The sequence below is a fragment of the Papilio polytes genome, unplaced genomic scaffold, assembly GCF_000836215.1.
Source record: "Papilio polytes unplaced genomic scaffold, Ppol_1.0 DF823177.1, whole genome shotgun sequence".
Classification (NCBI taxonomy): domain Eukaryota; kingdom Metazoa; phylum Arthropoda; class Insecta; order Lepidoptera; family Papilionidae; genus Papilio; species Papilio polytes.
Genome location: NW_013526027.1, coordinates 1,415,045 through 1,487,133, shown reverse-complemented (window position 1 = coordinate 1,487,133; position 72,089 = coordinate 1,415,045). Strand labels below are relative to the sequence as shown.

The 72,089-nt window shown below is 31.9% G+C and overlaps 6 protein-coding genes across 8 annotated transcripts in view; 4 read left to right on the top strand and 2 right to left on the bottom strand.

The window, feature by feature from the left end:
• The first annotated feature begins 23,169 nt into the window (after nt 1-23,169).
• On the top strand, nt 23,170-25,108 carry LOC106105127. The gene is made up of 2 exons (XM_013285358.1): nt 23,170-23,338; nt 23,781-25,108. The coding sequence occupies exon 2, from the start codon at nt 23,867-23,869 to the stop codon at nt 24,983-24,985; it is 1,119 nt and encodes a 372-aa protein (XP_013140812.1). The 5' UTR covers nt 23,170-23,338; nt 23,781-23,866; the 3' UTR covers nt 24,986-25,108.
• Nucleotides 25,109-26,866: 1,758 nt separating this feature from the next.
• LOC106105124 (neuromedin-B receptor-like) lies at nt 26,867-31,807 on the top strand. Its single transcript, XM_013285356.1, has 8 exons — nt 26,867-27,165; nt 27,358-27,565; nt 27,808-28,027; nt 29,387-29,550; nt 29,865-30,058; nt 30,167-30,287; nt 30,960-31,142; nt 31,354-31,807. The coding sequence occupies exons 2-8, from the start codon at nt 27,366-27,368 to the stop codon at nt 31,517-31,519; spliced, it is 1,248 nt and encodes a 415-aa protein (XP_013140810.1). The 5' UTR covers nt 26,867-27,165; nt 27,358-27,365; the 3' UTR covers nt 31,520-31,807.
• An 8,495-nt stretch (nt 31,808-40,302) lies between these two features.
• Nucleotides 40,303-41,196, top strand: LOC106105123. The gene is made up of 2 exons (XM_013285355.1): nt 40,303-40,380; nt 40,681-41,196. The coding sequence occupies exon 2, from the start codon at nt 40,683-40,685 to the stop codon at nt 40,989-40,991; it is 309 nt and encodes a 102-aa protein (XP_013140809.1). The 5' UTR covers nt 40,303-40,380; nt 40,681-40,682; the 3' UTR covers nt 40,992-41,196.
• Nucleotides 41,197-55,498: 14,302 nt separating this feature from the next.
• On the top strand, nt 55,499-57,467 carry LOC106105130. Its single transcript, XM_013285360.1, has 4 exons — nt 55,499-55,719; nt 55,802-55,948; nt 56,275-56,493; nt 56,934-57,467. Exons 1-4 carry the CDS (start codon nt 55,683-55,685, stop codon nt 57,041-57,043), a joined length of 513 nt encoding a protein of 170 aa, XP_013140814.1. The 5' UTR covers nt 55,499-55,682; the 3' UTR covers nt 57,044-57,467.
• Nucleotides 57,468-61,740: 4,273 nt separating this feature from the next.
• On the bottom strand, nt 61,741-63,398 carry LOC106105108. 3 transcript variants are annotated; one of them, XM_013285339.1, is made up of 3 exons: nt 62,841-62,925; nt 62,488-62,635; nt 61,741-62,077 (listed from the first exon to the last, which is right to left on the bottom strand). In XM_013285339.1, exons 2-3 carry the CDS (start codon nt 62,622-62,624, stop codon nt 61,876-61,878), a joined length of 339 nt encoding a protein of 112 aa, XP_013140793.1. In that variant the 5' UTR covers nt 62,625-62,635; nt 62,841-62,925; the 3' UTR covers nt 61,741-61,875. The 3 variants fall into 3 exon arrangements, with proteins under 3 accessions (XP_013140793.1, XP_013140792.1, XP_013140791.1); XM_013285338.1 differs by having other exon boundaries at nt 62,798-62,892; XM_013285337.1 differs by lacking the exon at nt 62,841-62,925 and adding an exon at nt 63,234-63,398 and having other exon boundaries at nt 61,743-62,077.
• Nucleotides 63,399-69,604: 6,206 nt separating this feature from the next.
• Nucleotides 69,605-72,089, bottom strand: part of LOC106105107 (carboxylesterase 1C) — a 7,127-nt gene continuing 4,642 nt past the window's right edge. The window contains exons 2-3 of the mRNA XM_013285336.1: nt 71,129-71,235; nt 69,605-70,948 (exon numbers count right to left, since the gene is read on the bottom strand). Of these exons, the coding sequence (XP_013140790.1) occupies nt 69,617-70,948; nt 71,129-71,235 (1,439 nt within the window). The 3' untranslated portion in view covers nt 69,605-69,616. The remainder of the gene's footprint in view (nt 70,949-71,128; nt 71,236-72,089) is intronic.

Sequence of the window (72,089 nt, the reverse complement as noted above, 5' to 3'; positions counted from 1 at the left end):
AAATTGAGTAGTGTACGTACCTCCGTAAAAGCTCATAGAAATTTTGACCAAACGGTTGTGCGATAGTCTAGTCAAAGGTGTGCGCGCACTCTAAATATTTTAACTATGCTCTTTTCTTTCAGATTATTTGTATATTCTGCAAGGGATTAGATGTTTCTTGTTTCGAAACTACTACACCGGTTACCTCAACTACAACGACTGTCAAACCATTGCCGTCATCTTCCGTTAAATCTACATTACCGTTGTCATTACCTAGTGATGTAACTAAACCGACAACTACGACTGCCCCTACTGAAGAGGAAGGTGGGGATGCTTAAATTAATTATTAATACATCTGGCACGAGAGAGCGCTGTTATCGCGATAACTTTGAAATTATGGTAACTTGGAGCTCGCACACTTTTGACTAAAATATCGCACAACTAGTTAGTGGCTCTTTGATTTCTATGAGTTTATATGGAGGTGCACACTCTCTATTTATAGTTGAGCAACTAAATAGATGAATTGACTGCAAAACAATTGACAATCGATAATCACACAACAATTATGATAGTTTATTCAAATATATGCGCTCGTTCTTATTAAGCATTCTATACTGTTGCTATATTATTTGACTAGAAACACGGCATGTAAATTACAGAGGAGACAATCAAAGTCCAATAAATAGTGAGGATCTTGTGGCTGTTCTTTGACATAAAAGTGTAGGCGCTAATGAGGTATTTTGCTTTTGCTTAACGGGTCAAATAAGTTTGTGCTACTGTAATTACTTTCTGTTTGACTCTTATTATTGACTGAATATTTATTTTTATGTAATCTTATCAAATTAAAAAAGGCTGAGAAACAGAATTTTTGTTTATTTTACATTCAAACTAGATTAGGATTATTGAGGTTATGTTATAAACCTATTTAAGGGCAAAATAGTTAGAAAATAGTTTGTTGTAAGTTTGCGTGTATTGTTATATCACGGTATCATTGTTTTAATAGTACAGACAATTAACATGAAGAATAACAGCTTTATTTCATCCATTTCACCCTAATAACATGTGTGTCGGTTGGCAGTTCATCAAAACACACGCGGTCTACAATTTACCTGAGCGTGTACCAAAGAAATAAAGCCGAGTAATGTCTTCCACCAATCATTACAATATACGTAATAAATGGAACAATAGAAGAAAATATACTAGAAATATATTAATATAAGAACCCTGAACTCGTCCAATTAAGAAAAAAAAAAAGATTACGCAGTCATTAACTTTCTATACTATTTGAATATTAGAAACTAGAATAAAAAGAAATAGGCTTTAGTTGCAAAATAAAAGCAATTACTTAGTCTATGATAATTATAGGTATATTTTAAAACCGGTAATCTTAATAACAACTGAATCGGTATATGTTTTTTGCACCAGAAGAGAACAGTGTACAACAGCAAGTGAGTTGGCACGTCGGGTAAAAAAGAACTCTTGTTCTCGAAGTGCCAACTGAGTAGTCGAGTACTTCATCGACTAATTTCGTAGTTTGATTAATGACGTATCGTTTCAGTGGGTGTTACGTGTCGATATTAGTCAATCAATATTAATGATAGCAACCGAACCCTTCCGCGTACGAGTTTTGCGCATTATAATAAATCATTTCCCCTGTTAACTTCCGTCTGATTTATGCTGAGGTAAAAATATATTTAAGTTTCATATCATATTAGTAAACAAATGAAAGATAAATTGTTAGTTTTTTTTTTAATTATAAGATGTCAAACGAGCGTGGTGCCATCTGAATTGATTGAAATAGCGAAGTTACATATTTGCAGATGCGTCGCATATTTGTAATCGACGTGTAGGATTTAAAGTCAGAATACGTGTTTGTTTTGGAGAAATTAAAAAAGGACTGAATATGTCCTTTACATTGGAACTTAGATTATTAATTAGCGTAAATTGGTTTGATTTTATATAATAACTGAACTTAGGATAAATTGTAATCGCAAATCAAATACAATGTAAACTACAAGTTACATTAAATCTTTCTTAACCCTTGTTTGACTTACCAAAACTTCATGATATTGAGTCCAGTGACAACATTATTTATTTAGCTTTATGAACGAAGCCGGGATGAGTTCCTAGTTCGTGATAAAACACAATATCCTATTTTCAATTTAAGAACAAACTTTCAAATGAGAGTGTCGGGCCTTTTGATGTGGCGTAGCGTTGTTCTGATAACAGATATTAACTTAAAACTTTTCCAATTCTCCCTCACCGTGCACTACCTTCAAAGTACCGAAGAACTTCCGTAGCCAATTTAAATAAGATACCTCATATCACGTATATACAGCCTTTTTCTTACTTCGATAAAGCCTTACGATAAAGTTTACCTTATATTTTAACAGTTACTTTCCCCAAAGTATGTTTACAATAACTATATTCGTAATATTAAAATTAATCCACGCGCCTGCCGGAACTATCACAGCAGATAATTTCAAAGATAACAAATGCTATTAACGATATCTACTTTTATATTATCATTCACTTACAAACTACATCAAGATAATAATACATTAACGGCTTTTAGGATGTTTTTTTCACTAAGCTTCAATGATTTATATTGAGCTACTTTAAAAATATTCATAGCTGAAGGAGATACTTTTTTTTAATTAAATTTTTCAGTCAAAATAATTGCGATCAGTATTTTCAATGTAAAGTTTTGACAAATGTATATTTTGAAAATAATGAAATAGGCTGTGAAAATGAGCACATGATTTTCGTTGGTCGTATTAAAATATTTTAAAAATTACTTAGTTCCCATCTTGCGTTGAAACACATTTTCCATACAAAAGTCGTATTTAGCACAAAATTCTCTGACACGTAAAAAGGTTTTAAAGTAGGCAAGGCGATTACAAGGGTACACGTGTTTTATAACATACTAGCTGTTCCCATGCGACTTCATCCGCATGAAATTATAAAAAAATCATTTTATTGTTCGTATTTGTCAAGTTATCAATTGCAAATGTCAAAATGACATGACATGATGTCAAAGCATGGCAACCTTGCTTCCTTGATGTTGGCAACAACTTATGGTCTCTTTTCCACATTTGGGTATTTACCCCTTAGTTTTACGGCGTGAAAGTATATAGCCTAAAGCGTGACGTAAGTGTAGGACTTTTTATTAAAAAAAGAGTTATTCGAAAATATGCTGTGACTGCTGACATCTTAGGCAACAAGTGTGTGTTTACGCTTTATTATAGTAGTATAGATTTTTTTAAAAACTTCGCGTAGATTTTATATGAAAATAAATATAACAGATTTCATAATAACTATTGCTTGACAGAAATTAAGAAATCTTAATTACCAGATAAGGTAAAATTAAACCACTGGTCACTCTAATAATAAATTAAAAAGTCATCAAATATTATTGTTGATACTTGCATAAAACATCAACATAGTTCGAGAAAGTATTAAAATAAAACAAAGATCTTGCAAAGCCATAACAAAGTGAATGGTTTCGTAGTTTCGTTGAAGGTAAATCGAAAAGGGAACGAGAGGATTTACTACTCTCACAAAAGACGTCGTGTAAGGTCAGATATTGGCTAGCTGATATCGTGCGGACGCAATTTTATCATCTAAGGATGCTTTTTCATGAGCGACGTGTAAACACAATTACTAACTCAAATACTACGATGGCGCCAGTTTAGCGTAAGAAATTGTAATAAACGCACGATTTAAGACTTAAAAAAATAATTATTGGTATCTTTTTACAGTGAAGAAGAACATTTTTATGTAATCAGCACAAATTTGAGAACTAATTCAAACACGTTGAAGACAACCAATCTACAAAGCCACCTTGGTTAACTAAGACATCGTTGAAGTCCTCAGTGGAAACTATATGTGCTGGAAACTCTCTACTTTGATTATATAATGTAAGTAATAAATGAACGCCATTTTATAGTATTGTAGCCCTATCTCTCAACATTGCTTGTAGAACGAGTAACTTGCAATTTCTGTTGTCTATTTGCGTAGTTTTCTTGGTTGTTGTGATATTTGTAAATAGTTAAACTACTCTAAGAGCATGCACCACTGACAAAACTATCGCACAACTGTTTACTCTCACTTTGATTCCTATGAGTTTATATGTAGGTGCGCTGACTACTCGATTTTAGACCGACTTTCCAAAAGAATGACGTACTCAATTCGTCTGTGTTTTTTTTTGTTGTAAAACTAAACAGTTTAATTGGCTGCGAAACAATTGACAATCGTTGTGCGATTGCGAAGTGTGCGCCTGCTTTAAACGTATAGTGCAACTTAGCTTATAGGTTATCGAAAAACGTTAACAACGTTAGCCGTTACTGTGAGACCACGGTGATATACTAATACCAATTTAAAATTTGCTGCAGCACAGTCAAGAATAGAAAGTTCTATCATGCGTTAAATAGAGTTCTAAATTCTACAAATTTATATCTTCCGCAGTGTACAAGTTTAATACGATTATTTTCAATACAATTTATTTAGTTCATATACAACATTCCTTACTAAAAGCCGAAGATTTGATCTTGGTGTCAAACTCGTTTAAGCATAGGAATTCCTAAAAAATAATTTTAAGCTATGATCCGTACAATATAATCTGTACTAATATCATAAAGGGGATTTTTAAAAATTTTTAAACGTATTGGAGTAACTCAAACACTGCTGGACCGATTTCAAAAATTCTTTCACCATTAAAAATCTGCGTTATCAGTAAGTAACAAAGGCTATGTTTTTTTTTTTAATTCCAAGAGGACGAAGTCGCAAGCAACGGCTAGTCATTTATAAGAACACTTTGTGTGTACACAAGAAAATATATTTATGCTCGGATTATTAGTTCTGAATTTTAAACGTATGAATATTACATATAGAACCTTTCTCGGCATCTAAATTTACGCACCTAATGTACCTACATTTTCTACATAAGGTACGCTACGCGTTGATACTCAATCTTCATTTCATTTCAAAGACATAGTTGTACAGAATGTCTCGGAATTGCAAATTGAAAAGGTATGTTATACTCACGACCGAATACTGAAACGAAGTTTAAATATGTAAATAATGTAGTCGGTTTTCATTATTTTCATTTATGTAAAATTAAATCACGATGTAAATTTAATTGAGTACTTTTTAGTGTAGAATCGTGCATCAAACTGGCACAAAGAGAGCTTGTATATAGCTATGTATACGTGTTCCTATAATAATTGTATAGTATCAAGCGATAGGACTGGGTAGTAAATATATTTCCTCGACTACAAAAGTCACACATCATAAACAAGTTCTTAAAATGCACGTCATGAGAAAGATGAAAATCTATAAACTTCCAAAGCTTTTCGATTTCAAGCGTTAGTAATTTTTTTGCTATTATTTTTTTGTAGGTGTGTCCTTTCTATCGAGCGACCTTTTAATTTTCTCGCTATATTTTCGGTCTAAGCCGCACTCTATCACGTCGGATCTCTCGTCATAATCTTGATTAACCCTTTGTGCGACGTGAACCACAGCGTGATGACACAAATAACTATTTTAAGACACTTTAAGACCGTCTCTATATTTATCTCAGTTTTTATAGTGGTATTTTTTTGTGTTATAATTACACAGAAAAAAAACAATAGAGTATAATAAATTTTGCAAAAACCAAGTACAGGCATCGGTAATATTGGATTTGTGACGTTACTCGAATAAAAAAACAAAAGAGAGTGTAATATTGTCTATAGACCTAAATTTATGGGTAGAGTCTAAATGATGGAAAACAGGACAGATGACAATGGTTTAATGTAATATAACTTAACCTTATTTTATGATTGAATTTTAAATTTTATTGACAAAAGCAAAATAAGCCATGCAAATGATCCAAATCATATGAATTCCACAATCTCATTTTGTCGATAGGCATTTAATTTATCGTTTCATGCATCGTTGTGGTTTTAATTCCAAATGACATCACAACTACAATATTTGTCTAAATATTACGCGAATAATTTAAATTTTATTACATATTTTTATTAGGAATTTTCCAATATTATTATTGTATATTTAAAAGTAACTTTAATGTTTACGCGCGTGTTTTTTTGGAGATAATTTGTGCCGAACCATGCGCAGTCCACAGTTCTTCCCGTAACGTCCCGTTCAGGACTTGCGTTTGACTCCAGTCCATTCTGTGAGACAACGCCGTTAGGCCGCCTCTGAAGGAACGCTTGCTAAATCCAACTTTCAGCGTATACCAAAACTATTTTTAATATCTTAAAAATAAATCACCTATCATTCCACATTAATAGCATTTTAATAGTAAACTTCTTAAACTTTGTGTACTTTTTAAAGTGTTTTATGAACGTTTAAAAGTTCGTGCGTGTGTAACTGTTTCTATTTTTAATTTAAACGCTGTTAGTTAAAGTTTAATTTGGCTGAAGGGAGTGTGACGGATTGTTTGCGGTCATAAAATGGCCAATGATTGATGATCGACGCGGTGATATGGAAATTTTTAATATTTTCCTCAAATTGATGTGAATTTTGGTAAGTTGATAAATTATATTTATTACAAGGATTTAGAACATTTAAAATCCTTTGGAATGCATTGATTGGAAAAAAATGTACTTTAGAAATGAGTATTTTAAAAGTTGTTTTGGGAATGTATTTTGGATTTACGATGTTGGAAACAGTTTGGTGATATACCATATAAGTAATTTAATATTAATATGTTTGTGTTAATTCGTAAGCTAAGAGTAAGCGGAATTATTTATGATCTCTTGATTGTATGTTCGTATTCGGAACTTATGTCCCACGCAGAAAGATAATAACAGTGTCACATTCTCGACACGAATATAGAAACTGTTTAATAGCAATTATAATACCTATTATAATTAGAAGCTATTAGATTTATTTCGTCTAGACAATAAAATTAAACGCAAAAACTAAATTATGACTGAAAAAAGTATTTTTTTAACGCGTATTATTTTCTCTTATTTGCATGTTTTCTCATTGAAGTATCTAGAAGACTAGATTTTTTTAAGAAAATAGATATTTCGATAACTTTCAAATGTATGTAATAAATCAATTTAGCATTTACACAAATTAAAATAATTGAACTCTTGCAAACAGATCCTTCACATTTATTGATTTTATTTATTTTTAATTTGGACATAAGCGATCAATTTCGTCACATTCCTTTTAGCACAAGGAGTTTCCTTTCCTTGAACTTCCTTTTACCAATACAATTTTGATAGATGACAATAAAGTTTCGCTCTGCTCCCTATGTCAGGCTATTGTGTGTTAAGTGAGATTGTCAAAATATTGAGAAGTCAGATATATTATGTGAAAAAGGTTCCGTGATGATACAAACATTTTTACGAACGTCTTTGTATACTTTTACAGCCGATATTGATGTTCGATTTTTGTTTATTCCATTTGAATCCATTTGATAATAATATAAATGATCTATTCGTGGGTGATTGCAGTGATGCAACAATTTATTCATGTTTAATTAAAATATTTTTTGGATTGCACATCCCTAATATAAGCGACAATATTAAATACCAGCCTTAGTTGCTCTTATGACAATCATTATCAATGTTCCATGTTTAGTTTACAATTTAATAAGCTCGTTTGATGATATTGAAGGGAGCTAAACGTAATTCCCGAGGATAGGGTTGTCACACAAGCAGTGTTGGGAGACAAATTTTATATACTTCATTAATATTGTTTGTAAAATGTTCCTTGTATTAATCATACGTCATAGGACATATTTGTAAAATGTTTCTGTAGTTGTTCGCCTCGCAAGAGATAAAGTCAAATTTGGAGAACTAACCGCGAAACTTCGCTAGTCGGAGAGGCACCTTAAGAAGAAGATAGTTGTTTGGGCTGTAAAAATTTATACTAAATGTAAAACACAAACAACAATCCAATACAAAGAAAACATGTTCCTTATACAATTAATATAGCTCTACTGGAGATGGTTTCATATCTTTAAAATTCATTTTATGCATACCAACAATAACGTGATCGTTTTATTTTCATTTCAAAATTCTCTCAAAGAATAAAATTCAATAGATTTGATTCAGTTCGCGGGAAATTGATATCTTTTCTTCCCCATTGTCCTTGAGGAATATCTTTTCAGACAAATGTAAAGTAAATGCCTGATTAGATTTCACGGTGGAGTTACGAATATGCATATTTTATGATTTCGTATTTTAATATGGTACATATTTTGTGTAAAAAACTGTTTTTTTTTATGTTAATGTTAAATTAAGATTGTCTTACCCATCGGTGAAAAATTCATAATCGTACGCTGAGTCGTTTAATGATCTTTAAGGACGTTACTTAGTGTTCCCCCTGTTGTTTTAAGTGCAAACGTGTACTGGGACATCGGCAATACCAGAGTAACTACAGATGCGTTACCGGTCTTTAAGGGTTTCCTTAAACTGTTTAGTTACGCTAGTTTTTAAAGGACTAAGTAGCGGCTTCAAAGTAACCCCGAGGACAGACCATTCGACACTGCGGTTGTAATTATAAAACTAGAAGAGTTTTGTATTTACAACAATCTTTCGTCTGCACCATCACTTCCTTCAGGTGGGATCGTGGTCAAGCGCTAGCTTAACAAACATTAAAAAAAACTACACTAAAGGAGACTGAGGATCTCAGTATAGTTTGTGTGTAGGGAAGAGTATTAATCAAACTGTAAGTTAGCCTCACATTAAACGAGAGAGACGCCCACGCACTTGAGTTGACGTAAACATATTATTTGCGTTGGCTTTCATATTTTTATTACAGATCAATTGATCGACAGATCGATTACCCGAATATTAATCAAATCAAATAAACATTGTTCATTTGCAATATCTCGTATCAACGTCTTTGCAAATTTTATTACAAACTGAATAAAATGGAATCCGAGCTCAAAGTTTATCATAAAATAAATTGAAACAATATAAAATCTTTGAGGTTTATGTATATTGGTTAATATTGAGGATTGTCTAATATTATTTTGTTACTCTGTTTTATTTCAAAAATTATTTGATATACGCAATAAATGTTGTTATGTTCAAATTGGACAAATGACAGGATAGTAATACGTTTACTAAATTTCCGCTTTTATTCGCTTTTCCTCGTTTTGATATGATTATTCAGATAATCAAGAAGTAATGATTATGACCCAGTTTTTCGAATCAAAGTGAACACAGTTACGTGTTGGGAACGGCTTTCTTAAAACTTTATAAGGATATTTTTTCATAGCTTACGATCATAGTCATAGACTTTAAATGGTCACTAAGAGATACCATTTAATGTTAAACTGCGGAAATATTTGAGCAATGGTAAAGCATCTTTCAAAACGTAGCAGCGAGTTTCCGTTATTGTTTTTTTCTTTTTTTGCAAATATAATTTGTACTCTTGTTAAATTGCTACATTTAAAAAAGATATGTTTTATAGATTTAACGAAGTCATATTTTATATCAATAAAATTGCATCGGCTTGAAGCAATGCCGCTCACGTATCGCATTGGGATTCTCTTCGTATGATTGCGAACCATGCGATAAAAAACCGGAACGAGGGCATACATACAATTTACTCGTAAAATTAATTGCTAAATGTATTAATTATTTTTCAGTTACTCTTCATTAGGTTTTCTTGTCATAGATTCGGCTGAGTACCTTGCTTTGTAGATAACAAAGATATGTGTTCTAGAAATGTAAAATTCGTCCTTTATTTATGTATCTTTACTTTGTTAAACTTGTTTTCGGTTTGGACTGTTATGTTAATATTATATTGTACCGAAATTAGTGAGTTTTCTTAAGTTATTTGCAATAAACTTAACCGAAATCGAGTTCAAGTTGTTGATACGAAACATGTGATAAAATGTAGTCTGCTTTATGTTTTCTGACTCAACAACATCCAAGAGACGTGCGTAAAGTTTAGATGCGGTTGTTAATTTGATTGTGTTTTATATGTCGGTGGAAACATCTACGAAACAACTCGACCGATTTTTACGGGACTTCTACTATAAAGCCCGCTACATACGAGTAGTTCTAACTTACAGTTTCAACAGATGAATAGAACTGTTTATTTAAATTGGTGCGTGTGAAGAACAACCTAAATTGGACAGTTTAAATGACAGTTAATTTTGATTACACACGCACAGTTTTTACTAATAATTTTGAAGATTCGGTTAAAACTAGTCAGAACTAATCGTTTGTACTAAGCTAAGTAGATTAAGTATGCAGGAGTAATGAAGTTAAATTATTTTCAGTGCTGAAATTGTCGTGACAGCTGTTTGGAATGAGATTGTCTGTTGTACAAATGTTTATCATCTTACAGTAATTAGAGTTAACTTAACTAACCGCAAGTTAATGCTAACATAATTAACCACTGCTGAAACATATGCCAGTATGACTTTGTTATTTTTCTGAAGTAGAATACATTTTCAGTTTACATATTCGTTACGTCAGCTTGGATAAAAGATAATGGTGTTGTTTATGGTAATAATGAAGTAAACGGCTCAATAAATATTCTTAACATAAATTCCTAAGTATTGAAATAGGAGAGAATAGACAAAACAATACAGAGGAGTTGGAAATGTGTTTAAGCGGATTTTTTAAAGAATAATAAAAATATAGGGAAATTCCATTATAAAAATGCCGAGCACCACATTTTAGTTTTAAGAAATGAGACAATAAGGCTTTCTAAAGTAACATTCGAATAGCGATATATCGTTTCGAGTAACAAAATATATGGAACATCTTTCGCGTATTTGTTCCTGTACATTTTGACAATTTTTGCAACGATATCGATAATCGAGTCTTACATCGTGTACGTGATCAGGCCTGGTTTTATGCGAATACGAGTCTTTTAATTTTTTGCTTATCAGGAATATTGGTGAGAAGGTTTTCGTAACGTAATCGACAATTTTTTTATTAGCCTTGTGCAACACAGGACGTAAACTACACTGACAAATCTGATACAATTTGTCGATGAAGTTACGAATACGTTCTCGCGACAGTCTGAAAAATATTCATGATTGATCCACAGATGTTAACAAGTTGTAGACATGTTACATTTCGCAGACCTATTAATCACAATACACTATCCACATGTCTAGTAGCTTACATTTTCGTCATTCAAATAACTTTAAATTGTTCTAATTGGATAGATTAAATACCGCAATTTCGTATGATGCGGGTCAGTGACTGCGCTCCCTGGAGTTTTGCCTTCATTAAACTGACTCTGTCCTCCTCGACAGGGAATTTCCAACGGCGATTGAACGCAGCTTTCTATAGCTATTTTCTCTGGCGTGCTATAATCTGTGTGCTCATTAAAGTCTGTTGTATAGAGTACTAAATGCGCAGCAAAAAGGGCTACGGAATAACCGATTACATCGGGGTAATGAAAAGTATACTGCATAGATGTATTGCATGTTAAAATCTGTTATATTAGATCCTTGATTATATAATTCGTGTGGCATATTATTATGATGAGACATATGTAAACTAAAACTCAAGAAAATTGGCAGTTAACACTTTTTTATTTGTTACTTTTGTTAAGAGCCAGTTTAAATGTGAATTATAAAACTCTGATTGTATCAAATTACAACAGAATCACTAGTTGCTTAAATAAATCTAAGTTGATCGAAGTAAAATCTTAATTTGATTCTATATTAAATATTGAATATTAGTTTTTAATGTAGTCAGATAATAAAAGAGAATTATTTTCAACAGATTTCAGTAACAGTTCGCCATGTCTTGTAACGATGTTTCAGAACTTTGAGTGATTACATTTGAAATTTCTTGGCGACATAAAAATTACAATGTCTATGAGATTTATTGGTTTTAAATTACATTTTGCGATTGAATTTTTTTGTTATCACTTTTTGTATTTGTGCAAAATGAAGTAAAGAAAGTATTAATCTGTAGTTGTTAATCTTTTTATTTAGTTAGGAAATTATTAAAAATAAAATCTTTTATGCAATCCACTATAGCACTTTTTACCGAAATTCCATTGGACCCTTATATTTCCCACTAGCAATTTTACGCTAAAATTTTAGATAGTGAAAAATTCGTCGGTCTATCCTACGTGCTTCTGAAATTTCATTTAATAAACTCACTTTTATACTACGCTCTATATTCCAATATTTTACTTTTACACTAGTAACAACTGATAATTCTTAGAAAAATCAGCAAAAAAATTCTTAAAAACGTTAATCTAATAACTTAGAGAACTAGAACTTAACTTAGAGACTTAGAATTAAACCACGCAATTATTCGAATCCAATATTTACGTTACCCAGTTCTCTTACCAAAATAATCAGGCTTCTAAACTTATGGCGTTGACAGAAAGAAGAAACTTGGTCTAAGTTCATAGGATCGATAATACAAGGAAAGTTCCCGATTGCTGGCTACCGCAGCGTTATATGCAAATAATGAAGATAACGCCCTCTGACAGCCGATAAAACATTCAAACCTGTAATAAGGGTTACGTGCATGCGTATTTTACCTTGATTTCCACTATCAAATACTTCAAATGCACTATGTAGTTATTGTATGAAAGACTAGCTGTTCCCTTGCGACTTCATAACCATAAAATTATGAAAGTTTTATTTTATTACATATGTCAAACCGTGGCAACGTTGCTTCCTTGATGTTGGCAGCAACTTATGGTCCCTCTCCCACATTAGGGTTTTTATCCAAAATATTTACCCCTAAGTTTAATGGCGTGAAAATACATAGCCTAAAGCGTGACGTAAATGCAGAGCTTTTTATTAAAAAGGAATCATTCAAAAATATGCTGTAATGCTGACATCTTAGGCAACAAATAAGTGTGTGTTTACTCTTTATTATATTAGTATAGAAGTATAGATATGCGTAAGAAAGGAATTGAGATGTGGCTGATAGTTTTATGGAACAGTGGTATATACTGTTCCGATTCTCCGAAGGGACAAAAGCATTATGATAGTGAATTCCCTACCTGTTAAAAAGAAGTTTGAAAGACCATTCCTAGTGCATTCAAATCAAAATTTACTGAACTACAAAGAAAACAAACACCAATCAATAAAAGGGCAAACAGATTAAATTCATGAGTATAAAAGCTAATACAATTTAAGAAAAGAAAATCATTCCATTTCGTTGTCAACATTCTCTTGTATAAAATTGGACTATTATTGTCAGTGGGCCGGAACACAATCCCGGGGTCTTTTTAATAAAACTATGCAAATATCGTGGTTTGTGAACCAGTTGATATCACAACAGTCTACGGCTTATCTAATTCAGTTTCGTTTGTAAAAGTAATAAACGAAATTATTGTATTTTGATCGTCAGATTGTAATCTCGAGGTATATCATAAACTGTTGGTTAATTAAGAAGGAATCTGTTCTAATTTCCAAGTATGTAACATCAATATATCGTTAGATTGTTTAGTTAAACACGAGTTTTAACTCTTTGATCGCCGCTGATTGATATTATGAAGTTCAACGTGGTTAAATACCTCAAAATCTATGATTCACTATAAATATGTACATACTCGTATATCCACAAGGCTTACGGTAAAAGGACTTTTTGTTTACTAATTTGGGTGATACACTAGCAGCTAGTTAGCTGATTCGTGTGTGTTTAGCTCAGAGATATTAGTCAAGATTACATTTCGCCAGCTCATAATTAAACAAGCTTTCGTCCGTGACTCCGTCGGCGTGGAATTAAAAAAACAAAAGTGAGTAGCCTATATGTTATTCCAGCCTATCCTCCACATCTATAACAATTTCATTGAAATCCGTTCAGCCGTTTAGGCTAAAATCTCTAACAAACATCCAGCCATCAATCTAAGATTTCGCTTTTATAAAATTCGTAAGATTAGTATGATTTGAAGTAAAATGTGTTTGAAACACTATCTCAATCTTTATAATAAAACTGAAACAATTAAAACAAATCTTTTTATTGTTGTATTTTTTAAAATTGTGCTTGTTATGAAATTTTAAGAAGAAGAATTTTGTAACGTTTTTTTTTTCTATTAATCATCTGACAAAACATTTTCTTCTTCCGCTAAAACATAAATAAATAATACCAACATATGATTGCGGTCAATCGTTTACACTATGTTTCGTTTCCACAATGATTTATATTGCCAGAAAGTTTCAACACATGTCTGCTGCGTGTGAAGTGTCAAAAGTTACACGTAAACATGTAGCTGTTAAAGTGTTGTGGAATATTTTAAAATTTGTTGAAATTACTGTCAGTATTTGAACGTGAACGATTCAATATACATATATTGATAGGTTAAGGACTCGGAAACTATACATTTAGTAAAGTAGATTCAACTAACATAATAATTCAGTTAAAAATAACGTAATACAATATATTTGAGAGTTTTATTATAAACAGACCTTAAGAACTAAAATTAAATTATTGTTAATTTGTTTTAACCTGTGTTTAATTCTTTTTTTTTGACATAAATAAACCAGCGCTTGACCACGATTCCACCTAAGTTAATAACGGGACGGGAATACTGAAGATAATTCATAACCAATTAAGCAACAGTTGCTAAAAATCTAAAACTAAAGATTAATACAATTATACCTATTGCCCTTTTTTTTTTTTCTTTTATCCAAAGGTCTCCATTTTCTCTGCTAATATACGTATATAAAGACGTGATATTTTTATACAAGCCAACAATAACATTTCAACGTTTGTTATTGAAAAAGTAAAACATAATTTTCTTGTGAGCGCTACGTACTCCTGTCATCTGTGTATTCTTCTGTTTCTTTGTTTTCATTGTGTACAGTATATTAATTTGGTTGTGAACTCTGAACATGCAATTGGTGTACCTTTCCAATAAATAAATAAATAACGCAGATCCACAAATCCACGGCCTCATTATCGAGGAAGTTTTGCCAAACGACTTGATATTCAATGTTGTGCAAATTGACTAACGAGATACACGTCTTAAAAAACAAGTAGAAATAATGTTGACATACTATGAGAATAAGTATGTTAAAAATATCTTTTTATTATAACAGTTGGTTACAGTTTTTTTTTTAATTCATGGCTTGGCAAAGAGCATTCAGCCATCTGGATTCAACGAAAAATGACTGCATATAGACATCTGAAATTGGAATTGCGTTGCCTTACCTTTCATCGACCACAGAAAGATATTTCTCCTTCCTATAAAATTGCCGAAACGCTTATTTGTAAACATATTAAGATCTCTCTGTTTATCTTTGAGATAATAGGATGTTTTTAAACATGTCTTTCAGCAATGGAAACTCAAGTTTACTGTACATTTCTACAAACAGTAAACTATCTTCATAAATGCGACATAATGAATAGTGGCTGCGCTACAGTTTTGCTCAAGAGCGGAAAATAACAAATAACTTTTTTAAAATAGTCAAATCATCTCTTAGATTTCGTGTCCTCCGATTTGAAGAAATTTAAAATAAAAATCCTCAATTACATTTCGCCGCTGTATCAAAATCAGACCGTGAACAAATTATTCATTTAACTCAACATGATTTAATCGAGTGTAAAGTAATTTAGAATGCAAATAGTCAATGCAATAGTCCCTAAATGTCACATTCAATCTCAAATCTAGTCTCCACATTTACTCGAACATCTGTCTAGAATGTATTTGATAAAGATATTCTCACGTTCTAGTAATTAAGTAAAAATTAATGTATTAAAAATGCGACGAAAGCATCAACAGATGGAAATCTAGAGTGATTCAAAATTTAATAGCTATGATGGCCTTAGGTCCCGTCCTGTTCACACGGGCGTTTTTATAACGCTCGTTAAGAAACATTTAAATAAAATAAATATCGAAACATCTAAATATGTCTTATACCTAAATATGTAATGTACATTTTGAGTACTGGACGAAGGAAACATGAGGAATTTTAAACTGTTTCTATCAGCGAGAGTGTAAAAACGCGTCAATGCCGAGCTTTAAAAAAATTCCCGTGCGAATGATAGCCTAGCGGTTTTCTATATTAATCAAAAACTGTAGAACGCTTCAAGCTTATTAAATTTTGCATGTAATAAAGTTCACGTGTCCCTTCAACACATCTCCGCACGAACTAATTAAGCCGCTCAGAAACAAATTTTGTAATTACTCATTTCATTAAACCCCATTTTTATGAGGCACGTATTTTATTATAATTAATTTGTGTTGCCTTATGAATATAAATTTGATACATAATATTACGTTAGAATAAATATGCTATCGAGGTAATAAAGTTATAATGGTTTAAACATTTAATTAATTCCCCAAGTTTTAGAAATTAAACTGTTTGTCCTATATTGTACAGAAAGAGCAATCTCGTTCTAAACAAACATAAAGGAATTTTTGTTCCTCTTAAAATACGTTTTTGTCACGATAGACATTATGTTATGGAATTAAAGTAACCTGATTCTTAACCCACGTACATTTTTAACGGTACAGTCGAATCGTAAGTTAAAATTGACATGTACAGGTAAAATTATTGCTACAGTTTACCCGTATCAATTATATTATTTAAACGTCGTGTCAGTATTTTATTGTATTTTGAAAATACATTTAATTAAAATACCCTTCCATTGTTGATTTTTTAATATTCCTTAATAATAACTGTCTGGTTATTACTTAACTAGCTGTTCCCGTGCGTCATCCGCATGAAATTGTGAAAAATTATTTTATTGTTAACATTTGTAAAATTATTGATTACAAATGTCAAAATGACATGACATGATGACAACCTTGCTTCCTTGGTGTTGGCAGCAACTTATGGTTTCTTTCCCACATTAGGATTTTTATCTAAAATATTTACCCCTAAGTTTAATGGCGTTAAAATATATAGCCTAAAGCGTGACGCAAGTGTAGGGCTTTTTATTTAGAAAAGTGATATTCAAAAAAATGCTGTAATTGCTGACATCTTAGGCTACAAAGAAGTGTGTGTTTGCGCTTTATTATAAAAACTCCGATTCTGTCGTCTCTGTTAAAAAAGTGGTACGTTAAAAATCTTTGTGAATCGTGCTTTCATTAGCCGGATGTCGGATACGATATACGTCGTACATTGGCTACAGTGTCGATAGGGTCTGACATCCGAGTGAATACGGCCGGCTATATCCGATTTATTAAGAGATCCGACACCTGACGGTGTGAATGGGCTTTAACGTAACTTTAATCTGTAGGATGTGGATTATATCACCTTCGAAGCTGTAGCATTTTTATTTTAGATACTACATTAAGTACAGAAAATTTCCAAACTTTATTGAATCTGGATATAATGGTATTAATATTTTTTTCTATGTCGCTTTTATCTGCAAAAGCTCGTGACTTCATAGCATTTCTAACTTGAACCAATATTTGATTGGTATTTGTAGTAATTTCTTGTGATTTTATGCTTGATCGACTTTTAAATTGTATTTAAAACAAAGGTCTGCACACCTCTGTTTGCCTTATAGCCAGTTTCCAAATTTATAGTTACTTATCCATTCATTTGGTGATATTGATTTAATAACAATAAAAGAAACGGAAACTTCAGAAACCCAGCAATAAAGAGTTAGGTATAAAAGGTTTTTTTTAATAATATTAAAACTATGCTCTTGTTAAATATTCCACACACTGCGCGACCCAGTTGCCAACTAATCTGCTTCTTACTCGTTCGTACAAACATAGCGCGAGATTTTATGCCGCAATTATTCATAGTTTATGAATTTTCTAACAATTTCTTCGCAAACTAGGTAGAATAAGCTTATAAAATCTTGCTCATAATGTCAGTTGGATTTATCAATAATGAGTTCATCTATTTTTTTAATTACATTTTCAGCGTTTTAAAATTAAACTAAATAAATATGAAGTTTTTAGAACTAAATATTTTAAGTATCAATTCAATCAATATAAATGTATCATCATCACCAGCTCACTATACGTCCCCACCGAGGGGCTCGGAGCCTACCCTAATACGGGGTGACTAGGCCATAGTCAACCACGCTGGCCAAGTGCGGGTTGGTTGACTTCACACATATCTTTGAATTTCTTCGCCGATATGTGTAGGTTGCATCACGATATTTTCCCTTCACCGTAAGAACGTCGGGTAAATTATGTACATATGAAAATTCGAAAAATCGAAAATCACATTGGTACACGGCGGCGGGATTCGAACCCAAGACCTGTGGATTACAAGTCAAGTGTTCAAACCACTGAGCCACCGACGCTCTATAAATATATATATATATCTATAAATGTATACTAATTGTAAATATCATTAATATAACTCACCATTAAGTACCTTTAAGTAAACAAGACAAATCCTCTTTGTTAAAGTCAATGCGAAATCATAACAAAAGGATATTATACCTGATTTTACACCGCACTAAGCCTTACTTATCTTTGTAACGTCGAGATCCTTTTATAAAATACCTTTTAGTAAATCTCTACTATATTTAAACAAATTTTACCCTTACTGCGGTATCAATCTCGAGATAGAAATTTAGTACTGAGATAAACCGAGTGGTTCTAATAATGTAACCTTAAGAAGTGTAATGACAGACCAACACGTGTTGCGACTTTTTAATGTTACATAGATTTTATAGTCATTTCATACTCTACTGTATATTAACACTAGCTTTCGCCCGCGACTCCGTCTGCGTGAAATTAAAAAAAAAAACAAAAGTGAGCAGCCTATGTGTTCTTCCAGACTATTCTCTACATCTATACCAAATTTCATCGAGATCCGTTCAGCCGTTTAGCCTACAAACTCTTAACAAACATCCATCCATCCATGTAAACTTTCGCATTTATAATATTAGTAAGATAAACGCCAGTAACACACAACCGTTAAAGAGAACCTGAATAGAAACAAAATGTAGTTTGGTATCTAAATTGAATTTTGTTTTTCGACGGACTGCAAGACTGGGAACTCATAACTTTTCGCTTTCTCGATTGTGTGCTTCTAGTGTAATGTTACTGCAAGTCACGAAGATGTAGCCTTTTGAATGATTTATGTATCCTTGAAGTTTTCCTTTTAGGCATTGTGAAAATCATTTACCCTTTTAAAGAAAGTGGATGGTATTTACAAACCTTCTTCATCCTTTGTTAAATGTAAAAAAAGACACAATTTCCAATCTATACTAATATTATAAAGAGAAAAGATTTGTATTTTTGTATGTATTGAAATAACTCTAAAACTACTGGGTTGATTTAAAACTACGTTTTCGCTGAGTAACGTAGGCTGAACGGTTCTTCATGAAATTTCGCACAGGTTTAGAGGATAGTCTGGAAGAACACATAGGCTACTTTTTATCCCGGGAATAGTTACAGTTCCCGTGGAATTCATTAATTTAGTTTTATAATGGTTACTTAATCATTGTGCAACTGTTCAACATATCTTATTGAAATTTGGTACAGATATAAAACAAAGTCTGGAGTACACATGGGATAAGGTTCATCCCCGAGAAATGTTCGGTTCCCGAAGGATACGTAGATTTTTGTTATTTATATAGTTCGTATGTTTTCTAATACCACGCGGACGACGTCGCGGGCAACAGCTAGTTATCGATAAATAAAATATTATAGATTTAAAGAACAGAAAATGATAACATCGTTATATTTTATTGACTTAGAATCCACAAACTACATACTACTTTAAAGAGTTCATATAATCTTATCACGAAGTGTTCACTTTTATATTTGGCGGAATGCCCGAATCTTTTTACGAAGACCATTCGTCCTTATAGAAAATAAATGTACGTAAAAGCATTGTTGATCGTTACAACACTAAAGGGAGAAATAGCAATAGATTTTTATTATTACACGGGTATTTGCCAGACGTCACCAAACGCGTTAGTAAATTGCTTACAATGTTCAATAAATTTTCTAGAGGTTTCTCTTGAATCAATTGCAGCGATTGTAAATTGATTTGAAGTTGTAAAGATTCCTTCACTTCGGACTAGAGTTTATTTATAAGAAGTCATTCCTAATATCTTAAGTAAAGAGACGAAGACGAAATATCTTTAGTTAAGACTTAACCAAGAGGACATGTTAGTAGAGACGTAGGTTAATACTGATATCGTCTTTTCTTTTGTTGTGAATAAAAATGTACGACTATTCTTCATAAAATTATTTATGAATGAAAACGAAATATCCGTTAAACGTATGAAACTATTCAACGATTAAATGACGTAAACGAACAAGAAATAGATTGGTGTTTATGTGAGCAGTAAAAACGGCAGCTTTTATGATCTTTATATGTGTTACAATGTGATAACCTTTTTATATTGGATTCTGTCACTTATTAAAACAGAAGAAAGTAATCTATACTATTATAATAAAGCGTAAACACACACTTCTTTGTTGCCTAAGATGTCAGCGATTACAGCATATTTATGAATAAATATTATTTTAATAAAAAGCCCAACACGTCATGCTTTAGGCTATATATTTTCACGCCATTAAACTTAGGGGGTAAATATTTTGGATAAAAACCCTAATGTGGGAAAGAGAAAGTAAGTTGCTGCTAACATCAAGAAAGAAAGATTGCTACGGTTTGTCATGTCATGTCATGTCATTTTGACATTTGCTAATGATAATTTGACAAATGTAAACAATAAAATAAGATTTTCATAATTTCATACGGATGGAGCCGCACGGGAACAGCTAGTTAATAGAACAAAAGGACAAATTGAAATCTGTACAAAAGACATTTTTGGAATTTCTCTACAGATTTTGAGATAAAAATGTCAGCTTGGATTATAAAATTGGACGAAGTCGACGTTAAGACCTTCAAGGTTTTTAAAGCATCCAATTAATTGGAGTATCATCCCAAGTACTTTTACTCCAATAACATACGAGAACCTTTATTACCTTGTTTGTGAAATAACCATATAGTGTATACGAATTTGCAATTAAAATTAAATGTGTTTATTTAATCCGGCCATCTGCTCAGTGTCGGATAATATTACAACGTTCGAAATAGAATTGCATCTATTAGTTCACTCTACTGCATCAGTGCTTGTTTATTAATTTAGAGTAATCGCCACGAGTAAGGGCCGACATACACGGATTTTACACTAGGGTATATTATAATTGGTCACCTGATTTCGTTAAACCAGCAAAGTGTAATCTCCAACCTGATTACAGATTGTTCGCGACTTCGCCCGTGTGAAATTAAAAAATGTTACCAATGGGTAATGTAGCTTTTAAATGGTGAACGATTTTTTTAAATCGCCTTTGTAATTTGGGAGTTATTTAAATGTATACAAAAATGTAAATATATAAATCTTTCTTCTTTATAATATTAAGTTATCTAAAATATACAAGAAATCGTTTAAAATTTATCATCTTTTGACTTTTTTTTAAAATTTGCCTTATTTATATAGAAAACGTTTTGAAACACATTGTTTATTGTAGTTTTAAACTTTGATACTTTTTGACATAAGAGGAAGCCATTTGAGAACTTTCACGAACATTGGACGTTACCAGAAAATATAATACAACTTTCCACGACCAAAGCGTGTGCAGAATTTTAATGTCAACTCTCTTAGCTAGTTGATGCTGAAAAGCGGTAAAATGTTTCAAAATATTCTTGCTGACACTTTCTTTTTATTGCTGTTGTTTGTCACATTGGTTTACCTTAACCTTTTTTTAAAATTTTAACATTTCAAATTGCATTCCATAAAATTACATATGAGCGAATTCGATTGAAATGAGATATTACACAAACTTATCTTAACAATTTTACTTTTGTAACGTAGGGTTTTAATGGTGAAATAATTTTAAAATCAATCCAGTAGTTTTTTAGTTATTTCAGTACTTACAAAAATACAAATCTATTTGTATAGATTGTTGTCCCTTTTTAGTCAAAGATAATGAAGTTGATGAGGATATTAAAGTTTTTTCCGACAAAGAAATATAACCGCGAGTTTTTAACACAGTAAAATTTGTCACATATGTCATAATTTTGTTATGATTTTATTGTTAGAATACAAAGCGTATGCTGGTATTTTATTTCTATATCAAATTGATAGTTTTGAATGTATTCAGAGAGACAGTATTCGGGAAACTAAAAAAAACTTTTAGATTGGTTTTAAAATAAAAGGCCATGTTGATACAATACTACTATGAATTTTTATTTTCATTTATTTGAATAAATGCAGAATTGTGTTAAAGAATGGATTCTAAATTCCTTGTACAAATGGTAAGGAGCGAAAGTATACTTGGATTATTATGAAAGAGAATATGACGAAATGGTAGAATGGAAAGGATGAAAGATACGATGCCGATGATTTGATGACGTAAGAAGCATATGACGGCTGATATGCATAGAATGGTAACACTTATTGTGCCGACGCTCTTCAAACACAAGGATAGGATAAGATAATAATAGACAAAACTAAAAAAAAAACATATTAATGTATATAAATGTATTTCAACAATGCAAGAAGACAAGCTAAGAAATTATAGATTAAGGATTTACAATCTACAAGTTCTTGGCACACAAGCTACTTTCTTCAGCAATAAATTTCTGCATGCATTATTCCGGTAGTTCATATTTACATATTTTGTCAAGTTCTTGACTTGACCACGACTACGTGACACCCCCCCTTCCCCCCCAGCGCCAAAGCTGGATTCGCCCTCGCTTAAACCAGTGTCAGCATCGATTAGTTGAAAGCCCATCAGGCCCACATACTCTGAAGAAGAGACTGATGGGCTCGAAGCTAGTCGGCGCCTCCTAATGTGAACGTGAGTGTAGCCTTTATATCGACTTTCATAAGGAGGTGTTTTTTTTTTATAAGAGAAGGAGGCAAACGAGCGGCGGGAACACAGAGGTGGTCAACGACTCAATTCGTCTGTATGTTTTTTTTATTTAGGTCCAATTATATCTAACGAAAGTTTAAACAATTTAATTTGTCAGTATTGCATGTATTGACACTAACACGGTAAAGAGAAAACGGTAAATGATGTTATTTATATTGGATTTTCCATTCCTGGTGACTAATCTAAACGGTAAATGGTTAATTTTATTAAATACTTGGTGCAGTGAGTTCGTGTTATAAAATTGTGTTTAAATTCAAAATATAAACTACTGTCAAGTTTTTAAAGTAAGTGCAAATTTTGTTTGTTAGCTAAAATGACAAGTGCACCAATAAGATATGATTAGTCAGTTATTTTCTGTTACTTATTAATAATGTTATTTCAGATTTACTCACACAGATATAGAAAATACATGTAATATTTTGATGCATAATGACTTACCGTCTTATCGCTGATTAGTCATGATGGTTTATACAATGCTGAGAAATTAATATACCAAAAGCCACTAATCAAAATCTTGTAAAAAATAAAAATCAGATTAAATAACACTTTTATATGACAGCAGGAAAGGACCAATAAGGTAAATATATCTTTTAATGTAATAAAGTATATAACACTAACATAACTGTGAATTTATTTATGCTTTTGTGATTCATCGAGCGAATGAATTACGAAATAATCTTCTAATCCATTTCTATCGTCTTAAGTAAACATTTACATTATTTCACAAACGTCGATATTTTCCTAGAAAACATCGACTTTTCTTTAATAAAGAAATCGTAAATTAATATGCCATTAGTCAACTTAATTAGTTAGTCCTCTGGAGCTATGCCATTGTGAATTTAAGTAAATTTAGTATCTTCTTCGTTAAAGCCCACGAATCGGCGCAAGCCTTTTATTTCTTTGATTCTCTAAACATAGACCATTTTAACTATTCATCTGCGTCTAAATTATCAAATGATTTCAAAATGTAAAATTTGCCTTTTATCCTAGATTAATACTCTGCGTTTTATTTATTTTAGGTCAACAAAATCCCGCTCCTTAGTTTACCTACGAAATGAACGATTAATCAAATAATTTTCGTAAGTCTGTGAAATTGAAAGAAAGAATGAATTTATCTGAGGAATTACTGCTATATTTATGTGGATGCATACTTATACTTAACAATGTTATAGTTGTCTATTTAATTTTCTACATATATCGACTTAAGAAAAAGTACAAATGTAGTATACTACGAAATCCATCTACTTGTAACACTATCAAAATAGACAAATATCTAACAAACGATAGCTCTAACAAACCAACGCAACCAAACCAAGAAAATATTCAAAGAAAGGAAGAAACAGTAACTTTAAAACCAAACAATGCGAGCAACGAAAACATGAATATCGAGCCAAATCTAAAGGAAATAAATCTTGATACGAAACCGAAAATTGTTAAGAAACCACATTTGCCGCATCGTACATTGCACCGTTTCTCAACTGTTATAGAACAATTCAAAATTAAAAGTGGCTTAGGGGAATTTTCAAAGTCAAGTAAAGAAGACAGTCAATCCATTCTTAATAATAGTGCATCGTCGTCACAACGGGATAGTAATGATGATACTGTACTTATTGATATGAATGAAATTACGATCAACGTTACTAATCAAAATGAGGATGAAGTGATGAAATTGGAAACCGTCACACCGGTAGACAATTCTAATGAATCAAAAATTGATGAAAAAGGACATCACAATAAAAATAAGTTAACTCAGGCGATTTTATTGCCGAATGTATTAGAAGAATTAAAAGAAAAAACGGCAGATAAAAATCCAATCTCAGCGGTTGGAAGTTCCGAAAACTTCAATAATGGATCAATAAAATCATTACCAGAATTGGTTAACGAAAACGAGCCTACAATAGCCACCGAAGAAGTTAAAAGTTTGGATAGTAATGAAATAAATAACAAAGAATCACATATTGATAAAACAGACGGACATTTTAAATTAGAAATGAATAATGATGATGTAAGAAAAGTTAAAGAAGAAAAGAATGATGTGTCATCTCCAGAAGGAACTGCCGTTACCGTGGAGCCAGTTTATGATTTGTTACCTCTTCAACGTAGAAAACATTTTTTTGAAACAGATTTTCAATACACATCATTTCTTTCACGTAATTCAGTTGACATACGAGACAGTAAAAATTATGTTAATGCAAAAGTTACCAAAATAATCGACAACAAGTAACATACTCGTAATGTAATAATTTTGATGACGATAAAAGTACGCGTACTATATTTAGAGCTGTTGTGTCCAAACTTCAAGTCGCTGTAATGATTGCCAATCTTCGTTAGGAGACGGCACCAAAAGAATAAGAATGTAATAATATTAGAAGTTGATTTCGTAGTTTTAAATATATGTCATTAGTAGTATCCTTAAATGTTTGTTTTATTTGAATCCATCAGGAAAATTCACTACATTGGTTTTTAGCCAAATAAGGCCAACGAGTAAAAAATACTTTTCACGGATATTAGGTAAATTTCCAGTATTAATTCCCCGTAAATGATTTATGAATCACCACTACCTCAGCCACTAAGCAAATTATACCCTTAAGATCGTGCGCCTATCTGAATCTAGACTATCGCACAACTGTAGTCTCGATTTGATTCCTATGAGCTTATATGGAGGTGCACACACTACTTGATTTTGGTATGCAATTAAACAGTTGACTTTGACGCGAAAGAATTGACAATCGCAAAATAGTTCTGCTATAGTTTAGTCAAAGGGCCCGCTCCCACCCTTGAAACCCCTTTAACAGTCTTTGCTGCCTCTTTGTCCAGCTTTGTTGACTTATGCTGCAGCAGATCTACTTATGTTCGTTGCATCCTCTTGTTGATCTAGAATTCTACGTATTCTATTGACTTTTACTACCAACTGTAACTCAATGTGTCTGATCAATTGTGGTGTGGGTAAATCAATTATATTACATCATCACCCTTTTAAAGGCGTAATAACAATTCAGTAGAATCATTTACATAAATCCTTTTTTAAAATTGTCCTTTTTGTCGTAAAGTCTACTCGATGATAATACGTATCAGCGAGGTACAGTCGCGAACAGCGGTGTTGTTTCCGACATGTTCAACAGAGCGGAATGGAGTGATCGTATTAAATGAGCATTATCTACCTGTAACAAGCCCGGACGTGCGTCTGATATAAATAACTACAGCACTTTATTAACTACCCTTTGTTAGTTATAAATACGATATGAAATTCAATGTGCAAATTTTCTTTCACGTTATAAACACACATGTGAAATCAGATTTCATAAAACGCAACGCATAAAAAATTTTAAATGAAATGTATGTTTCTTAAATTCATATTGAAATATCGTTCCTCTGATAAATTAGAGATTCGATTTCAATAAAATGTGACATTGTGAAAACGTCATAAAAAATTTTTGTATAAAATTCTTTCCACGCACTTTTCTTCGTGTGTACGTCACTAAGTGAAAAGTGCACTAGCTAGTAATATCTTTAAGTCCACTTGAAATAAATTGCTTTGAGATTGTTTGAATTGAAAATATTATATTGAGAGTTTTCTATCTAGATTTAATATCCGCAAAACGATTGAGAACAATGAAATCTATTTCATCTCATTTCCTTTTTATTCTATCTCATAATAGTCGAAAAAATGGAAATGTCTATTTCGAAACCACTCATGTTGCCAGTTCTAAATGAAGTACTAGATGGACTATTTTGTAATTATGAACAAAACTTGTGTTTATCTCCATAGTGTTAGTATATTTCTTAAAGTAGAAAAACACAGTGCTCACAACAACGATATTCTGATACAGTCAATACAAGTATCAAATAAAAATATCCAGAAGTACTGAAAAAATATCTTTAATATCCAAAAATACCATGAATTCGTTTCGACATTGGAATATGAGATCGTAGGTTGTAGACACGATACGCATAAATCACCCCGCCATTATCAAACCGCACACGGCAAGTGCGCGTCTGGCGTGACATCCGAACCGCAAAACGACATCTAATATCGATGTTAAAATAAATATAACAATCGAACAGCGTCATTACAAAAATTAACGCTTGAAATTATATCGTGGAATCTGGACATCGTTTTTCGTGTTTTAAGATATTTGCATAGAGATTTTGCTACTATGAAAATAGAAATGTAATATAGTTTAGTGAAAATTGCTTAATTTTGTAAATACTGTGCAAGTGAAGTGAATATACGAGCACCCATTAGTCAGTATACCTGATAGCCACGCGCATCTAGTTGCGCTAGTGGATTAGAGTATAACGTGAATGGAACTAAAGTTAGATTTAATTTTAAAACAGAAGCTAGAGTTAGATGTTACAGAAACAACTCTAATTAAGCAGAATTTAATACGACACGAATAATTTGTATGTACATTTCTAGTTAATACAATTTTATGCTACTGTAGTTTGTAACAGTTTAGCTTCTATTTCATTAACCATCTTTGACAATTTTGTGCTCTCAATTTTCTAACAGTTTTCAATACCTCATCGGAGTTAAAACTAAATTCACAATCAAACGGTAACATTTACAAGATTTTATTTTATTATTTTTTATAGGTTTCAAGATGGACGACCAAAGCAACATGTCAGCATTAACTAACGAGGACAATTCTACGGACAGCGACTACACACCGTACGAAGACAGATTGGAGACTTATTTAGTACCAGTAATATTTGCGATCATATTCATCGTGGGTGTGCTGGGCAACGGCACCCTAGTCATTGTCTATATCAGGCACAGAGGCATGCGGAATGCTCCGAATACGTAAGACCAGAGCAATATTATTTTATAATAACTTTGATCTGACATCCAGTCCGGCATCCTATGGCTAGTGAGATCTGCCAGAGGTCTAAGTCTTGTACTGGGTAGATGTGGCTTGTCCCGCGAAAAGACACTCTCATTGTAAGAGGCCAAAGTTGATTTTGGATTGATACGCCATACTAGTTAGTTAACTACCGCTGAGTTCTCTTTAAAATGCTTATGTTTAACTGTTTCTGTACTTTTAGGTACATTTTCTCCTTAGCTCTGGCGGATTTGCTTGTCATACTCATTTGCGTGCCGTTCGTGTCTATCATCTACACGCTGGAGTCTTGGCCCTGGGGTGAAGCTATCTGTAGAATATCTGAAGCGGGTAAAGACATTAGCATCGGTGTGTCAGTCTTTACCCTGACTGCGCTCTCGGCTGAACGTTACTGCGCTATCGTCAATCCATTTAGGAAACTCCAGGTAAGAAGACCAGGCTTTAGATTGTGGTATTCAGATTTTGGTTGTAACAACAAAATATGTATCATGCGTTGCGCGTTACCTAGCGGATTTTCGACAACTGATACCATGAAAATTAACTTATGTTTGCGACGATTGAAAAAGTCGTATATTTATACGACTTTTTCCTTGAAACTTTCATTTAAAATAAATACATTCTTATTAAGACTAACTAAAACAATGAAGAACCGTTGGGATTGTCTAGAAGTCTAGCTATAAAAAAATAATTAAGATACAATCTCTTCTACTGGGATTTGATCTGAATATTAAAAAAAATACACTTTTTAATAAATTATTGTCAGTTTAACAAAAAGGTAATTAATATCGCCGAATTTATAACTAACATTTAATATTTTTCGAAACATTCATAGACTCGGTCCCAGTGCTGACTAAAAATTGAATTAAATCGCTGACAAAAAATCGTTTACTGAACATCTAAAGCGTCCAGCGGTTTGAACGAAATTTCGATCTGAAAGCAATATTTTTTGCGGTTGTTATCTACGTTTTAATTTTGTTATGGGATGTCAGCAGTCTTTAAACATGTAATAGTCTGTATACAGTTTTAACTAGATATAATAATATTCTGTTAATTGCTGTACCTGGTGTAATATATTAATTGCTTATTTAATGAGTTAACATGAGGTTAATTAATTTATCCAGTAAGAGTGCTTGTATAAGTTTATTTTTCCCTGTCGAGTACTTAAATGAATTTATATGCTCGTATCATATTAAAACCAAGAGGTCGTTTTGTTGGTTTGGTGTGAATTACTAAGTGCGGTATAAATAAGTTTTTCACTTAAGAATGTTCGGTGGTAATCACTTTAGGAACAACTTTCTAATGAGGTTTGTTAATTTACACTTAAGTGTTAGGAAGTTTCATTGTTATATTATTAGATGCTATTATATTTTGTAAAACGCCATCATCTATACTAATATTATAAAGAGGAAAGATTTATATTTTTGTATGTATTGAAATAACTCAGAAACTCCTGGGGCAATTTTCATAATACTTTCACCGTTAGAAAGGTAATTTATTTCTAAGTAACATAGTCTACATATTTCACGCGGGCGAATTCGCGAGCAACAGCTAGTCTACAATAAACTACTAGACCGATTTCAAAAAATCTTGCATCACTAAAAAGCTACGTTATCAGTGCGTGTCATACGCTAAATTTGTTGTTATTTTTATATCACGCGGACGAATTCGCGAGCTACATCTAGTTATCAATAAATAATCCGTTTTGCATTAACGCTTCTTATAAAGTCAAAATGCGTTATAGAAGTTGAAAATAAGTAAAATAAAGTGTCTACAATTTGTTCCAGCTAAGGAAACTGCCGCTTGTATGTGCCACATTTATTTGGGCAGCGGCGCTTATCTTCGCCACACCAGCCGCCGTGTTCTCCAACACTGTTACTGCGCATCTACACAATAATATAACCATTGTCTACTGCACTCCTTACCCTCAAGGCTGGAAGGATTATTCCAAGTAAATTTAACAATAGTACATAGAAATAAAGCTTTAATTTGTTTGCACTTACATTTATTGCAATGGAGCAATTTATAAAAACAACTGAAAACTGATGGTCATTTTTATCAAACATTCCTTGAATTTAGGGGCCCTTAGAATTTAGGTTTTTACATTTAGGTGTCACCTATGTTCATTGTTTAGATGTAGGGAGATCCTCAACCAAATAGACCCCTTTTTAAAAATACTTAGGGGCTCGTTGTTGATAACGATAAATGAGCTTTGCAGTTTGTTTTTTAAACAGACGTATATTTTCAATTGTACTTTTTTTTCAGATGGATGACATTAGCGAAAGCAACAATATACTATGCTTTACCTTTGCTGGTTATTGCAATTTTCTACTCCCTAATGGCACAACGACTCTTGGCAAGTACTAGAGAAATGCCTGGCGCATTGCACGGGGGACAGGGGGAAGCTCAGGCTAAGGCTAGAAAGTCAGTCGCTCTTATGGTGTTGATTTTTGTTATTGGTAAGTAATATACGGTTTTCACTGCACATATGAGAGACGTCATATGTTTTAGGATAATACATTGATACTGTTGTTTTTCTGAACTTTTATAAAAGGTTTTATTTTCAGTGTTTTTTGTCTGTTTCCTGCCGTATCATGCTTTCGAGATGTGGTTCCATTTATCGCCGACCGCAGAGTTTGACTACAACGATTGGACGCACGCATTGAGGATAATAGGATTTTGTTTAAGGTAAAAGTTATAAAACGAAATTATTTAATTACAATTAACTAGCTTTCGTTTTATATTGTAGCATTTAAAAAAAAATTGAGTAACCTTCTATATGTTCTTTCAGACTATACTCTACATCTGTACCAAATTTCATCGAGATCCGCTCAACCGCTTAGGCTACATACTCTAACAAACATACATTCATCCATCTAAACTTTTGCATTTATAATATTAGTAAGATTATATTAGAAACCAATAGGACATCGGCTATAACGAAATATTTACCGATATGTCGATTACCAACCATAAAACGTAGATCCCAGCTGAGACACGTATAAATAAAAAAATATAACAATATTGGTTAGAAATCATCAACTTGCCCTTGTCTCTATGGTCGTCACAGTATGTCACAGTATGTACTATCATCCGTCATATCTGAATCCACTCCCTTCTTAAGCAGGTCCTCTTTCACACAATCCTTCCATACTTTCTTCGGTCTTCCTTCACCTTCGTAACCACCTACATTCAATCAATATTAACAAATATAACGACTGATTGCTACATTTTTACAGTATAGTTTTATTAAAATAATTATTTTATAAAACAGTGTAATGCGAAAAACGACAATTATAATTAAATGGCATAGAAATAATATTAGAATCATGTTCATTAATTGTATTATTTTGATCACAGTTTCCTGAATTCGTGCGTAAATCCGGTAGCGTTGTATTGCGTCAGTGGTGTATTCAGACAACATTTCAATCGCTACCTGTGCTGTCGTCGAAGCAGCTTGCATCCTTCTTGTAGTTCCCGTCTCTCCAGAACCGCGATCTGTGAAACCTCTTTTAGGAGCACACACAGACATAGGTGCAATAGGTAAGGAAAAATGATTACTTAAAAATAGATATTGCCTGCGGCTTTATTTAGTTGGAATTAGTATTAAAGTGATTACTAAGTTCAAAAAGTCTTTAGAAGCTAAACTCTCCAGCCCTATAGCAAACCCCATGATTATTTTTGATTTGTTTAATATTATAGCTAACGCCTGATGTAGATAATTAGCAATCTCTTAATACAAATTTTATTGCAGAAATCCGACAGAGAGCGTCGTTATATCTAACTATGACTACGGAAGCACGAAGAAGAAAAACAATATTATAACAAGGAATAGCACTGACGGGGTCACCATAATGACTATTAGAGATTCCAATGATTTTCTCACATGCGATCTTAACGAAAAATGTATCAACAGATAGAATGTAGGTGTAACCGTATAATAATTTTAAAAAATGGCTCCTATATTTACTATAATAAAGACAATTTTTATAAAATTTACTTTAAGATAATAATTTAAATCTCTAACTTCAGAGTCTCTGACGCTAAGTACCTTAGTGTATTTTCATAAATTTACCTTTAAAAGAAGTTATATGTAAGTTCAGCAGTAAATGTTTGTAAATTGTTTTTTTGACCAACTTAAATAGACTTTTCCTGTAATATACGTATGTAAAATATAAATTATTTAATCCTAATGTAAATTTACCTTACTTATGCCTAATCAAATTGGTATGACAGCTAAAATTGCTTATTAAGTACATCTTACACACGTACGTACATCACGTATTTTACCTAAGTTTTAGTTAAATCAGGAGCAGTTTGTTATTTTGTATTAAAAAGTTTTAGACAGATGGTACTAATATGAAAACTAACCCGTTATACTCGGCAACGTAATTCTTTGAAACTCACATTGTATTCTTGCCTAGTATAATTAATAAGGTAGCTACGACAATGTATATTGAATACAGCTTATTTTTTATTTGATTGACTTTCTCATTGGATGTAATTTAAGAAATAAATGTCTTGCAGTAATTTGCTAAATTATGTGTAATGTAAAAAAAAAATAGAAAGTAATTTTAATGGGTACTAATATATTTCTTTAAAAAAATTAAGACAATTGTAAGTAAGGCATTGTTTTGTAAATATAAAGAGCTTTTTATGTTAAGATAAATGTTTTTATTAAAATAAATGTTTCTTAGTTGTTTTAAATTTACATTTAATTCATATAATTGTTTAGATATTAAGTTTTATTGTCTCCCAAAGATACGTTTCAAATAAATAGATGTTGGCAACATTTTATTTGTTTTATTAAAGAAATAGATTTCGCCCGCGACTCCGTCCGCTTGGTTTTAATAAAAACAAAAGAAAGTAGCCTATGTGTTCTCCAGACTATCCTCTAAATCTATGCCAAATTTCATCAAGATCCGTTCAGCTATTTAAGCTACAAACTGTAACAAACATCCATCCAAACTTTTACATTTATAATATGAGTGTAATGTTTTTATAAAAACACATTCAACGTTTATCAATATTAATCGTATAATAATTCTTTACGGCTTACCACATGAAAAGTGCGTACATTAATAACGCTTGTTTTGAATTAAAATTTAGTTACAGTATAGTCGTAAAATACTAACAGAACAGGACCATTTCCATACAATTTATGATACGTCTTCATAAAATGGGCAATATCCGATTGATTCATTAGATAAACTCGACAGATGTGTAATAAAATTTATAGTCCCTTCTGCGTATCTAGAGATTGGTGTACGATTTAATTTCGAAGCAACCAAGGTTAAAAGGTTTTATAAGCAAGGTTAATTCATAAATTTACTAGCAATCAATTTTTTGTCTAATACAAATTAAATTACATATTTATTTGAAAGATATCACGGAATTACTAAGTCCATTTCTGCTGCAAAATTGATATTCGATTGCTTTTAATAGAATAACGCCTGATCATTAACGTGCGGCAAAACTTAAATTATGCTTCCGAAATGTAATTGAATAATTTTGTAAGGTGAATATTAAAAGTTGTGTAAAAATTGATTATTTGAAAATTATTCTCACCAATTGGTTGGAAAAAAAATATAAATTCATATCAAGAAAGTAAAACATGTTTCGTGTCGTCTTTATTATAATCGGTCCGTATAAATTCAGTGTTGGATTTTTTTACCTATATCAGCAGACTTCCGATTTAAATTAATAACCATAGATTACTATTTTATTTGTCTTTCGCCTGTATCACTTTAATGTAAACAAATGTTTACACTAGTAAACTTGTTATACATCGATAGAGAACAAATTGGCTTATATTTTCATTTAGTCTATTTCTAGGACTGCATTTACGTTTTGCATGTTATTCCCTGAATTTGCGGTTACTTGCTGCATCGGAATGAACTAGCCGCAAGTAATATCCGATCAATCTTGAGGCGGCAACACCTTCGCGCTTAGAGAAATATTAAATTATATATATATTACCTTTAAATTTATTTACTTTAGGAAGATATAAGGAAAAATCAGACATAACTAAGAGATAAATTTATTCGAAGACGTGAAGGAAAAGTTGTTAATAACTTTTAGATATCTAGCTAAAATAAGGCTTTCAGTGATGCAATTTATAATGTAATATGAACATAATATAAAATCGATTTTTAATTAGATATCAAACTTGTATAAATACTACATATGCAGGTTATACGTAGGATTATATCTGTTTGGAATGAAACTCGTCTTAAGTTACTTTAACACGGAATTACAACAACAACTTTGCATTCTAGAGAATTAAACCAAACCACAAAACATTTATAAATAACTATAATTAAAAGCACATCTAATGAGTCTACAATATTCTTATGAAAACAGGATGTATATGGTTTTCTATAATTGTGTGTTAATTATTTGTCAGACTTAATAATAAGGACATAACATGTGCGTAATACCATAAAATAAATAACAATTTAGATGTTCCAGTTAATAGAAATATATTCGACTGATATATTTAAGGTATCATATTATTTGTGGTTATTAACTGGCAGATAAGAATTATTGCCTTCAATTTTAATTATTTATTTCGAATTTCAGTACTCGATAACATCTTATTTTTATAGTGGGTACATTGGGGATATGCCAATGACGTGTGGTAAATTTCTGTGATAGTAAATTATATTAAAAAGATGAAGTATGTAATAATTAATAGCAATATTTTGTACTCTACACAAGATTAAATCAATCTGTATTTTTCAGAGTTTCGGATTAGATGATTGCACGTAAAATGCATGTCTCATTTTCACGTTCAGACTGTAACAAGAGTTCAAGTGAGAGCGCGGAACATGAGAAAGAGAGGCACGATTTACTTGTGACACTATCACGTTAAATTATCGTTCATAAACAACTAACATATGTATATCAAAAGAAATACAAAATAGCATGTGAAACATTTAACACCAGTAATCAAATTTCATGGTCACTTAACAAGGTCTTGAAATACAAAAGAAAATGCTTATCTAGGTTAACTAAGTGGTTAATGAAGAGGCCTAAAGCATTCGAGTGGCACTCTTGAATCTCACTTGAGCATGCGATAAGATGAATCGTCAATTTTTATTAACTTTATAATAAATCGTTTGATGTTAATATTTTTCATACTTAACTAATGTATCGTATGTAACAGAAAGGATGTTAGTTATGAATGTGCAGGGGTACATCGGTCGAGGTAGACTTAGAAAGAGATGGAGGGATTGCGTGAAAAATGACATGATCAAGAAGGGAATGATGACTGAAATGACGGATGACAGAGTTATTTGGAGGACGAAAATCCGGTGCGCGATACGGGAGTAGGATGAGGTAGGGAAGATAAAGACTTAAGTAATGCGTGTATTTGTCATAAAAATATGTCATCTCCTTCATGCGTTAATCCTGCACTATGAATGAGCTTGTATTCCAAATGGATCTATCAATTGCAATCACATCAGATATGCCTTTTAAAACGACTTTTTTTTTTAAATCTATCACATCTCTTCTTAGGCCAATGTCCTTCTATATTCACATTCATCTAAAGAGCCTCCCTCCTCCCAAGCCTTCTCTTCTTCTTTCTCTTTAGCTTAAATACATGCGGAAGTGGCAGGAGGGGACGCAGAAATGGAGGTACAGCTGTTCCAGAGACTCCAAAAATGTAAAATAGAAAAAAATTAATACTTCGAATAAGACCATACTATTGGTAGCTGAACTTCTAGCTAGATCTATCCTAGATCTTAGGCCGGCGACAAACATAAATGTAATAGAATACCTAGTACTCGAAAGTCAAATGTGTCTAATTTACAATGAGTAATTAACGGTGAATCAAATCATAAAAAAAAGTAAACACACTTTACAAAGGCAATGACGATAAACGTAGCAACTTGAACGTGGTTAACATGTAGAAACATATCGTTACGTCAGATGTTGGAAAGGACCGCGCGACTCTCCGCGTGACGTATCCACAATCGGCGGGGAAATACGTCGACGTAAGAAGAAATAGACTCGCCAACATACAAAAGTAGCACGAGTCTATACTATGTTACAGAACGTATACTAAGACGGTATTGGAAGTTATTTCCTACCGCTAATAATATAACTAATAATTATTCTAACTTGATGCAGAGTGACTAAAACTTAATATTGTAATAAGTCCTAAATTTAAATAAACATGAGTTTAGTACAATTGTTGAAATTTGATAATATGTAATAGAATAAAATTTAAAAATAATCAACATTCAGATCAAATGTCGGATAATCGATACTTAGGGATTTAATTTTTTGTAATCCATTAAAGAAAAAAAGTCCTATCTAACAGATTGAACATCTGTGGCAATTTACGCCGCGCCTCCTCAAAGCAGAAGAGTTTTGTATTTATAGTAACTCGACGCATTCGGAAACATAGTACCAGCGAATCTGTTCCAAAGCACAGACGTGTCTCGCAGACAGAGCCAGTCATAACATCGTTCAGTTGACTTATACATAAACAGAGGTAAATAAAATTTATCAATTAAAAATTTTAAACGATTAAAACCAAAAATGCTATCTTCATTTATGTGATCCTTACGACCTCTAAGTGTTTTAAAATATCGCATGAAAAATCTAATTTACGTTTTTAATTATGCTTTATAAATCCGTAGTTAATAGTCGCTTCCATTGCTATTCTGTAACCTGTATTTAACGTTTATTTACTGACATTATAAACAATCTTCTGCAATTATTTTTGCAAGATAACGAAGTTCGATATATAGATTTAATAAACTTGTTTTAGTGGTAAAGGTCATGGGCGTTATTATTTCTATTACATGAATGTACACGAGATAAAAGTGCCGACCATAGACATACCAATTTGTTTTTTCTTTATGAGTTCATCAACTTCCAAAAAAATATGTTTAACAGGAGCCAATTTAAACCACTCAACATTTTTACAGTAAGTAAAACAGTAATCTAATATTTGTTTTTATTACAGATGGCCGGTTTACAGTTCGTTCTACTTATTGTAGCAGTATTTATTGCAACCGAAGCTCAGAGACCATTTTACGCTGGTTCTCGGCCGATAGGCTATCCAGAAGTTGAAGGAAATGCGCTTGGAAATAGATTCGGTGAAGACGCTGATGCTCCGATCGAAGCGAGAGGTGATCGGAATTTGATCAATAGATTCAACAGTATGCCCATAGATAACCGACCTTTTTGGTACATTAATTGGCGTGCTTATGACAACTTGAGAAGAGGCCAACAGACGTGGCCGATTAGCCAGAATGGATTCATTCACAGGATTTAATTATTGAGTAAAAATGTGAAATCGCATTTATTATTTAATAAGTTATATTGTGTCTGAAAGTAAAGATCTCAAAAGGTACAGCCCAGTGATTGTTTACTTTTTGATAAAAATGTTATGGCATTTGTTTTGCACTTATTATTTTTACACCAATGAATTTTTGTAATTTGTTTTAAATAACTTAAAATAATGTTTTCACACCAAAATTAGGTATACATCTTACGATACTAACATTATAAGTTCATTATCCTTTTTGAAACTTTGTGTCTGTCTATTTAATATGATAAAGTTAAAATATTGTATTAAAAAGTATACTTTAAAATTTATTTAGATTTAGGAACGAAGCCAAAAAATATTTAATGTTCATTTCGATAATGTTTTAGATTTAAATTGTTATTGTACGAGTACTTTTATGCGAATAAACATAACTTTTTTATAACATTTTTTGTATTTTATCACCCTATTCATATATTAACAAAGGGTTAATAACAACTATAGAGTGGACATCACCCAAATAGGGTTGGCGACATCCAGGCGGCGGGCCGTAAAAATTAAGCCAAAACAAAAAGGTTTTTATAGAACCTTATGCGTCGATTCCACATGAGTGGGTTAAGACCAGGGAGATGATGATAGAGTGGACATTATGAATACTTTCCTTGTCATATTTTAAGCCTTATAACCAGAAGCACTATTTATGACAAAAATTCAAATAAGATTCAATCAAGTGGTAAAGTTTTGTGAAGTCCTGTCTATTTATATCCGTTAAATGTCTCTTTCTACACTATTCGTTCCTGGCTGTCGGTCAGTGACACTTTGGATTCAAATTGCTCTTCATTGTTGTGCACAAAGGCAGATAATAAAAATAAAATGACGTCATTGACCACAACACCACAGTTCTATAGCCAACATTTTCAATAACATTGCGATAAAACTTTATTGTTGTATAGGATCTCATTAATGTATTAAGAACAAGCAATAAATAATTTACAGTTGTTTGCTAGTAATTATTTGTTCAATAATAATAAATCAATTTGACATATCAGGGATCTTGTTCGATTTAAACAAGACGACATAGTAGTTTTTTTATGAGTCTAAGGGCCTGTCCCACCAATTTGTAAACTGATAACAATCCGAAGTGTAAAATATGTTATGGAAATATCGGATTTTGTTACTTTATCTGACAGTGACGTCACTTTTAAGCTCCCTGAGTGTTATCAGCCAGTGGTGGGACAGGACTTTAGTTTAATTTTAAACTTCTGAGTAGGGTCTTATATTTACTTGCTACCGTTTCTGCAACAACTTTGGTTATTGTTTAGGTTTGTATGCAAGTGTGATAAATAGTTTAATTAAACAAAATATTAAACTATTAGCATTATCAGAATAAGTAGTTCAATTAATGTATAGAGTTATATTATTACAAAAAAAATCTTACTGACATTATAAATGAAAATATTTAGATGGATGGATGTTTGTTAGAGTTTGCCGCCTATACTGCTCAACGGATCTAGTTCAAATGAGGCCAAAAGCTGGTACAAGAATAAATTAAATATTGGTAGTAGTGGTAGTAGTAGATTAAAAGAAGTACACAATTTTCGGGTATATTTATTAACCAGTTATCGTTTTGCCAAGTAAGAAAAAAAATACATCATAACGAAACCAATATACGAGTATGAGTTGAAATTGTAGCATCTTTTTGTGCTATAGCTGTGGTATCATTGACGCATAAAAAAGAAACAGCCAATTATGAATAATGATTTTGAAACAACAGTTAAGCTAATCGGACTTAGTCTGCACCTAAACAAAACAAGGAGTAGCAAAAAAATGAGAATAGACAATGGTTTTTTGGATATGGACATGATTTATTTTCAAAATGATTTTCTACAATTTGGCCATCTACACATTGAAATTTGAGTAAGTCAAGTATTATGTCTACTGCTAACATTACTTCTAGTTTTAACGTAATAAAAACAATTATGGGATCGATCGTAAATATCATTTATTAACTGCGACTGAAAACAAATCTCACTTGAAAAATAACTTGCTGGATTTTGATACATTTAAAAAAGAAACAGTTTGACTATCGTCAAAATCAAATGTTAAATGCCATTCCAACTTCTATAAGACCCCTGTAAAATATCTATTTGACAAAAAAAGCGTTTGATGTCAAAGTTCTTAACAATCGTAAAAACCTAGAAGGGAATCGATATTTCTATTTTGTCTTCGCTAAAAATGTATCATCTTGACTGCAAATGTATGTGACTCATATTCTTTAATGTTCTTCTTATGACGCATGTCACGATAACAAAATGCCATGCAATGCTGGACGAAGGTCTCCTTCCCTATGACGTAAGCAGAAAACCTCCAATGGTTTCGTATGTTAATACAAATAAAATAACATTTAACTAAAGTTGAAAGAAAAACCATCTTAGGAACTATCACCTGGTATTACAAAAAGGCGTGGGCGACGTCCTACCCTCCCGTAGAGCACATACGATTTTGTCACATCGATGGAAAGTAATCTTCTTGTATTTAGCGCTTTGATAAACATATATTTGCTAGGTTACAGGAAGTGAGGTGCGTCCACATAAGTGTCAGCTTTCCAAGAGGGACGGGAGATGGATTACTGAACTACAATATAGAACTACGTATAGAATGAATTGACATAGGCTTTGAACTTGTCAATTCGACCTAAGATTGCAGAGGAATGAGTTTAAAGTTTATACTTTATTTTCATTATTAAATTACCCTTAGTTATATCCTAATTTAGTGTAAGTAAGTTACTACACAATCTATTTATGCAATAAAATATGTTAACCTTTTTAAAGCTTGACATGAATACGTAAAATCGGGTAGAAACTCCCCTAACTAAAAATGACTAATCGAAATATTTGGAAAATAAAAAACCGCCTGAGGTGGGTCTAGAATTTTAACAACAAATGCAAGCCTTTAAGCGAGCTTTACGTGCAACTTCTTACGTCACTAACCGGAACGATGATTCCCGCGGAAGGTTATCCTCTCGCGAGTGGGATTTTACGTCGCAATAACAATCTACTAGAGTGGACTTTTTATGAAATGTTATTAGGTCAATGCGATAAAGTTAGTAGTTAGTTGTAGAAATTATAAATATAACAGATAATAAATGAACCTTATTATCATTTTATTCGTTATAATCAAAATACTTGTATCACTTTTTAGTTGTAGCATATTTTTATAACATATTTTCCTTATTTAATTTCAAACAGTTTGTAATTTTAGGTTCTAACTAGTCCAAATCGATGTAATAATATACAAGAAAAGTCACTTAATTTTTATAATAATTTCGTGGCATGTCTGTGGTTCCTTAGGTCTATGTCACTACGTTGTACCTTCAGGTGAGGAGTGCCGGATATTTGTATTTATAGTAACACCGTGCATTCAGGCTCACACAACTTGAAGGCAGTCCGTTAACAACAGACGTCCATTAGTAACAACTGATTTATACTTCGAATACAGGTAAATATTTATGTTTTAGCTAGACGGTTATTCTCGCCATTTAAAATCTATTAGAAACAATACTGCAAGGTACAATGTAGTTTAGTGATTTTATTTGTGATATCCAGTTATAAAAATAAGATGACAATCGAAGACTTATTCAAGCTACAGTTAAATTTGACTGATTGTATTCATGAGACATGTTGGGGAAGAATACAAATCTTAACTGTTTAAAATCGATCTTGCCAATTAAGATGTCGAGGTTTACTGTCACAGGGTAAAAAGAACACCAAACATCTAAAGCCTATATTTATATTTCAGACATGCATTCCATCAAGATCTTCGTACTCCTTGGTGTCATCATCGCAAGTGAAGCTCAAAGGCCATTTTACGCTGGTTCCAGACCAATCGGATATCCCGAAACAGAAACTAACAGTCTTCTCCTCAATCGTTTTGGAGAAAATGAGGGTCCAATAGAAGCTAGGGGTGATGGAAATCTGGTAAATAGGCTGAATCAAATGCCGTTGGATAAGAGACCATTCTGGTTCATCAACGCTCAAGCTTACGACGAATTAAGAAAGAACCCTCAAACTTACCCAGTGGCCCAGAATTCGTTTAGTAACAAAAATTGAAAAACGTTGGACACTTGGTTTGACGAAATTCAATGAAACAATGAAAAGGCGGAGTACAATTAAAGATTGACAAGTGTTATTTTTCAGCATTGTAGATGTTTATGAGTATTATTAAAATGTGATATAAATACCAGTAATAGTGGATTTTTAATCAGTTATTGTTTGGAAATAAGATTTATTAATAAATGATTTATATTTTTTTAAACTTGCATTTAATTATTTCATTACAAAAGCACGCATATACTAGTTTACATACAAATTGGAAATACGCCAAATAACTTAGAAGATATCTAAGTTATTATATTAGCTTAAGAGAGCTTACCATAAAAATTGAATCAGACTTTTGAGCAATTTGACGCTTTTAAAATACTTTCCTTGCTAACGATTTGAAACTTGAAACATTTTCGACTTCCTACACGGTTCGCTTTTGTAAAATCCAGCTCAGTAGTTAACGAAGCGAAGTAAAGGCTATTTCTCAATTCACCTCAGTTACCAGAGTTCTACAAATTCTTCATGCAAATGTTATGAAACTCTTTGAAATTCAAACGTGAATATGCATTCAAATAATGTTAATTATTTCTATTATAATTTAATTCCTTTTAGTTAAAAGTAGTGCATATTAATATGATAGATCGACATATAACGAAGTAATAACCATCATCATTAGCCTTCGTCTTCCCACTACTAAATATAGGCCTTCTTTAGCCTTCCATTACTTACCACAGAATGCGGTCTTCCGCCTTCCGTCCCTAACAAGTGTTAACTAAGTAACCACTTAAGATTGTTTTTCCAGTACCTTTAAAAAGTAATAAATTTTAATTATCCAAAGATTAAAGACCTCCAATTTAATCTTTTCAAGTTACTTTAAGTTAAAACCTATGGGGATATGACAGGCCTAATCATATCATATAAATATTATAAATGCGAAAGTATAGAGGGATGGATGGATGTTTGGTAGAATTTTTAGCCTAAACGGCTTAATGGATTTCGATTAAATTTGGCTTAAATGTAGAGGATAGTCTGGAAGAACACATAGGCTACTCAGTTTTGTTTTTGTTAAATACCGCGCGGACGGAGTCGCGGGCTAAAGCTAGTCTGATTTATAAATTAACGCAATGAAGTTAGCGATTTGTCAACAATAATAAATCAAACGAGTTTACAAGATTTTTCTTAGTAGAAAATTCAATGTGACGTGTTAAAAGCACTTCCAAAAATAATCTCTTCTAAGTGGTTTTAGCTTAAATCTCAGACTCAATTCCGTAAGAGATGTTCATGTCCGACTACTTGAGTTAATAATAAAAATATAAGTACAAACAATTTATATTGATAAATTCGAAAGATAAGAATAACATTAGTAACCAACTTTGATAAAATTTGAAGTTTTTTTAGAAGCTAAAATAAGAAGTTACTAATTAAGGAGAAACAGCTGAGATGAAACACAATATGTGGATCGAATACGAAATAAATCTGAATGATAATAAACGTTTGGGGATTCATTTTTCTACATTTCGGTAAAAAATGTTTACAATGCAATTACGACCAAAATTAGTCATTACAACATACGTACAGTCAGCGCCTTCAGCGGTGTTACACTTACAGAAAAATTGTTTTATTCTTTGCAACCGAAATCATAACCGTTAAGAGATAGGATCAATAATAGCAGTTATATGTACAGTTTGCTGTACGGTATGCAATACTAAGTAGGCGTATTAAATTTACGATATGGATTGTATTGTGATTAATACTGAAAATAATCTAAAATAATTCATTTCCTAAACGCCGCTCGGACAGGTGTTAAATCTTTAATAGTATTGTCAGTTTCAGCGTTGTTGCATTTTAAATGTCGTTTCAGTACTCAGCCGATAAACCTTTTTTCGTATTATTAAATAGTAATAATTACGAATTGTGGTCAAAGAATAATCATAAAGACATTCTGATGCAGCTCACGCTTTCGTTAGCATCATGAAATTTATATCACGAGCGAATTGCGACTAAACCGCAATTGATTATGATTCAGCACGTAAATGTATAATCTTTGTTATAAAATGTTTGTCTCACAACACCTGCTTTAACAATTTTATTTCAAAGGAATTTAAAATATATTTCACTAGAATTTTCTATTCGAAGTCCAGTCGTATACATTTTCTTAGATATATTAACAATGGAAAAAGTAAATCTGGTACATTGTTAATGCAAATAAAGCTTTATTACGCTAAAATAACCATTATATCATAAGCGATCCCAAATATAATGTACAGGGATAACTAATAGTAGATGTCAGTGTATTATAAATAAACTTAATTAAAAAATCACTTGGGTTTTTCCTCTTTTATTACGATTAAATGTTTATAATCCTATAAAAGCGTAATAACCTTAAGTGATATGATAAATAACGTAATTGTTGAAACACTTTATTTACTTTTTTAGAAGGATACCCAGTAGCAAACATATTAATGAACAAGACGTTTAACAGTGACAATGGCCCTTTTCTAAATTCTTTTATTAATTGTTGTTTTTTTCGATGTTAAAGGCTGACGACTGACTGACTGACATAGTCGTGGGAGTTGCGCAGCTGTTCTAGTGGAAAAGGGTATAAAAGTTTAATGTTTCTCTGACTCAAGTCATAAATTTAATTAATGACTTGTCAGAGTACTTTGTACGATTTTATACAAAGGTCACAATTAGCGATATGGACAAACTAGAGCTTCTTACGCGTAAAATATCACGGAACGTTATTATTTTAATAATTTGTGCCAAGCCTTTCAACGTCCAGTCTTGAAGATATTTCAATAAACAGTCATTACAGACTTGGGTTTTCCCGCATACTGTCAATTATAACAAGTCATAAGCCATTCTTTCCTGTTGGTTGTTGTTTTATAAAATAGTGAATCAATAAGAACAATAAAAGGACAAATTACTAGACATAATGGCAGACACTAGTATTGTGTTTCAGTAAAGATTTATTTAAGAAAAATTTATAAAATAACACTGCTAATGTTATGGAACCCTATTTTCAAACTTTCCACATAAGAGTGGTGTCGTTTTAACTATGGGTTGGTATTATTTGTATCTGTTTTTTCAAACTAAATTTAAGGGACAACAATATATTATGCCAATACAACTAGCTGAAGCGCCAATAGCTTAATGATTTGGGGTACAAGTTGTGTGTTCGAATCCCGGAATTCGACTTTTTTGTGAACCATATTCTGACACAATACTTTTTAAGGAATATTAGTAGATTAACAAAAATCCACTGACATTTTAAAAAAAAGTGTCACTAGTCGAAAACCACCGTAAAATAAATAAGTTTTTATTGATAAACAAAAGGTAACTAGTTATCTTAACAAGACTGCCTTCGATAAATATGAGTATATTCTTATTGCAGGTATATAGCATGAGGAAAACATACTCAGGAGCTGACCTTTCGTAACTGATCGAACTGGTGGTTATAAATATGGTATAATATCAAGATTATCAGAACTTACATAACAGAAAATTGAAATCTATAAAATCGGTTGTAAGGGAGCCATATGAGGATGTTTTGAACAACCTTTCAGAATTTATCTTGAAGAAATATCTGAAAATCATACTAATATTATCAATGCGGAAGTTTAGATGTATGGATGGATGTTTGTTACAGTTTGTAGCCTAAACGGCTGAACGGATTTCGATGAAATTTGGTATGTCTATACTACATCTGTTGGTGATAGTCTGGAAGAACACATAGGCTACTCACTTTTGGTCTTTTTAATTTCGGGTCGCAAAAGCTAGTCGTTGAATAAAGCGAATGACATCTGTTGAATGTATGTACAGTCGCGAAAATCCGCAGTGTTCTACTTACACATAAGATTCCTTGTTCCTTCCAACTTTACAAACTGCGCTTCTATCAATAGTAAATTAGGTAGCAGTGAGTTGCGCAAAGGACGGCATAATAGAAAAAACAATTAGCTGTAAAATAAATGACCTTTTTTGTCCGAATACATTTAAACGCTGTGTCCTATTAGCGGTTAGTGTTCCTCGTCAGAAAATGGTCAAAAGATTATTATAGCACTGCAAGATTTCCTGACTGTACAAAATGTTAAAGTTTATATCAAAATAGCGGCGACATCTATTACCTGTTTGGCATACTTAATCACGTCTTGTCTTTATCTACTAAAAAATAAACTTCTATGGCCAACCTCAAGCGTGTTTCATTACAAAACACATAACATTAATTTACCAGAAAATATACATATGTCATATGAAAAAAATGTATCGTTACCCGCATAAGCAACGGAACGGAATGTAAAATAAGAATACAATGATTACAAGTAAGTCATCGATTTAAAAAAACCTTTGATGCTTAATTCCCCGGCTGAGAGGTGATTTTTTCGTAGGTTTTAAGCATATACTCATGTATACGGGTTTTTATGTATGTCAAGTTCATTGTCCGTCTGTAGAGTATATGGCCGTACATAGAAGTCAGGAAGGTAACCAAAATTTTCTTAATTAACCAAGTAAATACCAAGTATTTTTTTAAATTATGAATATGAAGTAAAAATTTAAAACATTATAATTTTTTCCCAACCAAGCAACGCGACCTTTTCTTCGATTAATTTTTATGGACTTTGAGCGTAAAAATTATGTAGATTATTCATGAAAGCATTTCAACTTTGTCGTATCGCAATATGTGCTTAAGTTAAAAATACAGAATTAAAACATGTGTTAATTAAAATTTGTTATGCGACGGATAATCTATAAAAATTGCAAACATCGTCAATACTCGGGACTTATGCAGAATACATCGCCGCCGAGAATACTCAAAACTCACTGACCATTATATTAAAAAAAAACTTATTAAAATAATTTAATCAGTTAAGTGTCCAAATAATAAGCTACCTGAGATTTACTGAATTTATAAAGTTTAAACAATTCTCCCAGGTTTTGCTTAGATGCTATAAATATTAACGACAGAGTTGGTCCCTAGATCTGCATAGATTTAAGTTTGTTGATGATGAAGTAGCTAACTTTATAACTAAATATCTTGAGACTCCGACACTTATGATAGGTAGTTTCCATAGAGACTTCATTATTTTAGATTAAAAATATCAAAAAGAGAATTCTAGAACGTAAAAGATAGGTTACATACCTAAAGTAGAGAGCAATTAAAGCAAATCGCGATTGTAACTGAAAACCTTTTCTTTTACCCAGAGAACAACTCTATAAATATCATCAAAGGTATTCAAATAGTAGAACAAAAGCATTAAATCCAAGCCTTTGTATAACTAAAGAAATAAAACTTAAATATTATAAGAACGTTGAAATGAATTCTATTTCAAACGAGAAGTAAATCACATAAGGAAAATCCAATAAAGCTCTAAAATTCTACCATTAGCTTTAAAAGGGAAAATACACTTAGAGCTAGTTCTGACTGACGAGCGCTTTCGCTCTTTATAATAAACTAATTTTAAAAAAGAAACCGCAATTTTAAACGACTTACATTAAAATGTATTCTACTTTTGTAAATATTTGGGACTCTACTGATTTCCAAAAAACACCTAATGAAGAAACTTTAAGAATTTTGTTTCAGTTACGTAAACAAATTAACTACAAGTTATGTCTACCTTTGATAGACAAATAATAACAATGAAAAATAATTGAATATGTACATAGAAAAAGAAAAAAATTATCATCGGCCACTTCTTTGATTACAACTGGCCAGTACACTCATCTGAACCGAAGAGGTTATATAGCATTACAAATGTAATATGAAATAAAAAAGTTTATTAGGATCAGTGTTATTCATCAAGGAGTTATACTTTTGTAGTTATTACTCGTACTTTTAATAAATTAAAACAAATATTTCAAACAAACTGGATGACATTTCAAAAAATCATAGCAGGCGATGTGTCGTAGTTTAATGTGCCCTCTGTATTCATGGACGCAATAATTGATATGGACATATTTGATTTGCTCGTTAAACCGAAAAAACACACAACTACAATGACATTAAAAGCACGCATTTTAATATCAAAATTATTTATTTATTAAATACCAAATATTTTTAAGCGCTGTAAAAACTCTATTCGAAAAAAGTACCGTATAAAAGGATTTTAAATGTGGCGTAAAAAGAAATTGGCCATTAAGGCCATTTCTATAATGTGGCGTTATTGCCAGCTCGCAAAGGGTTGTCACTTCTAAAGCGTTTTTATGGTTTATACTATCGTTTTGTACACTTTTAGAAAGATGTAATAAAATACCTAGAGTCCCCTCAATATTGGCGTAAAAACTTCGCTATTCTAGGATTATCGCTTTTAAACTATAGGATAATATGTCAAATTTGTAATTTTAGTTCAAATAAATTATTATTTTTATAAAGGTTGATGAACCAGCAAATACTTCTTAAAAACATTTTATCTGTTTTTTTTTTTGCCAGAATCACCTTGAATTAATCTGTTATCTAGTGTACAGAATAAAGATTAATCTGGATGGCTACAAAGGTAGAAGAATTCCGAAAAAAGTATAGATGGACTGTGTGAAAGAGGATATGCTTAAGGAGGGTGTGAATTCAGATATGACGGCTGATAGAGATGTATAGAAGAGCAGTACATACTGTGCCGACCCTCCGTAGGAATAAGGGCAAGTTGATGATGATCTAGTATTGTTAGACTTAGATCTAATTATTAAATTTGTTAAAATCAGTTTAGATACTAGTACGAATTTCTGAAAACCCTTACACTAAATTACAAGAAGTTTTGAATTGTTTAGGTCCTTTGGTTGTCAACACCAAGATTCGTGTCGTAGGAATCTATGAATAAATGAAACAATCGATTCAAAGAGGGAGGATAATATCGCGTGTTAGAGTTAACTAACAAAACAAACAAGTCGACAAAACTTAATTAATCCGTTTCACCAAACAGTGACTGTTCAAACTCTAAGTAATATGGATACAAATATAGATGCTCCCAAAAGATAGTATGCGGCAATCCGTATAGGTAAAAAATTACAATTAATTGAGACAATATGGAATGTCTTTGGTAAAATATAAAATACAAGCTGTTGCTCGCGACTTCGCCCGTGTGAATTTAAAAAATGTAAAAAAAATATGGTCTATGTTACTCACACATAAATTACCTTTCAAATGGTAAACGAATTTTTGAAATCTACCCAGCAGTTTTTACGTGAATCGAATACATACAAAAATACAACTGTTTCCTTATAATATTAGTATAGATACAGATTGAGGACCTAAATGTATTTAAGCTATTTAACAAAATGACATGTTCGTTGATAAACGCTGGTATCTATAATAAAACAAAAAATAAACACACTTCAGTGATAAAATTGTGCAAAACAGAGTTTTCAACATAACTTACAAATATTACTGTCCCGTGTAAATGTTGTGTGTCATTACAGAAAGCTGTTCCTGACACAAGACATAGTGCTCTTCACGTCACTGTTCGCAGAACAGCTGCCTAACGCACGTAGAGACTGTAATATTTTTATTGTTCGTTTATCAATTGGCTATACGAGTACTTATATTGTTACCAGTCGGTCAAATTTGACCATCTTACTTGATATTACAAATGCAAAGTTTAGATGCATTAAATTTGGTATATCTGTACAACATCTGTAGATTATAGCCTGGAAGAATATATAAGCTACTTGCTTTGTTTTTTTTTTTTAATTCACGAGGAAAGTTACGCGGGCGAAAGCTAGTATAACATAAGTAAAGTTTTTTTTTCTGATTAAAAAGTTTTAGTCTATAATAAGCCACTATCGATAACAATTTTTTAATGCAGAATTTAGTTTATTGCAACCGCATTGTGGTCTGGCTGGTCACATTTCTTTGAATTCTCGATGGCATCGCAATTTTAATTTTTCCAAGGATATTTTTGTTTGCAAAAAAGCAAATTTTCCTCATCAAGGTGGAGGTAAAATTATCTCAGGGGAATGGTTGCTTTCGTATTTAAATATTAAGAATTTTCTTTAATTAAAGTTACGTTTATTAAAACTGTGTAAAAAATACTTGCTAAATATTTTTCGATAGATAAACCAGATTATTGTCGATTTTGATGGGATGCAAAGGCGTGTTTTTAAGTAACATATACAAGGAAAAATCGAAATAAAGGGTAATGTCGGTTGTTTTATAATTTTATTTGATGGAATAATTTGTATTATCTAATATCAATAAACAAATCAATTTCTATCGCCTAACAAAGTTAGTGGAGATAACAAACTTGTCACAACTTAAATCAGATTTAGACCATAGTCTACAAATTCAAATTACGGTGGTAGATTGTTTATCAGAATTTATTTTCATATTATTTTTACGATAATAAATAATATTGAGTACATAATGGATTCTATGAGGAACATATTGACACAAATTAGAGCCTTAACTAAAAGTTTACATATTGTTATTACTAAATTATTGCTATTTTAACACAACAGGAGCTAATAGAAAAAAATATTGAAAAACGATAACAATGAAGAAATGTAAATAAGATATGGAATAGAAATGCGTAGCGTAAAAAATCGTTAAGTAGTTTTAATAATCATTGTCTATAATTTAGACCACCACATATATGAAGAAGCCATTTGCCAAACTTTTTTGTATTATTTCAACGTTCGTGTTTTGTTTTATAATGATTTCTCATTACTAAAAACTTCAGGGTAAGCATGTCTCATTAAGTTGATATGTCACGTGCCTATTTTTAGGCTCAGTTGGAAAACTAGGGTCGGAAAGTAATGTTACAAACCAGGTGTTTGTTATATTTTGCTATTACTTAAAACGGTATAAATTAATTCAAACATTTATAAGCAAAATAGTTAGGTTCCAAGTTAAATTACGTAAAGTTAAAGTAAATGCTTTTGATTTTAATGATTTGTAACCAAATCAAAATTTTCTTTGACTTACCCTTCCCATTTTTTTTCAATAAAGTAATCTTGGGAAGGATAAGTGAATTTAGTAGGGATGGGGATGTATATGAATTAAAGGTAAACAACAGAAAATGGTTGCAGATGTCTATAAAAATTGCAAAGAATTTTCTATTGCACGAATATAAAACAAATACCTACATTCGGAATCGTCAATTCGATGAATAATGTATGAATTTCGCTTCCAGATTTCGTTTGTATCATCGGCTTGTTATATCAATTTGCTTAGGTTTATGTTAAAAGAAATCTATTGCCAAATATTATACTAATGTTATTTACTCTACAAGAAAACTTTCTTTAGTTTAATGACTTAAGTTTTATTGCGTTCTTTCAATGACAGTGTAGCTTTCTAATGGGGAAAGAATTTTTAAAATCGTTTCAGTAGTTTAGGAACCTACTGGAAACAAACAATCAAATATTTCCTCTTTATAATTAGTATTGATGATTAAATGGAATTGTATTTAAATTAATTAAAGATAAATTTAAAATACATTGAGAAAAACGCTATTCGCTTCAACAGAAGGCAACACAATTTGCCTCTCAAATGAGATTTACGCCATAGTCTTTATTATCATGGAAGCATCTATTTAAAATTCCATCAATGTCCTGAGTGGGGACAGAATTTGAGGGAATAATGTAAAAATGTAAAGGTTCATTCAGCTAATGTAAAGGCTTACGCTTAACAAAAAGGGGTTGAAATGATTTTGAATTACTGTAGAGGTTCGTCTATCTTACTAATATAAATGCGAAAGTTTACATGGACGGATTTGTGTTTGTTACAGTTTATAGCCTAAACTACGGAATAAACCTTAAAGAAATTTAGTACAGATGTAGATGGTAGCCTGGAACACATAGGCTACATTCTTTTGTTTTTTTTTTTAAATTCCACGCGGTCGGAGTCGCGTGCTAAAGCTATTTCTAAATATTTTAAAGAGGAAAGATTTGCATTTTTGTATTTATTGAGATAATTTGAATTACTGGACCGATTTCAGAAAGTCTTTAACATTTAAATAGCGTTATCAGTGAGTAACATAGGCTATACTTTTTATTGTGCTTTAATTTCACGCGGGCGAAGTCGCAAACAACAGCTAGTCAGTTATAAACTCATAATATTGCCAAATTAAATCGTTAAGTTACCTTCATAATTTACTATAAGAAATTAAGACTAAGTGTCTCCCTTAGTGTCTAATTACATTCTATTTTTGACCGACTCAATTCGTACGAAGGAGGTACTCAATTCGTCTGTATGTTTTTTTTTCATTTTCTACATTTAAATTTGCTCTATTATGCATTACATTTCTTTATTTTTATTATAATCAACTTTTCCAATTGTGGCTTATAATGCTCTTTCGACTGTACGTAATAGTAGTTTCTCTATGAACCATATTAAATCTAGAATCCCCGCTGGGACAAGCCTGTGCTTACGTCACTGTTAATTACGTTACTCCTTAAGTCATTAAAATATTATAATAAAGCAATTATGATATAATTATGCTGCCGTTGTGTTAACGTATAAATAATTTAGAAGCTAAATTTTAGTCAGTGATACGAAATGCGTGGGTCATATGTGACAATATAGCCAAGTTAAAAAAAATATTAAAACCAGTGCAAGAAAAAAGGCTTTTATGCTTTATTTTCATTACATCAGAAGAGATTAAGGTAAGTGGATGATTGTTTTTAATTTCCTGTTCCGGGTTGTCCGTTCTTTTGCGCTTTTGTAAAAATAACACATGTAAAGGAATTAAATACGATTAAGATTATGTGGATTTTTTTTTAATCCTGACCGTTAAGAAGCAATCTGCATATTACATTGTTTGTACCATACATTGACAAAAATATAAATTACTAGCTTTCGCCCGCGACTCCGTCTGCGTGGAATTAAAAAACAAAAAAAATGAGTAGCCTATGTGTTTTTCCAGACTATCCTCTACATCTATACCAAATTTCATCGAAATCCGTTCAGCTGTTTAGGCTACAAACTCGAACAAACATCCATCTATACATCTAAACTTTTGCATTTATAATGTTAGTATGATTAGTATGAAGAATGATTTTCATCTTCTTATTACTTCTACATCTTTTGCGCGGGAATATAATTTTCCCAGGGTTTATCGGCATCAAAAGATCTGAGTTCAACCCATAGTAATTGAAATAACAATTAAAATGTCATTAGTAGTACTAATGGTGATTATTATAAACGATACAACAGAAATTACAAGTAGAATGAGGAAGAAATAATTTTACAGAGCAAAATAATATTTTTTTTTCAGAAAAGAATGATTTCCTTGTATCTAGTCTTTTCAATCATGGTTGCTGGGTGTTTAAGTCAGAGACCATCTTACGCTGGGACCAGACCAATCGGATACCCGGCTGTTGAGGTAACTACAGAAGCACTTACAAGCGTTGGTTTGGACTCAAAGTAAGTGGGAACTTTTAAAGACTTAAATACACACAATCTCACTAGTATCATAAATGCGAAAGTTTATTTGGATGAATGGATGTTTGTTAGAGTTTGTAGCCTAAACGACTGAATGGACCTCAATTAAATTTGGCGTAAAGGTACTGGCTACTCACTTTTGTTTTTGTAACCCCGCGCGGACAGAGTCACGGGCGAATGCTAGTTAGTATTTTTATAAATCATTGATCAAGTTGTTCTATCTTTATATGAATCTTTTCTGTTTTCCACATTTTTCAATTAATTTGAAAAAAATTAAGCTACCAAAATAAAGATATCGTTTTCATCACTACTAATGTTTAGTGAAAAAGACTTTTAAACAATATTAACAAATTTCAATTTACTTGTACACAAGATTGAAGAAGTATTTTACACCATTTAAATAATTATTTATTATTAATTTTAGGTTAGGATCTGGTATAACAGCGACAATAACAACGGAAAGACTACCTCTTGAAGCTTTGGGAGACAGAAGGCTGGTCGAAACTCTTCTCAAACAGCCTTTAGATAAACAGCCTTTCTGGTTAATCAATTGGAAGAAATTAGAAGAGAACAGAACTAAACCGAAGACCTATCCACTCAAACAAAATTCATACCTTCATCATATAGCCACATCTTTTCTTCAACCTGTACAGTTTCCTTATCTACAAAGATTTGTATGAAATCTACCATATTATTTTTGTTATAAATAAATTAACCTTGTAAGTAAAATAAATTAATTTTTATATAGGTAGTTAATTTTTGGTTTTCGCACAGTTTTTAAGGGTAAATAACACGTAAAAGTTATATAATCATTTTTGTTAAATCAAATCAAGTTTTCAAACGACACTCTTGAACGAGGAGATACCTAAAAATAATTCTGTTACCATAAATTTGGGTTATATCAAATAGGAAACTACGAATTAAAAACAAAAAGAAGTAAAATGTCACTTTTCTATTCTATTGCAACTATTCAAAACATCCATTGTATCGCAAAAAAGTAAAAATGATAAGTATGACCATAGATAATAAATACTATACTAGTATAACAAACTAAATTTTGTGTTAATGTAATTTTAGATTGCACAAAAGAGTACAATCTTGCGGCAGGCTATTGTTGGCACACGGCGCTTCTTGAATATGTATCAACTATCTCTTAGAGTGGATCTCTGGATTTTTATAGTTCAGGCCTCAGTGGATTTAACGTTACCAACGCCTATAAAAGTTTCTTTAGAAATTCCATTAAAATATATTCTTTAGATGTGAAAATATGCTTTAAAGATTCACTAAGTTTTGGATTAAATCTAATTAAGATTACGTGATTAAAAATTAATGCTGTACATTACGAAAAAAAAACTGTTTATCAAATAGTTCATTTGTTTTGTGTTTGATTGATTAGTTTTCATTTTTCTACGCTTACGTCTACAAATTCGCCTGTTCTATCAATACGTTATATCTGTACGTAGAACATAAAGTTTGTGACCCAAATAACCACACATGTAAGGAGTAAAAAATAACTGTTTTTGAATTTTTTTGTTGCATTCCGACAGTTTATACGCTACTGAATAAGTACGCACCGGGAGGAATTTCAATTTATTTCTCGTTTAAATTCCCAGCGAGTTCCCAGGGCGGTGACATTTCACCTCCTACCTCTAACCAATCATTTATTTAAACCTATATTTACAATTCGCGATTCCACAATCCATCCAATATCCAATTTGGAGTTGTATTTATTTATTGCACAAACTCATTAACAATTGTTTACACAGATGATTTCAGTCAATTTATTTCACTGGAAATAAATCAATATTTCATTGCAAAAAAGCCTAGTTTCTTTACATTTCAGCGACTTTTTCTTAAGATAGTTAACGACTGTAGTACACTTCATCTTACTAGTTCAGCAATTGTCACTTTGATCAAAGTTTTTGCGTAGACTTTCCTAACACCGCAATTATTTATAACAAAAGTACGACAACTCCAATTAAGTATTTAGAAAAGGAGAAAGAGTCAGTTAAATCTAATAAGATTTTCAATACCATATGCTTAAGGAAACCTAAAGGTGGAAACCATTACAAACTCCATAAGCAAAAGTCGTGGGTTACTGCTAATGTTTCAAATAACACTAGACCAACATTATCCAGTTCTTTTTATTTCCGTTACGAAAAGATTACATTTACGTGAGAAACTAACCTATCTCTATTCGATTTTACATGACATTTAACACCTCGCTTTGATAAATCAAATTCTCCTCGAAGAGTTACACCGAAATGTCATGACACTGGATTACGTGCTGGGAATTTCAACGAGCTCCGAATTGAAATTCCACTTGGTGCGTACCCATTTCATTAACTCTGTGTATATTGATGGAAAAAAACAATTTTTATACATCTATATTAAATAATCAACTGCCTTCAAATTCTACTGTTAATCTTCGATGCATCATTATAAAAATTCCCTTCTTCTTCTGTATCCACTACGACATCTTCTACAAAAAAGACAAGCATCGATCTTTTATGAAAATAAGACAGCAACATTCTGAGCTTCTAAGATATTCAAAAGTTAAAATAATTGTTTAAAACAAAAAAGAAACATTATTTTTATTCAAGCATTCCCAACTCTATAAAACTTTAAGTTCTATTATAAGAGTCTTTACAACTAAAGTTGTGACTTGATTTACATAACATTAACCATGGAATAAACGCATGTGGACATAATATATGAACGCTTGCTAGAAGATGTGTCTTAACATGTGCAGTCTAGTGTTACTCTCATGAGAATTTCGCGACAAACTTTAACCTTCGCATTTGCACACGGCTCGAGAAGACTTGTGGAAACAACTATTTATACATTATTCAACTTATTTTAGAATATGTCTGCAATGTGATAAGATTTTTTTGCTTTAAAGTAATATTTGGATTCAGTCTTGGTTGATTCTGTATGATTTGCTTTTACTTGTATATAGTATTTATTGAAATTGGCTTAGCAGTTTTTGAGTTATTTCACTAGATACAAAAATCCAAAAATGCACATCTTTCTTCTTTACAATGTTATTAGTATAGGTATATTTATTACTTTGGTAAACTTTATTTTTGGTCAGTCTATGCAAGGCAACATTTAAATTGAAAAATATGGATTGTCAAAATATAGTATGGAAATCAGATTAGCAAATATTGTCATAAGAATTCATCAAACGATGATTCCAAAAACCAATTACAGCATTAATTGTGTTTATGAATTGGAAAATTGTCCGGATTGCGATAAGGAAATCTCAAATTTAATTGAATCGATCTAAGGAAAGTACCAGAAGATTACATTTGAGAGTTTACATTTCATTTACGATGAATTACTTGACAGTAATTCTTGTCATCATAAAATGTAAGTTTTAAAAACCTTACTTTTTGGATCATAGTTGTATAAAATGGAAAGTTAACAATAAAAATGGCTTGGATTATTTCAGGTATCACATTTATCACCTGTCTCAAATGTAACATAAAATGCCCAAATGAAGACAGATTTGAATGCGGCTTGGATATGAAAAATTCTGCTTACAAATTGTTTACTAACGCATGCTCTATGAAGGCTTATGCGCGCTGTACTGGGAGCGGTAATTATATATTTATTTGTCTAATATTTTCAACAAGCATCAAGTTATTTAAAAAAAACAATAGAGGTGTGCCAGAAGGAATTGTATTATATTGGCCTGTTCTTATATTTGTGTTACGAATCTGAATATTGACCATGGCAATATTTCTTGCCCTAGAACCTATTTCCACGTAGCCGCTAACGGCGCAACTGTCATTACAGCAGTCGCAGTCGCTCCAGTCGAAATATGCAACAATGAATAGCGCTTTCAAACGGACAGTCGCGCAGTTAACAGTGAAGTGGAGACAGGCACTTAGACAATCTTATTAAAATTATCTTTGTTCACAGAATACATTCCCGTACCATTAAGTTCTTGTATGAGGAAACATAATAGACAAATTATAAGAAAAATGTATAAAAGCATATATGGTGATAGTTGTCCTACATTTTGTCCTGAATATTACCGTCCTGTTTGTGGTGTATCACAACTGAGGGATTACGAATATAAAACATTTAGAAACGGTTGTTACTTCGATTTGGTGAATTGTAGAGGCATTGAAGATTATTGTAAGTATCATATAATTCTTTTATTTTCAATTAAAGCGTGCGAACATCTGAAACTAAACTATCGCACAACTGTTTAGTCTAGCTTTGATTCCTATGAACTTAAATGAAGATGAGAACAATCGATTTTTTAGTTGTGTAAATAAACTGTCGAATGGGTTGCGAAACAATTGACAATCTCACAATAGTTTTGTTATAGTTTAGTCAGCAGTGTGCACCCGCTCATAGGGGTTATGCACTTATGCAGGTCCGGGGTTCGAATTCTACCATGTACTAAAATGTTTTTGATTCGAATTTTAAATGTGTAGTTGATTGAAGCTCTTTTTCAATCAATTAGTTTACTACAAAATTCTGAGTCGTCACGAGTCAAATTTAATATTTATTTTGAAAAGTCGCATTTAGAAGTTGGATGATATTTACTAATTTTACATTTATTTTTACAGCATATCAAGAAGTATCTTTGAAATTCTGTCAAAATCATTATATGAAAAATATATTCTCGGAGCAACTGATTACAAATAACATGAAGAAGTACAAGGAATTTTTGTCGTGAACACGATTTGAAATAAAATAGGCAAAAACAACGATGCTTTAGTTTACATTACTTCTATTTATATTGATGTCACCGACCGATCATGAATTTCGCTATTTTTTAAGTTCCCTGAGCGATAAGAAAGAACTTGGAAAATCTGATACAGGACATTAAGAAAGATACAAAATAAAAAAGTTATGTTTATTGACAATTTAAAATTGTCTAGACAAATTACGACCGGACGGCATTGGAGATAGAATATGCAACATTGCACACAAGCTTCCCTTACACTATTAGTATTCCTTCAACAAAGTAGTTAATAGCTTCTTGCAACTTCCATGCTCAATCAAGCTTAACCACAGAGCGGTCCAAACTATAAAGTTTAGCGCTAATTACCTGTTCCGATACTGTAGTCTTAGTTCCTCTGCCATTATTTTATGTTACGTATAAAATTATGGTATATCGTATGTTCTCAGTCATAATTATATTCTATAAGAAAATTTACATACTGTCAAACAGAAAATTATGCGATATCCCATACTTTAGTACAGAATTAATAATAAAATTCAATTAGAACGTGGCAATGAAATACAAATTCAAATCTAATATGATTGATTAAAGAGGCAGCCATATTGCTTTCGTCAAATCATCCATTTTTTTTTCCACTGCCTGGTAATCTATTGCTTCATTTTATCACAATCTCGGTACCGTTACAAACAAAATAAAATTACATAAATTGTATTACATTTACATAATTTCTAAATAAAGTAGATTGAGAGCAGCGAAACAATACTAAACGAAATTACCGATTTGATTACTTCGACATTTGCCGAGTTTTAATATATTTTTTTAGTTAATAGCTAATACACTATAAAGTGTTATAATTCACAACCAGCCGGTAACATTTTCACAATATTTATAATGTCTAAAGACAAGTGTTACAAAATACATTTTAAAAGTGCATTCAAGAGAAGTGAAGGAAATAAGCTTTTAGAAAATCACCTAAGAACGTTGGATCTCATTTCCTTCTTGAATGGCAATTTATATTATATTTAAGACCATCTTCGAAGAAACTGCGTCTAATAATGCATTTTTGTATTACTGCAAGCAGACTATATATATTTTACTGTCTTAAAGGCAAACAACATATCATCAATTCCTTCGATAAATCTCTGTTCACGCCCTTTGCCCTCTTTTTCAAAATTCTATTCCATGTTTGTGGAAATAAATAATATACTTTGTTTGATTTGAAATTCCAAAGCAAAGTATATTGACGTAAATTTACTTATCTAAACAAGACAATACAGGTTCGTATTAACAAAAAAACTCGTAAAACGAAGGCGCACATAAAAACAAATTAACTGTGCGAATGATTCGAGCCCTAAACTGTAATCGTGACTTCGGGTCATCCATTATCAAGGTTTACGATTTTGTTAGCTCACCATAAGTTTACCTTAAACACGGTAGTTAAAAATAAACGAAATGGAAGTGTCTTTTCAAATTAGTAATAAAGGAACAGCGTAAAAATCTAGTAAGTAGGAAGAGCGTCGGTGGCTCAGGGGTTTAAGCGCTTGACTTGTAATCTAAAGGTTTTGGGTTCTAATCCCCCCAAAATTTGAATTTCATATGTACATAATTTTCTTAACGTTCTTACAGTGAAGGTAAACATTGTGATAAAATTCGCAGTGGGCCAGGGTGTTTGACTATGGTTTAGTCACCCTGATAGACTCCGAGCCGCAGTTAGGACTTCAAAAATATTATATTTTCCGGTCAAAATTCTCACATTTTTGTTTTAGAGAGGAATAAAAATAATAAAATTTACCATTGACTGTGCTCGGCCTTTTGTAAATGGGAGCTGAAATTGCATTGCATCAATAACATTGGCAGATCTGAAGGAAAATGCTCGGGTATACTAAATTTATATTTTACTTGATGGATCACTGACTTTATATTTTCATTGTAAGTTTCAATACTTTAGTTAAAAATTATAAATATTTGAAATAATACACCAACATAGTTGAAAAGTAATTAATTTTTAGTTTTGTTATAAAAAGTAACATTAAATATATCGCGTTTTATTAACGGTTTAGTGAAAAAATAAAATGAATTTGTAAAATATGTAAGAGTCCTTTTATTGTGTATATCAAAAGCAATTAAACGAAAGTTGAAAACATTCTTTCGTCAAAGCCTTAATTTAACTTTTGAGATAATATTTCAAAACTTTGCTTTATTGAAAGACAAAACTAAGCAAATGTTTTAAGTTTGACGAGTTTTGAGAAAGTAAGCTAACAAACTTAACATCAAGTGTCGAACTAATTGTTTAAAATTATCTCTATTCAGTATTTAATTTGACAAACAGCATTAAGCATATTACAATTAAAAAAAAGCTAAAAGAATAATCTAAAGGAAAGTTTAGATGGATGTTTGTTAGAATTTGTAGCTTAAACGTTTCAACGGATCTCGATGAAATTTGGCATATATGAGGCAGTTCCACTACAGCTACTTTACACCTTCGTTTTTTTTTTTTTAAATATATGATAATAATTAATAATTACCAAATCTTTTTGAAAATTACCTGTCATACTTATTTAGCTTTTACTATGCTTGGGTTTTTTACCATGCACTAACAGGCTTATCTAATTCATTGTCTTAAGCGCCACTTTCAGCGCCCTGTGCGGCTGCTTACCGCAGCCTAATCCCGCACGGTTACCTCACCTTTTACGTTAAAATTTTAGTTCGACCCCTGAATTTACTTTGGATCCCAAAGGAGAGAAGTTATTATGGACCGAAAATTTCTGACTCGGCGCTTAAATTGGCATTTTTTTAGATAAATAACATACTTAAGAAAGTGTCCCTTTACAAAAACACTGGATTAGCATACTGATTAACATATTGCTTAAGCCGTTATTTGGGTAAAAACACAAGACTTTATTAAGGTCCTTTCACTTTTTTCGTGGACGTTATCATACAATTTCACATAAACCTTTAAAAGATATTAAGGGGAACATTATCTAGAAGTAAAGCTGCACAAGCACTTTCGCAAATTATACCTATCTATTAGACATGAAAGCTATTACCAAGTCAATGGGACGTTATAATATCAAAACGATTATACGAAAACGATCAAGCCCAACATTAGTCCCTTTTCCTTCCCACCCTTTTTCTTATAAGATAAGGATGGGAAGGGAACGTGGATCTGATGCCGGAGGAGACTCATAGAAAGGAGAAGTATCCTCTTCATGTACGTTTCCTCCAACGTCGATTAAGGGTAGGCAACGCGACCTATTGCAAATGTCTATAGGCAGCTGTCGCTTCGTCATTCTGGAATTTTGCCACCTTAAGATAAAAAAAGCGATTCGAAATGTGAAAAAGTGTATTGTATTTCGGAATCCACTTTTTTTTCTATTTTTCAACTACTAAGTTATATTTTCCACTAATTAAATAAATAATAAATAAATTTTAAATGCCAGACTGTTCATCATCATCAGTATCATTACAAACTTTTAGACATGTCATAATGGTTTCCATACAATCATAAAAATTAAAACCTAACAAAAATATTACCCTACTTTAAATTGGGCAACAGTTATTAGTTATTAGATATTTTTAACTCCCGGAAGATAAAACTTTAAACACAATTTTATTCAAACATCACAATAAATTAAAAAAATGAATTAATTATTTCATATTTGACATTTTTACCCACTTTGTAGATTGTTTGGATTTTATTGTGGCATTACAGGCATCTGTCTAGACAATTCGAGTTAAATACTTGTATAAAATGAGAGTCCTATCTTTAAGTTGCCAGTTAAACAATATTTCGCATTTTGTAGCATCGTTTAACTGAATCTGTTGTTTGAACAATTTCATTGAGATGTTATTGATATATTTAGAAATATTAGATAAAATATATATAAGCTAATTACTATTTACTAGCTGTTGCTCGCGAATTCGTCCACGCGAAACTAAATTATGTAGCCTATCTTATTCAGCGATAACTTATCTTTTTAATGGTGAAAGAACTTTTGAAATCAGACCAGTAGTTTTTTAGGTAAATCCAAAAATACAAATCATTTTTTCTATATACTGCTAATAGTAGTTTAGATTGAGTAATATTTTATGTTTACTTTTACAATAAGATTTAGTGATTATTATTTCCGTAGAGTCCTATCGAACTTATAATTCCCGTCAATTATTTAATGACAACTCATCATCCACTTGCCCTTATCCCTTATGGAGGGTCGGCACAGTATGTGCTGCTCTTCCATACATCTCTATCAGCCGTCATATCTGAATCCACTCCTTTCTTAAGCATATCTTCCTTCACACAATCCATCCATACTTTCTTCGGTCTTCCTTATTATTTAATGACAACTATCTTATATTATTCCCAGTTTTTTTTTTTCATTTATTCTGGATTAAGGATTAGGTCCAACATATTTTCACCATTACAATCGTAATGTTTCTTCTATAGAAATTAGAACATAAGCTGGGATATAAAAATATTTATTTTTATTTGAGCACGTTAACTAATTATTTTTGAATAGAATAAAGATGCATGGTGAGGCGTGGCAAGGATATTTTTATACTTGACTTGTACTAAGGACAACAAAGAAAACGTTAGGAATTAAATCATAATGGATTTTTTAATATTTATTATTACTCATATCTATAATTTTACATGATTTTTTATTTAATAAAAATAAAACACATTATATAAAAAAATAGAAGACCACCGGCTGCAGAATCCGATGACTCAAGCAACCAGTGGTCAGGCCAGCAGAGACAATATATGTTCATTATATTTATATATGAACAATAAACTTCTAATTTACTTTAATTAAAAGTTTGCCTTAATTTTGGTTTATAGGTTGGTTGAATGGACTTTGTCGCTGTTCGTAAGTCTGAGGTGTTCTCCTGTTCGCTTCTAAAGCTCTCCAGTTAATGAACCAGAATGGTTGTTTGTCTAAAGGCAGCCTGCTTATGCGCATCACCAGGTCTCTGTCATTTAACGCATCAAGAGGTAGTATTTGAAGTCGCTCATCGTCACCGAATCTGTAATAAGAGATCGATTAGGCAACACATCTGAAATTGTCTATGGCCAGTGGTGGGATTCAAGTGACCGCTTAATCGTTTGCCATCTTAATATAAAAAAATCAATATCTTAATAAAATACAGTTCTGTAATAGTTAGAATTCTCCTCAAAGTCTCATTCATACAAACGTTTTTCTAACGCGCGTTAAAAAAGTTTTACTAGAATAAATGGATTTTCAAGCAGTTTTGGAAATTTATATCGCAGTGGTGCTTTTCGAGTACTGTGCGAAAGGAACAAGTGTGATTTTAAAACGTTCGTAGGAGCAAGTGCGTTAAAAAACGCCAACTACAATATTTTCCAGTACAAGTATCACTAGTGAAAAGTCTAAGTGACTTCAAATATTGTAATATAGTAACTTGTATTTACATACCTGTTTCCTAGTAAACCAGAAGAAGGAGTAGTTTCGACTGCTGGGTATCCTATCGGTCTGTTTCCAGCGTAAGATGGTCTTTGACTCAGGCAGCCGATAATAAGAAGAGAGAATGCTATGTAATGTACTATTGACATTTTGAGGTTATCTGTAAATTTATAAATAGGTATTTCAGACACACACATTCTAACATTTCGTCTGTGTCTACTTTTTACGAATTTAATAAAGCATTATATATGTTATTCTTTTATTAATGGATACAATTAAAACACGCTTGATAAAATAATGTTAAATTAAAAATACATTAAACCTTTAAAATTGTTTAGAAAGAGTAATTAAATAAAAATACAGACATTTCTGTATTCAACGTAGCGAAATTAAACACCAACAATTATGTTAAAACAGAAGAACAGTATACGGTTATCTTATTCAGTTGTTATTTCAAAGCACATTAAGATTATTGCGTTGAAAGGTTATCAAATAATAAGAATAATTTAAGTGATGCAGAACGCCTTTTTATAAACAAATGGCAAACTAGTTAACTGCTATCTGAATTCGCGGAAATAGCCAAAATAACATCTGCCCAAAGATATGTACAATTGCATGCGTTACCTATGTACTTTTAATTGACGGGCACACTTTACACATAAAACTCTGATCTTCACATCCTTTCCTTATAAAAAAGGAATAGAAGGGGCTAAAATAATGGGTCTAATAAATGCGAATTTTACATTTCTTTCACTTACCTTTATGAAGTTGTTTTACCACTTATTATTTCTACTTGAAGTCGCTTGTTACTTTCACAGATATTTGCTTTATAAAGTTGAAACGGCAAATGTAAATATTTATAAACGACTGATTACTTGGAAACTAAATTTATCATGATAACAGATGTACTGTGGTAAACAAACTAAGGCAAACGTCCAATCACTTCATATTATAAACCATTAATTTGAATAAATAAGAACGAGATAGCCTATTATAAAGTTTCTGTGAGGAAAGGAAACAACGTTTTACATATGATAAGATGTTAATTTTACGCTTTTATGTGATTTTACTCGGGTTTTACCAACGGGGAGTATCACAAACAGGTTATATCTCCTTTTTTTTCAATGAAGACGTAAAATGCATCTATGACGCTTACAAAACAAGTTTGCACAACTGGATAACGATGTTTTTGTGAGATTTAACTATGGTAAAATTGACTTCATTCTGTTATTTCGAATAAATTTTATTTATTTTTTTTTTTATAACATAAGGTGGCAAACGAGCAAGCGGCCACCTGAAATCGCCAAAATGGCGAAGCGACCGCTGCCCACAGACATCCGCAATTGCAGATGCGTTGCCTACCCTTATCCGACGGAGGAGGAGACGCACATAAAGAGGATATTTCCCCTTCCTATGCATCTCCTCCACTGTCAAATCCACTTCCTGTTCCCAACCTCTCTTTATAAGAAAAGGGTGGTAAAGAGAAAGGGACTTAAATTAGGCCTCCGGCACCACACTTATCAGACGAAACACGGAATTGTTTCCATTTCACGCCTGTCTTCTGTGTGGTCGTGGTATTACACCGGGCGTGCTGGCCCATTCGTGCTAAGATGTTAAAGCGGGCACTACCACTGTTATAAATACTATTATTTGATAATCTTACTAATCTTACTAATATTATAAATGCGAAAGTTTAGATGGATGGATGGATGGATGTTTGTTAGCGTTTATAGCCTAAACGGCTGAACGGGTCTCTATGAAATTTGGTACAGGTTACAAGCATAGTCTGGAAGAACACATAGGCTACTTTTTATCCCGGGAATAGTTACGGTTCCCGTGGGATTCATTAATTTAGTTTTTTAATGTTTACTCATCTAATCTAGCTTCATCCCCAGAAATATCCGGTTCTAGAGGGATACGTAACCTTTTGTTAATTTATATAGTTTGCATGTTTTCGTTTTGTATGCTCGTATAGTAATAAAATTTGATTTATAAAGGCAAGCTAAAGATGTTTGGTAAATGAACATTAAACAAATTAAGCCCTACACTTAAAATACGCTTAAGGCTATATATTTTCACGCTATTAAACTCAGGGGATAAATAAATTGGAAAAACCTCCATGTGGCAAAGCGTCCATTAACTACAACCTGCCAACATTGAGGAAGCAAGGTTATTATAGCAACGGTAATTTTGACAATTGCAATTGAGAATTTGACAAATGTAAACAACTAAAAAGTTTTTATAAATACATGCGGATGAAGCCACACGGGAACAGCTAGTGTTACACTATAGATAAGAATTGTTACGCGAAAATGTACAGATGACGTTTGTTGACGTGTTGGTACGTCATTTATGCTTATCGTATGTCATGTTAAATCCCGTAACGTTGGTAAAAACGCACCTTTAGATTGGAAGTTTCTTCTAGGAAATTTTGTTATAATAAATCACAGTTGATTACATCGTTATCGATGACCCGGAGTTCAGTGACCTCTGTGATAATGCCATTTGAAGGAAATAATTGAAATTAATTCAAGTATCCTGTGGGTGTACCATATTTATTGGAATTTACTTCTTAGAAATTCCGAGAACATCTTGTCACTTGACATGATAAATATGACACTAAGAATATTACTTACCAGCTGTTGCCCGCGACTCCATCCGCATGGAGTTAAAAAAAAACAAAAGTGAGTAGGCTATGTGTTCTTCAAGACCATCCTCTACATCTATGTCAAATTTGACATCCGTTCGGCAGTTTGGTTAACAAACTCTAACAAACATTCATCCATCCATCTAAACTTTCGCATTTATAAAAGTAACAAATAAGATTGAATACGGCGAGATAAAGTTTACCTCAAAAACATGGAAATCGTACCACTAGAACAAAACAATATTTCACCAAAACTTTATTTAAACCAAATTATGAATAACTAGCTGTTCCCGTGCGGCTTTATCCTCATGAAATGATGAAAATTATATTTTCTTGTTTACATTTGTCAAATTAGCAATTGCAAATATCAAAATGACATGACATGATGACAAACCATGGCAATGTTATTTCCTTGATGTTGGCAGCTTGTAGTTTATAGACCCTTTCCCACATGGAGGTGTTTTTCAAATTTATTTATCTCCTAGCGTGAAAATGTATAACATAAAGCGTGTTGTAAGTGTAGGTCTTTTTGACCGACTTCCCAAAAGAAGGGGGCACTCAATTCGTCTGTATATTTTTTTTTATTAAAGAGAAAAATATTAAAAAACATGCTGTGATTGCTGACATCCTGCGCCACAAAGTATGTATGCTGTGTATATTAGTATAGAGTGCAGATTAAGACACAAAATTATCTTAAAAAATCCGATAGGAATTGGTACGATAGGAAATAATTTTGAATTGTTTTTATTTAATCCTGTTACAGAAAGCTTTAAAAGAACAAAATATTGATCACACACAGTCAAATGTGTAATTAAAATTATAATTAACAGGTTTACCAACACACATATTATTAACTGTACAGTCCGGCTGTGTGTATTCAGTTTAAACTGAAGGTGTAGGATTTACGGAAACTATGGCTTATACAATAATATTTCTCTTGGCTTGCAAATAAATCTCTCGATCTTCATCCATCTTTGTCATAAACATGTACATTCATGACCGAATAATACGATTTTAATAAATATGTAATGAAAGCTTGATTGAAGATAAGCACAGTGAAGTGTGTAACATTCAGAAGAAAATAATAAAAAAAAAACAGTTTTGATACTTTGTGAGTTTTTGTGAAAATAAGTATTAACACATCTCTCATATTTTATTTGATCTAAATATTTTTACTGCCAGATATTTTTTTTAACCCCGTAAAAATTATACAAACAAAAGGTCGACTTTAATTTGCACGGTTTTTGAAAATTACCATAATAATGTAATTGGAGAAAAACTTGTTGACAACCTGTCCTTTACTTTAGAAACATTTCTTAAGTAATCAAGAATGGATTTTCGTTTCAAGTAAAAGATTTTTTTAACAAGAAATGGAACGATGTAGTTACAATGTTGTTGATATTTTCATAATTCGAAAAAACTCAGCATAAAATCATTTATATCACAGGTTTGTAATCTATTTTGTCATTCAAATATCCCAAATAATAACACTGTTATCGAACTTTTATTGTTTTAAAAAATATTTTACGTTTTCTAACGTATTCTAAAATACTTAATTTTATCATTGTATTTACACATTTTTTTTTAAATTGGATTTTACCATAGTTTTTTTTGACAAATAATCATAAAGTTTATTATGGTATAACAAAACAACAACAGTTAGTAGCAAAAAGCAAATTAATTCCAAATTTAAATACTTTGCTAGCCTTGTTAAACTTGTGGACGACATTAAATTAAATAGGCCACTTAAGGGACGAGTTAATGGAACTGTATTGATCTTTGAATTATATTTTGCGATACTTTAAAGATGTGATTATTTTTATAACCTTTCTTGAATTAATTACTGTTTGAGATGTTGCGTTGAATAAATTAAACTTCTTTGCGTATAACACGTTTATTTCGGCCACTTTACAATGATAGGTGAAGGGACGAGAGTTTCGACAGCGGGTGAAGAACGGAAGCGAAAGAGGGAGAAGAACACGCGTCATCGTCTTATATACCCCGTCATCGATGCTAGGATTGGCCTGCCGGTCTAATTTTAATTAGTGATTTAGCGTATGACGTCGACCGACAGACCAATCGTACATCGACGACGGGGTGCAGCAGCGCAGCGGGAGCCACCGGGGGTCGCCGACGTGTGACAGCGGCACAGGTGGGGCGGCTGCTGACGTCACGGCCGCAACAATTACTATTCTTTTGCGAAATCAAGAAATCAGATAATCAATGGCGGAATCTAAAAAAGAATCATGAATTGAATTTGGAACATCGATCTGAATTACGATATTCCAAAAAATGATTAAAGTCAAGAAATTTTCAAACATCGTTTGTGTAGCATAATTTAAAAGAAAATTTATTGACGGGCTCCCCTAAGTTCTACTCAGTTTGTTCAAGTAATCAACAATGTTTTTCGTGTTACGTAACGGACAGACATTGCCGAAAACACGGACTCGTTTCTATATAGTGAAACAAGTATACCGTATAGCTGTTTGTGTTTGTTGTAACTCGAAGTTACGGCTTTTGACGTCGTTGTTTACCTGTGAACAACATTGTATCTTTTTTGTATTTAACATTGTAATGACCGTATTTGTCCAAACAGTTTTATGTAATGTTATAAAATTCGTATTAATTCTTATACGAATTGTACTTAACCGGTCGTATAATGAAACGAATCTTAAACAATTCGCTTCGTAAACTTACGATTGTAAGACAGACGTGCAAATTTAGGTTTTCATCGTGGCGTTTCATTTAGCACGATTTGAAATTTAATTAATTATTTCAGTATTCCATTAAAAATATATCCATACTTTTTAAGGCAGTATATCTGTATGTTTTTACGACGGCATCTTGAATGTGATATCTTTTGGAGATCCTTCCCTTTCGATACCATAAAACGTGTCAGCAGTGGAAACACACTCAAAAGATACTCAACAAAGCGCAATGAGTGCAGTAAGAATATTAATCTAACGTTTTGATTAAATTTTGCTCGGAAACGTTTTCTTTGTTCTAAAAGTAAATTTATAGTACTTGGTTTCAAGTTACGAAATGAAGTCTGGAATTAGCTCATTACTTTCGAGATGCATAGCTAATAATAAGTCAAGTCGTATATTTTCCTTATTTTAGAATGTAATCTTAAAATTTGACCTCATTTATAATCTTTCTTTAGCATAGTGTTCGAGTGTTTATAGTTGCTTGTGGATAAGATATATAGTATATTTTAATTTTATTAGACCAGCTTACGTTATAACGTCTGTGTAAAAAGAAACAATCGTAAGCAGCTTATGTGTACTTCCAGACTATGCATTCATCCATTCATCTAAACTTTCGAACTTGTAATATTACTAAGAAGTAGAATTAACCTAAATCACTGTGTTTATTTAATTTCCATGTTTTAGTCAGGGTGGGCGGTTATTCTTCTAAATTTAATCGCTTTTATTAATATATTTATTGTCTTTTGATTCATAAATTTGGTTGTATTTTATCGTAGGCCGATATAAAGCTCTGTCTCCATTGTTTATATTATTTCAAGAAAGAACAATTAATTGTTTTATATTGATAAAGTTTTACAATGAAGTGCCTAAATTTAGGAAAGCGACAGAAATCGTTTACGAGCCGGGTGTAAATTAATAATCACAATTTCATTGAAATGCTTATAAAGTTTGTCAAAGTTATGAACAACTTTAAAATTTAATAGAACTCTTGAGAGACGGGTTAATGAAAACAAATTGACCCTTAAAGTTGTGTTCAAGTAACTTTTGGTAGTAAGTGTTTGGCTGTACTAGGATTTACTTTACTTAAAGGGTTAGAACAACTAACTCACTGGGACATAACCCATAAAGGTACATTTCGCTCGCTTCTTTCACATTTCTACATCCACGGGTGCATGCTCGACTATTTCGGGTACTTTGAATTCCGCCTTTCTTGAGTATGTCATCAATCTGGTCGGTATAAATTAGTCTATGACAAACCTGCAACTCACATTTAAAAAATATTGTAAATCTTTCATCGTGGACCCTTTTAAAAGGTAGTGATTATTTTACTCATCATCAACTTGTCCTTATCCCTTATGGAAGGGCGGCACAGTATGTGCTGCTCTTCCGTACATCTCGATCAGCCGTCATATTTGAATCCACTCCTTTCTTAAGCATATCCTCTTTCACACAAGCCATCCATCTATCTTTCATACTTTCTTCGGTCTTCCCCTTCCTTTGTAGCCATCCACATTCATTCTTAACACTTTCAGGTTTATGTCCCCATCGTCTCGTCGCATAACATGTCCATACCACGTTAACCTTTTGCTTCTCAATTACTCCACCACTGGCGATTATTTTACTCCGAGTAAAAATATAGAACACATTTAAGACCAAGAATCCTTTATTAGCAGGAATAGCTTTATTGTACATAAATAGTATTTACTTAAGTAAATTATGACTCTATTAAATTCAAAACTTTTTATAAAAATAAAGTCTAAAAATGTCTGTAATTTTGTTCACATCTCTACGACAAAACGTTTAAAACTAAAAATGTCACTATAAGATACAAAGTCATTCGTTTTGTCGTCGTCGGGTCTGAACTATTATCATCTACAACTTCTTTGCAACATTTAGTACCTATTTCCACTACCTTTGGATAGAAATCTGTCCAGAATTCGAAAGCTTTATAATTAACATTGTCAGTCGTGCTCATTGTAAAATTCTGTCTGTCTATAATAAAAAATCCAGGTTTTTCTATTTCAAATGCATCCCATTGAATAATAACACCTGAGTTGGTAGGATTAGAATACCATGCAAAATTACTCCACATTTTCATAATAACGTCTGATATACTTTTGTCTCTGTAGTCCCATTTCGATAAATCTTCCGGCAATGCTAAGTGAGGTAAACCGAATGCAAAGATTAAATCAAAATTGTGCGGAACTGCGATCCAATCCGGTATACCTTCGTTAGCTATATCAGAAAATGGTTTTAAATCAAATCTATACAAGTACACTGGAGCGTGCTTACTAATAAATTGTGCCAATTGATATGTTGTTGCTCCATGAACTTTGTCAGTATAAAAATCTAAAAATAACTTCCTTAACACAGTTTCATTCGATGTAGGAGGTATAGGTTTGTAAAAGAAAGCGACAGCATCTTGTATGTGATGTTGGTTTGTAAAACATGAGCTATTATCAACGGTAATATCGGTGAGAATTATTTCTTCCCTCATTATATCAAATTCACGTTGACTTATGCCTGAATCTTCAGAATTATTATTATCCAGCAATAATGCGTCCTCCATATTTGTAAATCCTGTTAGAACCGGGACCGGTGTGAAAATTTCATCTTTAAATAACCGACTTGGTAAATCAGGTAAAAATGGCTGGGAAGTATTACTAAAGTTTACATCAACTATGGGCTTCCAAGCTGATATCGGTTCTCCAATATCAAGAAGTGCTTGGTAATTGACTCTTCTAAGGCAATCTATAAGTTGGAATGTTGGTTTCCTAAAGCAACTAAAAGCGGTTGCCACTTTATCTACAGTTGTTATTTCTTTTCTTGCAATGTTGACAGTTTCTGGTGATAGCACATTGCCACTCATGGCTATTGCTTTTTGGAATAACCCAGAAGAATACGACGATAGTAAATGCAAGCCAACACTAACAGCTCCCGCGTCGTGACCGAATATACAAACATTATCTGGATCGCCTCCAAAGTTTGCAATGTTATTTTTTACCCAGTGTAGGGCTGCCACTTGGTCCATTAAACCAAAATTTCCGGGTGCTTCATTATCTAACGTAGAAAAGAAGCCAAATATATTCAGACGGTAGGCGACGGAGATAAAAATGACCTGAAACAATTACATCAATTACATTTTTAGAAAATTAAAATTTAACATACTGATATTTATCTAAAGAATGCATAGTAAGAGAATATTGTAGGTATTTTGTGGATTATTGGAATTTATGTTTCCTTACGATAACAGCCGATAATTAACTGTAAAATTTAAAAAAAAAAACAATAGCCATACCTTTTGTTTTAATACAATTTGGAAGGGATTAAGAGCATTTGGGCTGCCACGTATGAAGTCCCCGCCATGAAACCACACCATCGTTGGATATCCCTCCACTTTAAAATCTGGAATATAAAAGCAATGCTCTAGGAGTGTAAATTAAAAAAAAACATTAAAAAAAATACTGTTTCAGAATCACATTAATATAAAAAGTTGTAAGAAACAAACACCGCAATCAAAGAACTCAAATTAATTATAATGGTATTTGAATAATTTAATCTTTATGAATTTGTTTTCTTAAAACTCGTTAAATTATTTCTTAAACTCAAGTTGACTTTCCGAGTAGCTTATGTTACGAGAAAAGAACACTGAAGGTCAAGCTAGCGATAACTGTGCAAAAAATGCTAGGAAACAATTTGTAGCAAATAACCGTTGAGCGGAAACATACGTTTCTTTTCAACCGTTGAATTATTATTCAGGTCAGAAATGAGATTAAGGTTAGGTCGACAAGTCAAAGTGCCCCTAACGAGTAAGCTATTGGCACGGAATTCTTGCATTAATGACTGGAATTTACTTCAAAACCGCGATGTTTAATAGACTGCATTGTTATTATGTGTTCGCAGAAGTAGGTTACGCTTTTTTAATGCACACACGAATGGAAAATAGAAATAATTGCATTAAATGATTCTTTAGATATTTCAAAGCATACGCTTTTAATTTCTGGAATACATGTTTTATTAATATTACCTACGTTCTTTATAAAATTCTTCATTTCTTGAAACTGTCTGACGTTTTATTTTGTAAATATAATAAATCGTGTGTACAATATTACTTCATTTTGACGTTAGAATTAAAAGATAGAAGAAAGGGAGAATTCCTAGTTATAGCATATAAGGTTCTTTTTGCGCTATAATATTACAATACCCATAGTTCTTCTGTAATAACTTAAAAATTAACTTTATCAATTTTATATGTTTAT

Bases quoted from the DNA above. Each gene is read 5' to 3' on its own strand.
- LOC106105127 (XM_013285358.1), top strand. From the start codon at position 23,867: ATGAATTTATCTGAGGAATTACTGCTATATTTATGTGGATGCATACTT.
- LOC106105124 (XM_013285356.1), top strand. From the start codon at position 27,366: ATGGACGACCAAAGCAACATGTCAGCATTAACTAACGAGGACAATTCT. The intron at 30,059-30,166 runs GTAAGTAATATA...TTTTATTTTCAG, and splicing joins GGTGTTGATTTTTGTTATTG to TGTTTTTTGTCTGTTTCCTG. The intron at 31,143-31,353 runs GTAAGGAAAAAT...ATTTTATTGCAG, and splicing joins CACAGACATAGGTGCAATAG to AAATCCGACAGAGAGCGTCG.
- LOC106105123 (XM_013285355.1), top strand. From the start codon at position 40,683: ATGCATTCCATCAAGATCTTCGTACTCCTTGGTGTCATCATCGCAAGT.
- LOC106105130 (XM_013285360.1), top strand. From the start codon at position 55,683: ATGAATTACTTGACAGTAATTCTTGTCATCATAAAAT. The intron at 55,949-56,274 runs GTAATTATATAT...CTTTGTTCACAG, and splicing joins TGCGCGCTGTACTGGGAGCG to AATACATTCCCGTACCATTA. The intron at 56,494-56,933 runs GTAAGTATCATA...TTATTTTTACAG, and splicing joins TAGAGGCATTGAAGATTATT to CATATCAAGAAGTATCTTTG.
- LOC106105108 (XM_013285337.1), bottom strand. From the start codon at position 62,624: ATGTCAATAGTACATTACATAGCATTCTCTCTTCTTATTATCGGCTGC. The intron at 62,078-62,487 runs GTATGTAAATAC...CTCTTATTACAG, and splicing joins TCTGGTTTACTAGGAAACAG to ATTCGGTGACGATGAGCGAC.